Here is a 72,089-nt window from a genome sequence, read left to right as displayed (position 1 = left end):
ATAAAAGCATAACAATAATACACACAGAAGCAGCAACAAAAAAGTCATCATCTCAGAAGCGGACGAGTAAGTAAGTAAATTAGAAGCTTCTCCACCAACTCTGTTTTACAATTATTAAGTGTTATAATGTGCATCTATATGCATCTAATTCTGCATTATTAACCGCATAAATGGATGGAATGTGAGTGCATAGCTGGCGTGGCGAGTGTGAAATCAATTGATAGGCTTGGGTTAAATTTAAACTCTTTTTTATAATAGATTATAATAAAATGCTCTCACATAAACAACAGCATTGAGTTTTGTAATACAATCCTGTAGTAAAAGCTGGTGGTTTGTGATCCGACTCAAGTGATAATCTGGTGCTCCGTTTCTATCCCCAGTCAACACCAGTTCTCGAGTTTCTCAAAACAAGCATATAGCTAAACCCAAATATATGACTTTCATTTCTGGAGATTGGTAATGAAAAATATCTTGATAATGTAGTGCTGAAGCCCTTGTTGGTCACCTAGAATACACACTTGTATGTGTAGTAGTTGTAGTTATGGTCATACAATTCATAAAGCTATGAGTTTTAGCAACTTTGAATATAACATAAAAGTGGCTACAATTTGATAGTTATTACTAGTGATGGGTTGATGAGGCCTCATGATACAGGATCAGTTGCCTCATGATACAGTTTCTTCATTTCGAAGACTACTAGATGTCACTCTCTGCTTCATAATATTTGGCTGTGTTGTACTAATTCAATGAAACCTGGCATCATTTTCACAGAGAGCGACATCTAGTGGCCTTTTAAAGCGTATCATGAGGCCTCATCAACCCATCACTAGTAACTCATTAACTAGGTTTACATGTGTTTCTCAGTTTTCTTGAAAAGATAATAGTTTACATATTTCTTTTATATATGAATAATATCATTCTCTTCAACGAGGTATATTATGGGATATTCAGCAAATCACTGACTCCTATCTCAAGAGCTATTTTAGGCTTTTTGATGTACTATTTCCTGCAGTGTCCACGCTGTGGATGTTAGCGTGGAGTGGGAGGCTGCAGGGGAGTTGCGCTTCTTTACTCAGACACAACACATTATACGGCTGCACTTGACATTCCAAAGAGGCACTTGCATGCAGAATCACCTTCTGTTAACCCTCGACCAAGTTTCCACTCCTGCGATTCACAAGAGCTGACCAGCGTCAAGATAACACACACACTTGTGCAAGACTGATTTACCACTCTGCTGCTGCTTGACACGTGGATAGATAGATCATACATGTGTAAATAAACACAGTAAACACATCATCAAGCCACACCACACATCCCCTTTTATGTCTACTGATAGTATTGTAAATCGTCTATGCACGTTCTCCTCTTCTAAACATACAGGGTAATTTGATCTTTCCGGTGAAACGCTGCAGTAAACACAGGAAAGGAAACATTTTTCAATGGGGCACAAAGAATAAACACTGGCTCATGAGCTACAGGCACACAGGAAGTGACCATGTAATGTTACCTTAAATAAAAAAGGGTCTTGGTCACGGGTAGGAGGGGACGTTGGAAGGAGACACACAATAAACAATTAAAGCTTGTTGAGAAAACAAGACAGAGTTTGAGGATTTACTCACCAACAGGCCACCTTCAAGTACAACTTCTTAAATAGATTCCTTCTCTCCAGGTGAGTGCTTTAACTGCCTCCCCGGTAGAAGAGCAAGGCGCACCTGTAGAGCCCTGCGGGAGGGAATAGGAGGAGTGGTGAGCAGAAAAAAGGTGAACTTTTCCCGTTTCCGGAGCAATAAAGAGCTTTAAGCGTCCAGCCCGCTGAAGTGTCAACCATCTGAAAGGATCTATCTGCTCCTTTCCAACTCCTTCTTAGAGCTGAAAGTTAGGAAATTGATCCTCCTGCCTTGAATCTCTGCTTCCCACTCTCATCGCAGCAGTCAACCCCAGCCTTTTGTTTTTCTAGGCTACTCCAAACAGAGCTGGGAACCAGTCTGACCTGGCCTGACTGAGGCCACAGCAGAAGATAAACACTTCACTTCACGCATACTAGCACCATACAAAGAGCTGGACTCACTGTGACTGTGCATGATTGAGAATTCACAACGTTTCCCTGTCGTTGAGGAGCAGGTTAAAGGTCGGCTGATGGATGCCCTGGGGTCAGCAACTTTGTCTTCACAGCGTAACTTGTGTTCCCTCGTCAGTGTAAGCAGTGATAAATGGTTGAGTCCACTTTATCTTTATCTATTCTATGCCACACACATATACCCCCCACACACACACACACAGAAATAAACACATGCCCACACACACACGCCTGTCCGAAAGTAAGATCACCAAAGATACTTTAGTTCCATATCATATTTTTTATTTTATTTTCAATAAAAGAAACTTGCAATAATACTAGTACCATTTACTTATTGGGGTTTTTTCAGCTACAAATATGTAGTTGTATATTTCCCCCCAAAAAACTGGTGAAATAAAACATTTTTTAAATAGTAGATAATGCCAAAGTGCCAAAATACAACTGCTATTTTCTTCTTTCTATTATTAGAAGAATCCATCTCCAGTGCTTCACTGTGGTCCAATATTATTTTTGAAAGCCCCTGAAATGAGCAAGATGAGACCGTTTTAAGCACCAGCCACACTTCATTGTGAACTGTGACAGTTCAATCTTTTGTGAAAAGCTCATCACCCTTTATGACTGACCAAGACAAATGCGCTGAAGTGCCATGAGTTAAAAGGTCATGTATAAAAACAGAGCATGAGAGTTTAAAGGATATGGTGTATACAAATGAATTATATATAAATACCTACCACTATATTTCAACATGACAAACTCTGGCTAAAAAAGCTGTGTGTGTAGTGATTTAATGTGTTTTCTTTTCTTTGGTTTATTCAAAACTTCCCTTGGTTCTTATCTTCCAACATGTTTCCTCGAAGGTTGACATCCCAGAGGTTGTACAGAAGCTTTAAACACAGATAAGATAGTGACTTTTAGTCAACGTCTTTAATGCCATCGACTACTTCTTGTTTTTATGCTCTATATTATTTGGTTACTTAAAACCACCCATGGCCAATCTTTACAATCTTTGAATGTTTGAACATCACTTGTGATTATTTGATCGCTATTATTATTATAATGACAAATCCAGAGGTGCGATTTCTCTGTTTCCCCGGGTTCTTGCTCCAGGGTCCATCTGTCCACCTGATGTGAGGCTCTCTCAGCTTGACCACATCCATCAAACCTCCCCACACATCACAATGACACCTTCGGTCCTCCGCCAATATGCTGCGTCTCAAACATGTTAACGCTAAACTGTAGAAAATAATGTCAGATCATGGGCAGGATCAGGCAGCAGGCTTTCATCCAGAACTGATGTTGTGTCACTTAACATGACACATACGCTCTCTGCCCTATTTCTGAGCGGCTCGCGGCGATCTAGCGCATGAAGGAGTCGCCTAATCAGTGAGCAGGAAATGAAGAGCGGCATCTTTAATGACACAGAAACATCAGTGAACTCTCTCCGCTGTTCAAACAGTTAATTGTGCAAGCAGCTTCGGTCACACATAATAGTGGGCTGTTTGTAGTACACGTTCTTCCCTTTCCGTTGGAGATTAGAGGCGGACACGAGAGCCAACAGCTTCCTCTGTATGCGCTCGTGGGGGGGTGGGGGTTTAAAGGAAATGATTGAAATGGATTATAGCACACTGTCTGATTGCAAAGTGAAGAAGAAATCAGTGATTGTCTTTTGGCTTTTGACGCAATCTTTAAAAGTAGCACAAACAAACTTCATCATATGACGTGAATATATGCTGTGTATTTCTAGCTATACTAAATTATTGCGCAATACAATCAAAGGAGTTATATTGGAATTCTATTATCTTTCTTACTATCGCTCATTTTTATGTTTACTAATTTATCCTGTTTTTACTTTTTTTAATGTGCCATTGTTATCTCATATTCTGAAACAAAGATGCGGCCAGTATTCTTATCTAATTCTTAATCGTGCAAGCTTTTCCCTGATTTTCTGGGACTCCTGTGTTTGTCTTCTGTGTCTTGATCTTTTAAAGCATGTATTTTAACTGTATTTTGTTTTTGATTGTTAAAGCGCTTTGTGACCCTGGTCTAGAAAGCAGCTGTACAACCTTTACTTTACTTTAAAATTGTGTGGTTAGGCTTTATGATACAGCTGATAAGGTTTCATGATACAGCTGGTGAGTTTTTATGATACAATTAATGTGGTTTCATGATACACCTAATGAGGTTTAACGGTACAGCTAATGGGTTTTTATAGTACAGATGATGAGGTTTCATGATACAGCTAATGGGGTTTTATGATACATCTAACGAGGTTTAATGATACATCTGATGAGATTTAATGATACATCTGATGAGGTTTCATGATACATCTGATGAGATTTAATGATACATCTGATGAGATTTAATGATACATCTGATGAGGTTTAATGATACATCTGATGAGATTTAATGATACATCTGATGAGGTTTTCATGATACACCTGGTGATGTTTATGATACAGCTGATAAGGTTTAATGATACAGCTGGTGAGTTTTTATGATACACCTAATGAGGTTCAATGATACAGCTGGTGAGGTTTCATCACCTCATCCTAAACAACATAACTTCTTGAATTATTCTCCACAAGTAATATAGTTCTAGGGAAAGTTGTACTTAAAGGTTTTCATCAAAATCCCTTTCATTAACAATATCAAGAACTGCATGGGTGATTAGTGATGCTTTTTTCTTTTGGTTGAACCAAGTCTTGCATTTTCATTAACTTTACACCCATAAACATATAGTTTTCTTTTTAAATGTATATTATTCTAAATACTTGGTAGAAATTATATGGCTCTCCAATACAGCTTTGATGTATGTTGATGTTTATTTAGCTTGGATCAGTGAATGAATTTCTTTACAATTGTAAAGCGCAGAGAGGCGGGAAATCGTGATCAGTTACTTGATAGAAGCCGACACCTCAGGGTGGAAAGGGACATGGAGGATTTTCTCACATCTCTTACAAACAAATCAATAAATAATACCCTTCGGAAATGATGTTATCATCTTGCCAAAACCTCTTAAAGGCCCTCGATTTCCTGAACCTGTTCTTGACAGGGTACATTTTGACAGCGCTGTTGTTTTCAGAGGTAAGGGATACAATAGAGGCGTTTTCTCTGGGGGTAGTCTTCAAAAGCTGTTTGACGAACACAGAGTCTTATTTTAGCTCATTCTGTGAATAGTTCTTGACACAATTTAGGTACATTGAGGGATGCTGTAATACTCAAGAAACAGATGTTTGCTTATTTAAAGCGAGAGATATGCCAGCCTCTTCCTATAGCTCAACATATGGAATGTCTTTCTTACCAAACGATGTTGTTGTTTGTTCATTACTGTGTTCATATATAAATGTATCTTTCCATGTCATACAAGCCTGTCAGGGATATTTCATGGAGATTTTTTTTCCCCAATGATGTCAGCAAAACTGTTGCTTTCCTTTAGCAACAGTCGTGTTCTAAGATGTTTCCTCTCTCTTGAAATTGACACCAGCAGCAATTACACTGGTCTGGTGATGACCTGCAGTGCATGACACGCGTAAGCGACGATCCTGCTCGTCCCCCTGCCCGGCGTCCATGCAGCCGAGCGTCCACCGTCCAACCAGTGAACTGGAAAGGATATAATCAAAGCAGGCCAGGAGGACGCTGACATCTGGGAGTCTTTGTGTTGTAGACCTAATTAGATGCCCATGTGACGGGAGGAGGCTCGGGGGGATAGTTTGTCTGTGTGAGGTGGGAAGAGGGGACTCTTTTTTAACATCTGCTCCAGGAACAAGGGAGGACCCAGCTGAGGTCACAGAGCCCCAGACAGCTACACAACTAATGTGAGGGGATAACAGCTTAATGATAACACTTAGAGCCATTGAGAGAGGGCTGTACTGAAAACAGACTGGCCGTCGCGTGGATAAACGGTGATAATAAGCCCAGATTGTCCATGAATATGGATTGTCATGGCTCGGATCTGACACTGTTCTTTTGTAAAATGGGAAGAGCCGGACAGATGTCCACTTTGCTCCAGTCATCAGAGGCTGCGACTCGAGTGCTACCACATGTACAGTCAGGGTCCGCTCCGAGTCCAATCACACTCCGACTCGGAGGTGCGACAGCCACAAGTAACCCTTTGTGCGCAACACACTTGCCATTCCACACTGTCGCATAAGTCAAATCTTTGTCCTGATCCGTTTAAGGCAGGCACGTGTGATACATTCCGCAGATGTTGAACAAAAACAACTCTGTAAAACATTATTTCACTTCCTTTTAAACTTGTATCATTTTGAATTTTCACAACTTTACTTCACACGTCCTCACAGTAAATAATATATTTAAAAATGAACTGAATGATGGAGAAGTATGAAGCCTAGAGAGTTCTTTAGAGGAATCTTGAGGTTTGGATGGAGTGGAAATATTATAGAAAGGGGAAAGTAAACACACCACAGAGTTAATGCATTCAGTTATTTTCCATCTTTGCTTGATCAGGCATGAGTCACAAGTTATACATTAAACTAACTGAGAGTCAATATATCCAAGCGTTTAGAGGATAATCTGAAGGGGAATTAGTCCTCTCCTTATTTACACTTCTACAGATACAGTCTTGAAAAGAAAAGCCTCTCAGCTAAATAGTGATCAATACGGGCTTAAAAGAGCATCAGCAGGAAGTGCGCAGGTCGGCAAATACAGGATGGTACTGATTGTGGGGTTGGACATTGATTGGTCGACCTCCTTTCGCCGCAGGATCCAATTCATTTTGTCTCTATGCCCAATGCCTGGCGTGAATGAGGGAGATACTAAAACGGGGTCAGCACCCCCACACTACTGAGCCCAGTTTTTCCCCTCCGAGTGATCTATCCGGCGTATCCGGGGAATTGAATGAATGGGCAGAGATTATATGTTTGAGTCTTTCTTCAAACTGGCTTGCTACACGGAGGGAAGTAGGCGGAAGAAGAGGGGGATGCTACAGTTAGTTTCCATTCATTGAGGAGAAAATCAAAGCATCCAAGAGTCTGATGTTGGGTTTAACGTGCAGAGCTCCATTTGTATTGGAGCAGATGGTGGATGTTGCTGTGGGCTTGAGTCCCTCTACTGGCCAGTCTGTTTCAAACGCTTCGATGCTCAGTTGACCCCACATGGAGAAGCCTGAGACCTCACTATCACCCCCACTGAGGGCTTCAAACCATGTAAAACCTTTTACGCTGGTTTGAGTTTGCTGTGACACGTCAGCTAACAAATCATTTAAGTGCAAGTAAACGCCTGACTTTCCCTGCTGTTCCTATGCTAATGCAATGCGACATGTTGAATTACGCACATGTGACATACAGTAAGTGTGAAAATGAGAGGCTACTGTCAAGAAGGATAGGTCAATCTAGCATCAACCCTCCAAGCGATATCACTCTATGAATACTGTATACGTGGAACATAAAGAGACACAGCCGTTCCCACAACACAGTCAATTTATCCTTTTATTTTTTGTCTGAGTTGACCAATGGATGACACCTGAAACCGATGAAATATAATGGCCAATTTTTCCATGGACTACACCACGGGACTCAGCTCATGAAAACCTCAGAGAGCTGTAGTTAAATCCATGTGCAGTTTACTGGCAGAAAAACATCAAGGATGTCTTCATGGAGAGAACCTTTGGTGGATGGAGAACACTCAACAAGAGCATCCTGAGAGTCTAAATGATGTCTGTTAAAGTTGATGATGTTCAGGAACCTTGTTGAACCAAATCTATGTCCGCTGGATCCATATGGTCTGCTCATACTGTCTCACAATCTGGTGAAGATAACAGACCAAATAATCATTCATTTTAGGAGCAGACTGGAAGACAGAGTTTTTTCCCACTGATACGCCCAGTCAAATGAAGAAACTATTATGAAAACATATTCAGAAGGTGCAAGGTTGTCCTTAAATAGGTGCTTAAATTGATACCTTGACCAGGAAATAAACAGAAGAGACTGAAGGAATTATTTTACTTTATATACAGCTAGGTAGTTTTTAAGTTTTCTTTTGACTTCTGAAAAAACTATCTCCGTAAGTAAAAGTAGGCTTGACACATAAATTCAATGTATTGACATAAAATCATAACATTTTTCTTGCCTCGATTTGAAATTGTTTATATGGCTTTAATTTATTTTCTTCCACAAAGACGCAGGTAATCAATGCATTTTTACGTATACACAGCCTCTAGATGGCGCCCCCAGCAGGAATTGAAAGAGGAATCATTCGCACAAGATGGAAAAAACAAAGCATAGGATGTGGCTGTTACACTGAAGGTGGATGTTCTGTACGTGGCATCAATTAATCCATGGGGAAGTGTTGAAGAATAGGGCGAAGAATGATTAAATAAAAAAAATACAACAAAAGACTTCATGGGTAATAAAAGTTGATGACCCGAGCTTTACAATCACTGTTCTGATAGACTTTATTCGCTTCTGCATTCGACCTACATATGTACAAATCAGGTGCACTCTGAAGTCCAGAAATTAATGCACATTAGATTATACAAGCAGTCATGGATCTGTAAGAAAAACAGACTTGGTGTGCTATTTAGTACAGAGAGATTAAAATAAGCCCCTTTGTGTTTCCTAACTTGGACTGAGCCGGGGCCAGATTATACACTTCGACTTGTGAGCCAAACAAACGAACTGAAAGAAAAAGAGGCTTAATGTGTTAATATGGAAACTTAACAATAAATATCATATCACAGAACTAAGTTGAAATCAAAATGTAATTTTATTTTTTTTTAATTTGACATACTATAAATACTTGAATAAACAGAAGTAAAAAAAAAGGTGAACAAAAAAAGGTTTTAGCAAATCATTTTAACAAGATATTGTTAAAAGTTGAACTAGTAATTAATAAAAAATACAATTCTTAAAACACTTCACATTAGTTTTAACTTTTTACTCTAATGAGGGTTATATAAATACAGTCTAAGTGAATGATACATAGTTGAATTTTCTCTTGTACATGTTTTTTATTAATAAATAATGTTTTATATTATTTTAAAATAAAGGGATGTACTGTAAAGTAGCCATTTTGGCAATGTTGCTCAAAATGGCCAGGAAATGCAGTTCTATATAAATATAGGTGTTTTTCTCTTTCCTTTCAGTACAGAACCGACAGGACCATGTTCAGTGAAGCTGCTGCTATGACTCACAGCATTTTAATTAAAATAGAAAAAGTGAAATAGATCATCTGTGAGACGTGGTAAGACTGAGGTAATGCTTTATACTTAATTGACTTTAATTATATTTTCACAAAGTGGTGAGACATGTTGGAGCAGCCTGAGGCATTCGTGGATCAGGCATGTGACACCCACTTCTGTCTCCCCGACATCGTTGACTTGAAATTGTTTGCCAGTTTTATTATCAATATTTGATTTCCTGTTTTACGCTCGTCAAACATGACTCCGCCTCGACGTATTGTTTGAAATAACAAGCACTCAGAGTCCAGCCAAGACTGAAAGTATTGTGTGATTTCTACCCAGAAAAACGGTTGCCAGGACCTGCCTGAGTGGCTCTAATTCCTGTTTAGTCAGCAGTGCTTGCAGACATTTTAATGTGGGGTTAAACAGGGGAAGGAGGGGTTGGAGGTCTAGTGGAAAATAAGAAAAACAATGAAACAATGTCGTCATCCTGCTCACGAGGGGAGTCCCTACATTCCCATCGCGTAGCCCCGCCAGATGGGCTTGACGCTTTGATATACATCCTGGGGAAAAATGAAGTTTGCTTCCTGTCAGGGGAGACTTGCAGTCCAGCGTGACAGTCAGCTGAACTCTCTTCTGCCTCAGGTCCCAAAAGTACACTCCTGCAGGGGTGACGCTGCAAGCCAGGAGAGGGCAGAGGAATTTTCCAACTCTTATCAAAATACACAAGCGTGCCGCCGTCTCTCTTCGGAATGTGAACGTTATGAGTTGAGCAGCAAATAAGCACACAAGGTTAGCGAGACACTGACCACCTGAGAAACACCAACATGTCAATGGTCTCTTGGAAAGTTTGCTGTGTTCTTTCAATGAACTGCTCTTTAAGGCTTTTTCAATTTCTACTTTGTTTTTCATGTATTTACAGTATTAAATATCACATTACTGAAGGGTTTTTGCAGATAATGTACTTTATTCACTAAATGATTCTTTCAAATTACCTTGTGTTTTAACATCAAGTTAATTTATTAATGCTTTTAGTTCTCACTCTAGACAAGGTCCTCTTGAATATGTAATAGTATATGTTGTATTGAAATATGTATGTTTTTGGGGATCTGGTCTCAATTTGGAAGAGTCTTGGTCTTTGCCTTGGTCTCGGTCTCTGTCTCGGCACAATCCTATTCACCTTTCCTTTGGTCTAAATTTGAAAGGTCTGTTTTTACTTTTATTTGGACTTTGTTTTTTTCTCTTTTGCCCCTGTGCCTAAGATTGTCCTTGTTTATTCACAACTGTTTGACCTCTGTGTTTATTTTCCAGCTTCCCTGTTCTTTACTTTTTTTTCCTCTTTTATTTCCCGGCTTGGTGGACGCTTTCTTTATGCACATCTGGACATTTAGAGATATTTGACTCTGGTTTCTTTATCAGATTTGACTGTTTGTTTATTCCAATTTTAAAGTTGTAGTTGTTACTCTCATGTGCACTTGTGTTCTAGCTTTTATGTATTGAGACAAAGTTTTGTTTTCTGGTCGATCTTTATCTTGGTCTTTACTTATCTATCTCTCGGTCTCTCTTTTTGTCTGAGTCTCGAATACAAGTTGACTACAAACCAAAAAGAGATGCTTTGGTAACAATATCAAAAGAAGAAAGTATAATTCACCACCTGTAATGAAATACTGTACTGCAAAAACTACTTGTACAAGTCAGCTAAAATCCAAATCAAACATAAAAAGACATTAAACAGAAAGTACAGTCAGTTCTAATGATGAAGAAACACTTAAAAGCAAAGATTGGAATTTTCACCACCTATCAGTCAAAGACCAAGTCACTCCAAACCAGACACATGTTGTCTTTAAAAACAATAAATAATTCACTTCTACTGACATATTTCAGTCCTCGCCATATTCTGTGTGGTCACTAAGTGCACGTTGACAAGTTCTGACCACGTTCAATCGCCTCCCACCAGTGGGAAAGTGGTCTAAGGAAGTAATCATTCAAGACCAGATGGTTTGTCTCTGGTCTGTTGGGAAGTCATTTAAACGTTGAGCTAATAGGTGATTCACTCTTAAAGTATGTTGCACATTAGGAATCAAGCTTCAGGAGCAACATCAAACCTGAGAGCTGTTGTGAAGAGCACCAGGATAGGCTTTCACTAAGGTTCCCAAAACGGTGTTGGCACCGTTCCTCTTTTCACTGTACACTGCAGACTGCCAACACCTGTCTCCCACCAGTCACCTGCAAAAGTTCTCGGACGACTCCGCCATCGTCGGCCTCATTAAGGACGGGGATGATGGGTCGTACCGGGGACTTGTCCAGGACTTTGTTGACTGGTGCCTGGAAAACCACCTCCAGATCAACTCCAACAAAACTAAGGAGTTGATTGTGGATTTCCGGCGGTGTCCCTCCATCTCCCCCTCACCACTGAACATCCAGGGACAGGACATTGAGATTGTCACGTCTTACAAGTTCCTGGGTGTTCACCTCAACAACCGCCTGGACTGGGTGGATAACACTGCTGCTCTTTTTAAAAAAGGGCGGAGTAGACTCTACCTGCTCCGGAGGTTGAGGTCGTTTGGCCACTCCTGAAGTCATTCTATGACTCAGTAGTGGCCTCTGCCATCTTCAACGGTGTGGTCTGCTGGGGGAGCAGCATGACAGCAAAGGATAGGGCTAAACTGGACAGCCTTATTAAGAAGGCCGGTTACGTCCTAGGGCGCCCCCTGGATCCTGTGGAGGAAGTGACTGGGAGGAGGATACGGAGCAAGCTGGGCTCCATGAGGAGGAACTTGTCTCACCCTCTCCAGCACACACTGAGGGCATTGAGGAGCTCCATCAGTTATAGGATGCTCCACCCCCGGTGTGTGAGGGAGAGGTACCGCAGGTCCTTCCTCCCTGCTGCCATCAGACTCCACAACAAGAACACAGCCAGATAATTATCTAACTGCACCTTTCTTGTTATTTTTGTAAATATGATTGTGTATATAATATAGTGCAGATTAATTTTCTATTCTATTTAGATTTTTTCTTTTCTTTTTAATATTTTATTTCTGGGTGTTTTATTTTTTCTGGTATATTGCTCTTGCTGTTGTTAAAACGAATTTCCCCTCGTGGGACAATAAAGGGATTCTGATTCTGATTCTGATTCTGATTCAAAAGTACTTTTTACACTTAAAGTTTCTGTCTTTGTGGTAAATAATTAATGTATTGGTACATTATAACATCATGCAGAAGCATGAGCTGTTATTCATTCATCCTTGTTGAGTGAATTAATTATTATATCACTGAGTCAATGTGGATTTTTATTTTCAACACATTTATTTACTTAATATTTATTTATTGATATTGGCAATTGCTAGAGATGGGTTGATGAGGCCTCATGAAGCAGCTGATGCTGTATCATGATACAGTTTGAAAGGCCACTAGATGGCGCTCTCAGGGAAGACGATGCCAGGTTTCATTGAATTTGGTAGATCAGAGCCAGGGATCCTTCAAAATGAAGACACTGTTTCATGAAACAACTGTTTTGCTGTATCATGAGGCCTCATTAACCCATCACTAGTAAATACAGATTATTAAACCTCTCATTGAAGGTGATGTATTAATGAATTAAAAAGTTTGAATTGTTGACTTACTCTGTCTCCTCAGGACACTCAGTAGTCTTCACCTGTCCCTTCCAAGGAGGTGCGACGAGCCGCTGAAGTGGAGTCAGCTCAGACATGCAGGGGGGACAGTAAACGTTTATCCTCGACCACCAGTGTCGCTCTATGAATCAACAAGTGCGAGAGGCTGTGCAGGGAGAGAGGAGCAGGAGGACTTCCACATTACATCACCAGCAGCTGTTGACAGGACTGTGTTTATGAAGTAAGCGAGCGAGAGCCTGCACGTCTATTTCACGAGAGGTTTTATTAGCTGTGAGGACTTTATAGCTTCTCCTTCTCCTTTGTGTTGTTTGTTTACACTCGCCCAGCTCTCGTCCAAGTCTCGTTACAGACACAGTTGGAAGATCTGCAAAGCTGCATTCCTCAAGCGCCTTGGCTCAGTTTAGAAGTCTCTTTTCAATGTCGGCACATGACTTCAACCTTCAGTGCCAAGACGCAGACAGGCAGCTGCTATTTTTTTATTGGCCTCCCTGCAGGACGCCACATTCCTGAATTCCATCCATGCCTGGAGTCACAAATCAAACCTGTGAGCTAATTTACTGCAGTAAAAGTCTTTGGGAATTACAGCACTTGACAATTTCTCTCGGCCAACTTTATTTATATCGATCACTGACACCCAAGGGATGGAGAGCACATGTTCTCTTCAAAGCTCACCTGCTCGTACACACTTCTTCTTTGTCTTATGGCAAGAAAAATGAATAGTAAAATAAACTTGAGCCACTCGACTTCCCTGGTGCCTTCCATTTATGACCAGATACTTGCTGGTGGTGGCCAGTAGGTGGCCTCAGGAAGAAACAAGTACTTTCAAAATATTTTTACTAGGGTTCCTTTTGCATGTAATCAAGCCTTAACCAATGACTGCATTTCATTTATAGAGATCATGTAGGCAAATAAAATCTTAACTGCAGAGCTTGGAAGTTGTTCTGATGCAACTAGCACAAGTAGCATAACACAACATTTACGGGAGTATCTCAGTGTGTTAGACTATCTCACATAATTAAATATCTTTGTTTGTGAGAAAAATGTTAATGACTATAAGTCATGAACCGGAAAGCAACACATCTCATTTCATATTTATTTAACAGCTTAACTGTTATAAAATGTTTGCACAATCTTGCTCATCACCCTCAAGTCATGGTCCAGCCCAACATGTTAAATTCTAGACTAAATAAACTTCCTAATTCAAGAGTGATATTTGTCAGTCAGCCTTTTTTGTTTGCTTCTTTGTTCCTGCTAAGGTTACTAACATATGTTGAGTTCAGGTCGTCATATTTTTAAATAAGTAATCCAATAAATGCTCTTATTAATAGTGTTACTCTATGTGTCATATTGTAATACGATACGCGGATAGATATGTACATACACTATTATATAGTCTCTGTTCTTACTTTCCATTTTCTCATTTCACTGAAAAGGGTAGTTTTATAACATGGAATGGGCATTATGAATATGAATAATAGGTCATGTTCATGTTGATTCATCCTTTTTTTGTTTTTTTGTACATGGTGGGGTTTTTTCTGGCATCAGTGTCTCTTTAATAGTCATTGTCATTGTTAATATGGGTGATGGTTGATAAGTATTGATGGGTTGATGAGACCTCATGATACAGTGTCTTCATTTAAAAAGGCCACTAGATGTCACTCTCTGACTCTAATCTACTAATTAATTGAAGCTGGCATCATTTTCACCTGGCATCTAGTGGCCTTTCAAATTGTATCATGACTGTATCATGATACAGCATACAGTAACCAATCACTATTGATAAGGTTTCATGAAACAGTTGATGAGGTTTCATTAAAAAGTTGATGAGGCTTCAAATTAAAAGGTTTCATGAGGCTTCATTTTTCGTGGTCCACTAGAGAGTAATTCAAGCTGTAATTGATATCTTTATTATAGCTGTACAGATATCATCTTATGTTTGAATTCTATGTTGATGTACAAATACACGCTTGCTTTTCAAAAAATTGACTTGAAGTTAATCTTTGATGCACTACTTTGATGCCTTACTATGCCTAATTTACATTTGCTCCCCGAACCTCACAGTTGGTCTTTCCATCCATCAGTGGCTTGTTTTGAGGCTGCTCAAGTCTGCAACTCCTGCATCAGCCTCGCATGCTCCAACATCCACACGCATTTGGAACAAATGACCATCTACTGAGGCTGCATTCCTTGTGGTTTGCAAGCATTTCTACTATTCCTGCATTCTTCTCCATTTAGCTCATTGCTCTGCCTCACAGAAGTGGGACGACTGAATGTTTTGTGTCCACATTTAAATGCCAAAAGAATGATCAGCCAACAAATTGAAAAGACAAACAACAAGCAGATACATCAAAACTGATCCCGAGTTTTGCAATCGAATATGTATCAGCGAACACATTGAAGTAAAAGTCAAGGGATATAAATATTAAATTTAAAAAAACAATGTGTCAATTGTGCAGCTATGAAGGAGAGTCTCATGGGTGGAAGTAACGTAGACTGAATACATCTGACGCCAAGTGACAGTTGGATTTTACATATCATGTTGAGGGAAATCTGTTAATAGTAGTGATGAGGCCTCATCGGAGCTGATGCTGTATCATGATACAGTTAGAAAGGCCACTAGATGGCACTCTCAATGAAAATAATGCCAGGTTTCATTGAATCAGTAGATCAGAGCCAAACATTATAAAGCAGAGAGTGACATCTAGTGGTCTTTTAAATGACCACTAGTGGTGGGTTCATGAGGCCTCAACTAGGTAATTCAGAAACAGTCCCTCCATAATCTCTGCCTGCCATCTCTCAATAATTGTAATTTTAAACATTTTTTATTTTGTTTTTAATCCAAACTTTTAATGACTAAACCATAATATGAATATTTTATACTGTATATCGTAATTTCTTAAAAACATTTTTTCTTTGGGTCTTATGAATGAGATAACTCATCTCATAGATGTGAGCCTCTTCTAAAAATATATAGACACCATCGCACTAATTCTCTCGTACCTTGCAGGTTGTAAAATGTACCCTGTATCATGAAACCTCAATAATATCAATAGTCAACAACATTCCCAAAATTGAATGAAATGATCAACCAGCATGCAATAGGCAGATATAATCCCGAAAAATATCTTTGTTTCCAGCATGTATTTGAGAAAATAGGCACATATATCGTGTTATTTTTTGATAATTTTAACTATTCACTTTAATATATACACAGTAGCTTGTAACTGGAAGCAAGGAATTGGCCGTTTGCCAAAATGACACAGTGCACCACAAAATTCCACACAGTAACAGTCGGTAAATTTTTTCAAGACTAAACTGGTGTCTGAGGGACTGACAGCAGCCACTGGTTGAACCTAATTAAACTGTAAATGTCGAAACTGTCAGAGCGCTTGCTTTGAAATGGACGCCGATGGGCTGCAAAAGTTGGCTGTCTGACAAGTACAATCTGTTACCTGTACATCACAAACGCAGTCAAGCGCAGTTTAGCAGCGTCCAAACACACTGAGAAGATTTACAAGCATCTAGTCAGAGGGTTTAGAAGAAGCATTTAACATATTTTTCACAAACGTTGTTCATCACCTTCCTTTAGTCAAAGTCATTTGTATGTTTGGGCAAAATGTTGCAGTTACAAGCACATGTTCAGTGATCCTCAAAGACAGAACTGAACATCTGGAACCATTCAAAGAAGAACTCTTTCATCTCACCACTGCAGTTGGAAATTAGTTCCTCTAAAGAGGAAAGCGTTTAATAATAACTCACATCCAACATAATCAAACAGGATAGGAGACAGTAATGTTCGGGACTTTTCTTGAATTTAATCAACCTTTATTTTTGTTAATGTGTTTAAAGATTCCTATTATTTTATTTACTTTTACTACAATTATAAGTAGCACAACTTTATTTTAAAATATCTGTAGATGTATTGCCTTGACTGAAACCTAAACCTCTAGATCAATCTTTAATAGTATATATAGTATATTTAAAACAATGTGTAGGAATCCATTCGGTTTAAAAATTGAAGGATTGAAAATCACAAGTTAAGAGCCAAACATGCATTGGTCTGGAAGTGATAGCAGAGTTGTCTTTTTAAAGGTGAAAACTGAAACTAAACAAGTACATTTTAGAGCGCTCATTAATTTCACGACCGTTGACAACTGGCCTCGTCTTACATATTAACTCAGTACATGTTTTCCAGGACACGTTTCCTTGTTGGACCCTTGGTTGAAGTTAAAACTTGTGGCAGGTGAGAAATGTTTCAACACAAACATATAGATCACTGAGGAAGGTGGTCGGTACAACACTATCGCAGTGTTTGGCTGCCTTTCCATTCGACCACAATGTCTCCCCCCGGACCCCCGGTGGTAACCGCGGTCAAGCCACCGCAGCCATAAAACTGTCAGCCTTGTCGAGCTGGAGCCCAGCACGATGTCTCCGGTCCATGATGAGTATCGGTGATGGGAACACCAGGCCGTCCTGAAGATAAGTGGCCTCCATATTTTCAAGTTGAAGCTTGTGCATGATGTGGCTTGAACTATTAGAACGTGGCCTCGGGTCAACTGGCATACCTCGATTCTAGAAGAATATGATCAGACTTGAGTGAAAGAAGGATTGTTTTTCACGCTCTGTTGTCTCCTCAAACACTTTAGAAAACACATTGAGAGCTTTAACCACAGATAGAAATGTATAATTTTACTGAATAACCAGTGCAGTTGATTTGCAATAAAATGACTCTTGCTGGGAAGCCACGAAAAAGCAAAATTTTCCTGTAACCTTGGAACAAGGCCTTCGCTGTCATTAGGCAAACTAACCAGATGCTTCAACCCTTTAGCTCCAAACCCTAACATGCTCAGTTGGTTGTTCACAATTTTCATTTTACACTTGAATGAATACATAAAAAGCATAATTTCCCATCGTCATAATGACATAGTTGACGTGTTTCTTCCATTTCAGCTGGGATTTTGAGAATAAAACAGATGTCTTTCTTGTACAAGTTAAAGTTATTTCACTTTTCTTCTGATTACACTAACAAAACACACCTGCTGAAGAACTAGGCAAATTGAGTTTTGTTGACCACAGTGTTTTGTGAAATGTATCAAAGGTTTTCTTTTAAGTTTATTAAAGCACCAATATTTAAGTTCTAAGAATGTGTTTCTATCTCCCCACAGTGTCTGAAAAGTGTTACTGCAGAGCAGAACAATAAAACGAGAAATAAAGTATTTCCAGTTTCTCGTTTCATATTCTTGTCCTTTGAAAAAAACTGACAGTACTTTATACAGTGATGGATAGATGAGGCTTCATGGTACACCTGCTTTGTGAAGCCTTATTAAACCACCATCACTAAGGTAGTTTGGTGGTCACATGACACTCACATACTCTCAGGATTGGTCAACCAGTCAAAAATAATATATAATAATAATAAAATAAATAGTCAATGATTCATAACTACTAGTTATGGGTTAATGAGGCCTCATGAAACAGCGTCAGTTACCTCATGATACATTTTTTTAATTCCAAAAGGCCACTAGATGTCACTCTCTACTTTAGAATATTTGGCTCTGATCTACTAATTCAATGAAACCTGGCAGCATTTTCACTGAGAGTGCCATCTAGTGGCCTTTCAAACTGGATCATGATAGGGCATTAGCTGCTTCATTAACTCATTAAACTAAAGACTACTAAAAAACTATATACTAACTACCTATATTCATGGCTACTACATGATACATGAGTGTTCAGAAAATGTATAGAAGAATCTTTCTCACTGCCTTGCTCTGACCTCATAGTTCCAGGCCTTTTGGCATCTGTTTACCATGAAAATCCACTCAACTTTATTGAGCAGCCTTTCCCTGATGTGAACCCTCTCCGAGAATTGATGGCTGTCAGCGGGGAGTCTGGGATGGAACATATCTTATGGCCGTCACGTGCTGCTATTTGTTTTTCCATCGCACATGAGGAACACGGAGTGAAAATAACAGGGTGATTCCTGCTCGTGTTTGTAAGCACTAAGCAGCGGCACAGACAGGCTTCCTGCCAACTATTCCCCTTCATGTGTTCCTTCAACAAAGCAGAAGCCACAGAGAAGACCAGCCCCCCCTCCTCTCCTCTGTTCCCCTCATCAGCATGCAGGCGAAGAGAAAGAGCCGGTGTCCAAAGGCCATGATGAGACTCTACAGTGGAGGATCAGGGGAAGAATTGGGGAAAAAGAGTTTTTTTATTTCCCAAACAAGACGTGCTGTCCTCCGACCCTGAGCCCAGCTGCAGCGAGAGCCACATCCTTCGCTCTCCCCCACGTTCGGTCTAATCTCTTCAATTAGAGCTTTGTGCGGCTGCAGGAAGGATACAAGGCCTCATTTGGGTTTCATTGAGATGGAAAAAAAGAGTGACAGCTGACGAGATCACAGACCTGTAATTAAGTGAGGATAGACCCCTCGCACCCGTCGCACACCCTGAATAGTGCGAACGTAAGACACTGGACATGAATAGAGAGACTCCAAGAACACACACTCGGGTGATATTATGACTCGTGTGTGTGAGCTTCACAGAGCTCAGTAAATCTGAAGAAGCATGAGCCTGTTTTCAGTTGAGAGGGAAAAATTGGAAGTGCGGCTGGGACCCCTGAGGCGCAGGTTTGATAAGCCAACATCCTTGTCACATCTCACTTATGTCCTTATTAAATCTGAGATTTAATACTTTTCTTTTGTGGAGGAATACATTATAGGTATTATTAGGGGGAGCACTGTCTCTGTGATGGTTCAACTGCATGAAGATTCATCCCTGCAAGTGACATTATTTAAATGACAGTTAATTTTTTCAAGAGGGTCTTTTTGGTGTGCGTTTCAAAGATTGCTACATAATATAGTATATTTAGGGGTTTTTTTTTATTTCAAATGTTTTTATACAAAATATCAAGAAAGTTATTTTTCTGTGTGGTAGTAATTATTATTAAGTGGTTTTCATCAGATTAATCTTTCTTCTGTACTACTTCCTTGTGTTATTTCTCACTATACATGTTATGACACGGCTGAAATAGGAATAAACACTCCTGCTGTCACTACCCAAGTTTCCTGGTTCCAGTCCACGGTGTCAGATGGTCCAGTCTCCTGTGTGTCATTGAGGCTCTTGTAGATTTCTGTCTATATTGTACCCGTGTAGATAAATGTGTTATAATTGTCGTTGTGTCAAGTCTAACTGTGTCTAGTGACTACATGCACTTCAGTCGAGTTAGCTCTTGGTACATCATAACAGATGATGTATAAGTAAAGCAAATTAAAAGAAAAGCTAAATCAAAATTGTCTTTCACTATCTCTTTTCAATAAAAGTTGGTCTCAAAAATGATCAAAAAATCAAATATCTAACTTATCTAATCTTATCATACAATATGTTACACAATTAGTGTGATTGTCAAACTTTTGCTCAGAATAACTAAGCAAGAAAAGGAAATATGCTGATGTAGCTGTAGATGTGCCAGCAGGTGCACTGAAGCTGTTCAGAACCCTGATTGGTTAAAAAAGGCTCTCATCTACTGTTTTAATTGTATTTGTCACACACAAAAGAATGTCAGCACTTGTATCAACTGCATTACCTATTTGAATTGTTTAACTTGATTATCCAGGATGTAACGACACACCAACATAGAGTTTTGTAGATTGGATCGACGCTCTTTGTGTGCCGACAGACATCTTCCCCGTCAGTTTGTCAAGCTATTCATGAAGCAGACCACTTACAGTGTGTCGGACCATCAACAGACCAGTTGCCGTGGTGATTAATCGTCTCTTTCATACACATTGTTGATGGTCTCTTTGAAACACGGGATCTGAGTTTGTGTCGAACCTCATTGCACATGGAGCCACCGATGACAGTTGCTGGTTAGAGATGAGAGGAGCACATCCTAGCAGAGGACAGAGGAGACCCAGAGATCCCACGGGAACCACCGGACAACCCACCTCCCAATCAGGACCTCCATCCATCACCGATCCACCATCTTTTGATGTCCCGCGATCCAGAAAGCGGTGCTGATGGAGCCGCTGTCAACGGGCCCACTGGCACATTTGGAATTATTGGAGGTCGTATTTGATAATAAGACAAAAGCATTCTTGCACACTGCAGCCATTCTAAAGTAAAGACTGTCTGGTCTGTTATCGGATTATTGATGGAAGCAACGCACTTGTGTCAAGGATCCTTCAAAAGTATTGTCTGTGAACAATTAGATTCTTGTCTGATCTCTTAAACTCTTTCCAGTCTAGATTTTCACCGCTCAAGTGTAGCGGTCCAGTACTGTGTTGGTCTTAATCTAAATAGACAATAGCAGTAGTCACTGTATGCCGTTTATGTTCCCAACTGTAAAAATCTAACACAACATCTTTCTTATATGAATTTAACTAATTTTTTTTTTGTTTAACTGTATGTAGTTACTCTTAGTGGGAAGTCTAACCAGCCCACTTACTTTTCTCACCCTATGGCTTTTTAATGTATGGCTCTTCTTCAGGTGTCTTCTTCCTTCTCTGAAACTCTCTAGTTCAGCTTCTATTTTATGATATTTTCAATCACAATATTATTCATTTTTAGGTTAGCAAATGTTACTTTTACACGATTATTCAATCCCCTAATCTAGGTTAATATCCTGTGTTATTATTTAGAAATCACTAACAAATAATAACACAGTCAACCATAGTTGATGTGAAAGATAAACCACACCCTATTGAGCTCAGCGGGGTTCCTCAAGGCTTTATTCTTGGACCACTGTTCCAAAAATGCTTCCTCTTTGGAGTATCAGCACATCATTACCACTTGTTTACTGACGACACACAACTCTACACCACTGTGTCATCACTCGCTCACTAGGTAAATGCACCCAAAAGTAAACCTGAGGAAAAGTCATAGCTTCCTAAAGGTGAATTCGGAAAAGAAAAAAGTCACAATTGGTTAGAGGTCAGTGACACCAAAAACAGGAACAGACAACACCAGTCTCTGCTTCACTGACTCCACTTGTGAGAGTGGCAAGAGTGTGGACGGTTGGGTCTAAATATAAATATCTATGTGTGGGTTATTCATGATAAATATCAGTATCTGTCGTAATGCTAGTTATTTAACTGCAGGTATAGTTATGTTGTTGTACAATCAATATTACGAATTTGATTTTACTTTTTTGTTTCTTTAAAATGTTTTGTGAGACAACCTTGACCATGTAAGGTGCTATAGAAGCACACTTGCCTCTGGATTTATTTCCCACCTGTTTTTTCCACCACAAGATCACACTTGAAACCTTGTAAATATTATTCATGTGCAAATGTCTTGTCAAAGACGGATGTAGATGATTAGCTCTTAAATTTCTGCCCGGCTCAAGCTTGCAGTGGACGACTCATCTTCTGTAAATTAACTTAAATTTGAATGTCATGCAAATTCAAACGGCCCTAAAATGTTGTTAATCTTTCCTGATCTTCCTTCAGGGAATCTAGAAACCTATCAATGGATGACTAGATGAACTATGGTCCAGATCATTCATGAGATTTTATCTTAACTTACTACATAGATTTGTTTGATTCTCGATAGATTTAAGTGAAACATAAAGAGGGAGGACAAGTGCTAACAAACACATTAAGTACTTCAACTTCCATCAATGAGAACTCTGTTTTTACATGACAGTACACCGTTTTTAGTTGGTAAAAACTTCATTTATTTTATGAAAGAAGGTACCAGTTACAGTTAAACATTACTATGTTTAATAGTATTTAAGAACCAAGCAGGGGTCTAAGCTTTTTTTGATTTGAATTATTTATATGTTTTATATACGAAGTCAAAGGGATTAAACAACGCTATTAATATACGTGGACACTATTTAGAGTACAACATTGTTCAGCCATAGAAAAATAAATCTAATTATAAAAGTGCTCACTAGCCTTGTGCGTTTCTTGGAAAACAAATAAAATTCAAAAATCTCGGTCGCCCTCTAGTGGACCTCGTCAGCACTCACAGAAGTAGAGACAATCCAGTTTGTTCTCCTTTGATATTACATGTGTTCTGGGTGATTTTGCAGGCAGGTGATGAACTCTTTCACCTCTTTTCCCTCAAAGCAGATGAGGTAGACGGCGGAGAACAATGGAAATCTGCAGATGAGGGAAGGTGTGTCATTTGAAAGCAAAACAATCTGTCTCATTGTAACCAAGCATTAGAAATGTAGTTTTTTCCCATGTATTTAATGTTGTATTGTTATACGTTTATTATTAATACATTTAGTCGTTTATATATTTAGTCACTATATATATAAATATATTTTTATCAAAATGTATTCTTCTTAAAGAGCATATAGTTCATTTTTAAAAATGTTTTTTTGGTCACTGCGTAAATTCTTTGTTTTGTGTTCGCCTATTGTTTTTAAGGCTTTATTTGTGTCATTTTATCGTAATATATTGAAAAGTTGAAGAAATCTCTCACTACTTAATATAAAAACACTATTTCTGTAAAGCAGGTTTGGTGGTCACATGACACTCAAGTTAAACAAAATAATACATCAAATAACAGCTAAAGAGTTCTACTAAAGGAGTCATGACTGACAGATGTTATGTAGTGTTGCTTTAAGATAAATAAAACATGATGAAGTCCATCTTTTTTTGTCATTTAATATTTCCTAATTGAAATCATTAGCCAGCAAATAAACTTTTCATGAACAGAGGAACCAAAACATCTGACTTACTCGTCGACGATCGCCTTTTTCTGGAGAATCTTGTAGACTTCAGCTGAGGTCTGTGGACCCTGAAGTTTCTGGCCGTTGAGCATCTCTGCCTCCAGCTCGGCGATAGACTCCACAGGACAAGGAAATAAGTTGTTATCGTGTTATGACCTCCAATAATAATAATTATAATAATAATACGTTCTAAAATGTCACCACAACTCAGGCGCTCTAGATTTTTATATAAATTGTTTCTAATCTCCTCACCTTGGAAGTTCGGACAAAGGCTTCTGCAACCTTGCGGTTCCGTCCTCCATAGCAGGTGGTGATGAGATCGGCGACGCCACAGCTCTCCAGGAAGGTGGACGAGCTCACTGGGCTCTTGCAGAACAACTTGGCGAAGGCCACCATCTCCATCAAGCCCAGACGGATCACCGCCGCCTTTGTGTTGTCGCCGAATCCAAGTCCATCACAGAACCCGGCTCCCACCGCCACGATATTCTGGAATCATTGTTGTCCACGTAAAACATATACTTTCATTTTGAAACATTAGTGAGTTTCTGCGAGTCTCTTGTTCTCAAAGAAATGGTGGAACCTTAAGAGCGCCGCACAGCTCCACGGTGTCACTCTCTGATACAACTGTGATCCGGAAGTTTGGAGTCTGCAGAAGCTCCTTGAAGATAAGACCGTTGGCCTCATTTACGGATCCTGATTTTGAAGTATTCATTAGACGCAGATACATTTATTCAAACCATGACCAGACTAACCGATGGTGGTTTCACAGAATTTCTCCTCGGCCACTTCCGTGGCGATGTTAGCTCCCATCAGGACACTGACGTCCACCTCCAGCTTCTCACGGATGATGTCCGATATGAGCTGCAGTCCGTCGGGCCCTGCGTCGACGCCCTGAGGTCAAACATCAGGAATCCTCATTGAGCATCTACACAGCAGAAGCACAGAGAAATGACCTTGATGAGAGAGATCCCGATGGCGCCTTTGCCGACGTGAGGCTTCATCTGATCGCAGAGGTTGGCGATGAACTGATGCGGGATCACAAAGACCAGGATCTTGGCGCCTTTCACCGCTTCAGTGATGTCCGGAACAGCAATCTAGTGAGACACGAGCAGAGCTGTCACGCTGCCTCATGAAAGCATTCATTCTTATGTCGAATAGCAATAAACTATCATTGTCCAGGTCAGTGGTGGGCGATTTAATTTCCTCAGGGGCCACATTTCACTCATTAAACACTCACAGAAATGACAAAAGTGGAGAACGAAGGTCCGAAAATAAAAACCCTGTAGTCATATTAAGAGATTAGTAAAGAATAATAGAAATAAAGCATTTATATTAAATAATAAATAAATGAATTGTTAGTTTCTACATGATCTTTGACTTCATGCGGGCCACATAAAAACAGTTAAGGGGCCGGTCTAGTCTGGTACTAGTGGTAGTGATGGTCTGATGAAGCTTCATGAAGCAGGGTCATGTTGTGTAGTGGCCATCAGTTTAAAAATGATATTTCATTAGAACAGCTGTTCAAAACAAAGTAAAATAGTGCAGAGACCGCCATCTAGTGGACAATAATGACACTGCTTCATGAAGCTTCATCTGACCATCACTACTTTATACATTTAGTTGCAAGGAACGTTTTAAGAGTCATATCAACTAGCATTTCAATGCGTTTTATGTTCAAAAAACGATTTATTCACTTATCACATATTGTGATTCTCAACGCAGAAGTGTGTAGAAAAGATCTCTTTACGGGATCGAATTTAATCTTAAAATATCTATTATGTTTTTCATCTCCAATCACATTTGTGGAATAAAAAAAATAAATGTATCCAAGTGGAGACTATTAACTTTTATTTAATTTAGAGAAATGTATGATACAGTTATAAGTCACATACAATATTATGGTATGCATATGCTGTTTAATGCTATATACACATTACGTTTTTTATTTAAATGTTTAGCTCAAAATAGTTAGTTGGGGATTCCTTTGTCAGGGACATTTTTATTTCGATGAATTATTCATGATTTATTAAAATTGTTATTTTATTCTAATGTCTCATATGTTATTCTAATTTATTGCTTTAATTCAACAATTTATTTTTATTTAATTTATATTATTTCATAGGTTTATTCTTAAGGCCACCACAACAAATTCCTGAGAGCTGAGACTAATAATTAAAGTTTGTGATTCATGACATTTGTCTGTGAATAAAGCGCTATAAAAACATACCACATTCTTTGGCAGCGTGTGACCCGGCAGGTACTTCACATTCTCGTGCTCCGTGTTGATGATCTCAGTCAGCTTTCTGCCTTCAATGACCTCCTCGTAGACCCACATGTTCACCAGAGGATTGAAGCGGTTGGAGGCCTTCACGTTACGCCCAATGATTTTGGCAATGGATGATCCCCTGGAGGGAGGAGAGGGTGAGCATGAACACACTGTTGTGTACCAACCAATGAAAGAACTCAGAACATGAGGTGAAGACAGAACAGATTCAAAAGCTCAACTTTTAATCCATTAAAAGAATTGTACGGTTGAGGAGGCAGTTAAAGGGTTAATCTGAGCTTTATATGTACTATTTTCTTATGCTCCACCCACATTTAATATATTTTATTGTATTTAAAATACTTTGATTCTTCTGTTTCAGGGAGTTGGATTATTAGCTCTGATCACTGTGTTTTACATTATTATTAATAATTAATCAATACATGCATATTAAGTATGTTTATATATTCTGGCTTTAGCGTTCAACACAACATTAACATTATGCACATTAATATAATTAACTGTATAAACAAGGTTGTTTTGAATGACTACTGTTGTAAACAGTCTTAAAGCTATAACTCACACGGCTTCACATGTTTCCATAGAGACACATGTATGATCCCTCTTGTATATTCTGTGGATCTATTTGTTAGCTTTTTCAAGTTTTAGACATGAAGATGTTTTACCAGTTTCCAGATCCGACGATGCAGACTTTAGCAGCCATGTTGAGAGGAAACAACAGCGTCTGAAGTCAATTCCTTCTGTTTTTTTCCAGCTCGTCTAAATAATAACTTCCTCATACGCCCAGCACTGATCCTGCCTCTCAACACTCTTCACGCCTCTTGCTTACTTTTAACCTTCGCAACATCCTTTTTTTTCTTTTTACGGAACAAATAATGCAGTTTATTTAATTTATCTATTTCTGGAAAATACACCGCATATACACATTTTAATACATTACTGTATGACGTCACAATTCTCTGCTTCGCTAGTCACATGACCTCAGTGAATCTATTATTACGGTTGAAACTCGCGCAACATTTAAAGTGCGTCCATAAAGCAGGCTATACGGTAAACTCACAGGGAAGGAAGATGGCGAAAGTGTTTATAGCAAAAAAGTGGAACTTTTGATGCATTGGCCAACAGTAACGGGGTTACTACAACTTTTTTTTAAATTATTTAAAGGGACTGTTGCAAACATAGCTGATTTATTAAAAATACATCGATATATTTCATTAAATATTATTATTTGAAAGTGCTGACATCACTGTCAGGGATCAATGTAAAAGCATTTAGTGTCGTTTATCGATATTAAAAAAAAAAGTTAAACAAGTATACTACATAGCCCCAGAAATGACATGGTAAAATTCGTGGCTACAAAATACTAAGTCCCATAAATACTAATGTACATTAATCTAAGTATGATTCATCATAAAGGACTCCCTTATTTTTTGTTAAGTTTTCCCATTTTTGCAGTTAGTATGACATCATAGTTCGCTAGTAGATGCATCTAATTTATTTTTGTAATATATTGTATGGCTTACTTTTTTAATATCCAGAAGGAAGTATACATTTAAAAATAAACTTTACTAATTCAAGTAAATACTGGGTTTTACTTTTTTGGTTGGTAATCTATCACTTCCTGTCCTGGTTCTGTTTCATAACTTAACATCTAGTGGCAGGCTCTGATCATCTGCTGAGAAATCACCAATGCTGAGTACTAGTTTTTAATCCTGGGTTTTCACTAAATTAAAATTTATTTCCATACTTTTGTTGGGGTATTTTATTTTGTAGATTCAATGCACTGATGATACATGTCAGCAACTTTAACCTCTCAGAATTCTTTGCATGACCATCTCCTTTAGCTTTTTTCCAGACTCCATCAAGCATGAAGTGTTTAATACATTTTTTATAAAAATGTTTATTTCATATCTTTTTGACCATCAAAACATTAGCTGGTGGAGGTATCTGTGGAGAGGGAAATCTGGGCTTATTTCCTTCTTCTGCTGCATCCACGACTCTAAGAACGATGGTCCTCCAGGTCAAATGTCCCTATTTTAAAAAATAGTTCTTAAAATTGACAAATAACTTGAGGTCGAGTCTAGTCTTCTTCTCAAACAATTTCTTTCCACATCAGGTGAGAAGACTTTTGGTATCTGAACAAACAAACAACACCACATTGACTTTCCAGGCATATTTAATTGGCACAGTCAACACAATACAAAGTATTCAGTGCTCCAAGCGCGAGCGGCTACCAAACGAAACACAAATCAGAAAGTGCAAATGACACAGCGTTTGGTAGACCTCAGGAAAGGAAAAAAAAACAGTCTTACTTCGCCAAAGCAGATCAAAGTCACGGTAAGACTCTCAATAGTTAAAATAGATGTTTTCCTTTTAAAATCTTATTTATATATTCATATATACTCTATCTGACTCCCTCACTGTACAGTCGTTCTTATCGACTCCGACAACGTGTTGGACAATGGTTAGCGGATGAACTGATAAAAACCGAAAGTTAGTCGCAAAAGACACTTATTGTTGTAGCTCCACCACAGACACCAGAATGCTAACACAGGTGAGGTGACGTGTATGATAGCCTTAATACTTGATCATGTATCTTGAAAATTTGTGATGGGCTCATGGTGATTCCAAGTGTGTAGCCACAGAGTCTGATCATTAATACCCAGTGAATTTGACGTTTCTCACTGCAGAATGTTTTTTGAAGAAAGACATTTTTCACAAATAAATGCTAACATAGCCCAGAATACAGCACATCATTTGGTAAGTAACAAGGACTTAACTGTTCTTATGCTAGGTCACTACTAGCTTAAGTCAGCACGCATGTAACGGAAAAATGCTATCATAGCTTCAACAAATTCTTTTGTCATCATGTTGCTTCCATGAACCATCAAACACGTTGATGATGATTTTTGACATGTTTTTTTTTTCCAAGATAAAATCTTATGATTGCAAGTGTCGCTTGTTAACTTTTGTCTTGTGAGCCGTAATGCTAAACCTGCTAAATAAGAGCTGTCAACAAAATTATCGTAAGATTTATTTTAAAAACAGGCAAAACAAATTTGTGATGTTGTTGGTCTTGATCTCAATCAAAATGTTAATTTATGTTAAATGGCTTCATCCACAACAACATCCGAAAGAAGGTAGTTTAGTTTCAGTCCATTCAAGCTAAAAAAAAAACAAACACAAAAGCATAAAAGATAAAACGACCACATATGTGCCGACGAGCATTAGCGGGAGCCGTCAGTGTACAATGTTGAAATGAATCAAATAAAAAAATCACATCTTTTCAGTTTGAGGAGGCGCCATCATCAGAAGGTGAATCACAGTATACTTTCATATACAGTAGGTCGACACCGTTCACAAACACAAGTGGGAGACGAGAGGAGAACATTTGTCGTTAGAACACAACAACGGGGCAACATGCTTTCCTGACGAATAAAAAACAAATACAAAATAAAAGAACCACAGGCACTGAACCCTTACTGGTTAATTTTAACAGGCAATGAGGGTTAACTGAAGGCTCAAAGGGAGGAAGGTGGAGGGTTCGACGCCTGCCACCCCCTCCCTGCATGTTACGCCTTCACCAGCAGAGGGCGCGAGGAGGAAGACAGGGCAAGCATGCAGCACGCCAGAGTTGCCAACCTGAGCTGGAGAAAGGAGCTGCCTGAGCGGGGGAGGGAGAGGTGAGGGAAGGAGGTGCAAAGGGGGGTGTGGTCAGAGACGGGAGGAACTTTCCTTGATGCCGATGAAGATATCATCATCATCAGAAGTGGTGAAAGGAAGTGCAACGACACAAGACACACACAAGAGAAGGAGAGCAGTTTTGGTTTCAGCTGGATCTTACTTAGAACAAGAGCAAAACGATTAGCCTTAACATTACGACCACCTACCTAATGTGCCACAGAACAGCACCTTTTTTTGGGTTGTTCCCAGTCTGGAGAGGATTGTAAGTCTATCATAATTGGCCAGACACATTTGAAAAACTGTAAGTACTGTAAATATTCCACTAATCTGAGTAAGCTTGCAGCAAACAGATGAAACATTTGCAAAAAAAACTTCCCAAGATTTTCACATAGATTAACAGGATTAGGTCAATTTTTTTGGGTGCGAGTTTCTACAGTGAAAATGAGGTGAAGAGTGAGCCATGTGGAAAACAAACAACAATGATGGAGTGCTAAGAAGGAAACCGATGGTAAACATCGCTTTGTTTATGAGATGGGGCAGAGAAAAATCTGCCACGAATTTGAAAATTGTCAAACCAAGTCTGAACATTCTACATTTAGTTCCACTCGACCCTCTCCAGATGGTGCATTTTCTCTCTGAGTCTACTGCTGCGGGATCTACCCTAGGAGATCTAACTGTAAGCATGTGCAGATGAGAATTTGGCGTTTCAGAGTAGCATCTAGATCAAGATCAAAACTGACACATTGTCATCCAGAATGAAATTGTAAAACATTGATAATCTAAGGGTAGCACTACCAAGAGCCCAATCGCAACTATTGACATCAGCGGTCATGTAGACCAAATATCCAGAAATAAGAACCCCAAATCAATTTATGCTCACAATCCTCTCGCCTGGATTTGAAAATATTCAAACTCTGACTGCAATGATCTTCAATTCTAATATCCATCTTAAGAGGACACTTAAACGATGAATCTTTAGAGGAAGCAGCTCACAATGAAACACACATCTTATCTCACAGCATTTCACTCCTCAAAGTAGCAAAAGTTGAAGAACATAGTGTGAATTGAGGCGGGTCCCTGGGTCAAGCACCAGAACCTAAGACATCTTCTGCAAGAGCGCCCTCTATAGTGCATGAGTGAGTGTCCGAGGTTCGTCGTCCTGTCTCTGACCATCCTCTTCCTCCGCCGGACACAGGACAAACAGAATTTGGGGGTTAAAGGTGGGGGCAGGGCTGTTGACGGCAGTGGAGCAAGCATGTTAGTCATTAAGAAGCAAAGCTCTGCTGAAAACATGTGGAAGCGAATCGATCGGCTACTGTCAGAGGTTTACAAATTTTGGAGCACCGCTCGACTGTTTTTTTTGGGGGGGGGAGGGGGTTGGGAAATTGAATATCGGCCGTCTCTCTGGTACGAACAACAGCGTGGTAGTCTCCACGAGCCTGCTTGCCCTGCCGCTCCTCGGCCAGCCGCACTTTTAGGAATCTGGAATAAGAGCAAAAATATAAAATAAAAAAATATAAACAGAAACAAAAATGACAAGAAAGAACATTAGATGTTGGTTTGAACCCAAGAGTTTCAGGTGAAGTGACATGGGGCTGCACAATAATCTTGAGGTTTCAACTTTAATTTTAATGCCAGAACATTATGACCACCCTCCTGAAGCTTATATAGATTACATACACAATATAGGTGTAATATTACACAAAACGTATGTAATGCTAGTGCTAATCTAATGAAACATAAAACTATTTAAAGTTTAAACATTAGAGCTACAACCACAGGTTAGAATAATTATTTAAATTCTTACAAATCGGATTTGAAGAGAAAAATAATGTTTAGAATTGAATTAAGGAAAAAGCCGCCACTACATGGTGACTACAAGACTGTTATTCGTGAATGCTAAATAAATCTTGAATTAATGAACATAAATCTGAAATAAGGCTTGGTTGAACACCAGTATATCATATAATGGCTGCGCCGAGAGTTCCACATACACCTTCTTTCAACACATCTAAGACCAACGAGCACGGACCAACAAAGGCCCTGGTCATAATATTATGGGAATTTTTCTAATCATTGTGCAGCCCTAAAAAGGAGAACAATAAACAAAAAATTGCATGAAGGCTTATTTCAGTACATAAAAAGAAGATAATATCGAGTTGAGTTCCGCTCGGATGATTAGACAACTGACTCGATAACATGCCGAGAAGTCTTCCTCATGCATGACTTGTTAAATCAATTCTGGATGATCTGCTCATGCTGGACTGAGAGGAAAACCCGTCTGATGTCAAAATGGTGATGTCGTTCTAGTGGAATGACATCATGCGTTTATCGAGGATGTTCAGGCTCGTGCATCAGAACCACAACATGATTTCACCCCCACACAGTCTCACCATAGAACTTCAGAAGCACTAATTCCTGCATCTAAAACTGTCCTGGAAGAAAATACCAAAACATCTCAACACTAACATTATCAAAACTGCCAATTTGATTTGGACATTAACAAAAAGTGGTCAGAATAATTACAACTTTTATCTACAGCATGCTATTTCCTTTTCCATAGTAGCCTAGAAAAATATCTTCATATTTACAGCAGAAAGTACATGGATTGCACATGGAGATGTGGATCTGATCCGGTACAGCAACACGACAGCTCCTGGTGTTTGGAGGGTACGGTTGAAGCAACACTGTGTCCTATTCACCATTCATTTTAATGACTAAAGACACGCTCTGTGGTGCTGGCTATAGCAAAGACGATATAAGGTCTATCTTAACTAATAGAACCTGCTACTAGATAACGTCTAGCTAACATGGCTGAGGTGAGATGAAGAGCTCCTTCCTGGCAAACTTAGGTGTTAAATCAAAGTTACTTTGATGCAAAGAATTCCTCTATTTGCCCTATTAGCATAGTAGCAACATAGCTTTTGTGACTCAGAATTAAGATTGGTTCCCAATTATGCTGATTTTATTAGTCAGAGCCATCAGAGACTAAGCACCTAGACTAGTTGATGCTGTCTCACATTAATATTTTAGTTAAATACTACTAGTTGTTAGTAAGAATATACTGGTAATGAACTAGAATGTTTTTTGTGATTAATATTACAATATGATCCAAATAATCTGACATAAAGTGAAGGAGAAAGGACAAAGTGTTGCTTTAACTAATTCATTTTCTTAAAAACAGCATCTTGAATGTACACACTGCACTTTAACTGGAACACTGTACTTTTTCTACTGACCACGAGATGTAATTACAGGCAGGAAAAATTGATGAGCAACTGCATTTACAAGCTTTCTTTGTTCCTGTTGGCCCGGCTCACTTTCAGTGTCATGAGGCACAAAAGACAGAGTGTGTTGTAGTCCAGTGTTGTCACACAAACAGTCACACAGCTGAGTTAAATGTATGTCATAGCACCTTTGGCATTTGTTTCCAAAAAGACCTCAATGTAGGACGTGGGCACGTATCCCTCCTCCTCCTCATTCCTGCGCACCCGCGTCCAACCGTCGCCTTTGTCCTCCTCGATCACGTACAGCAGCTCGCCTTCCGCCACAGAGATCGTGCCCTCATTGTGACCTGGAGGATGAGCAAGCAAGTTAGAATCTTCATCAGCAACTTTTCATAATAAATATTCTAAGAGTGTTGCTGTGTATTTCTTGTCTATAATTTGTCAATAATGTGTGAATAAATTATATAAATTGTGGAGTCTGACACATCAAAGGTAAACCATTATTTAACTACAAATATCAACACCATAACATTACACTTAGTTTAGGTAAATGATGGTGAGGTAGAATGTAGATGACAAGTCAGTGCTTGAGGGCCGAAAAGATCAGATGGGCAGGAAAGGATGACGATTAAAATCCAGAAAGGGAAACATCGACCACTGACTCAACAGTCTGAAGGCTCCAGAGAAAAACATTTACTAAGGTTGGAGTAATAAAATTTACCATCAAACGGGTACAGCGCTTTGCAGGTTCCGATGGTTGGCAGTGTTTCTTCATCGTCAAACTCGTCGTCAAACTCAGGTGTGCTGGTTGTGGGGTTGATGGTTGCTTTCACCTGAGTCTCCGTATTCTGCTCTTCTGTGTAGCTGCCATCCGGGCTGCTCGAGGGCCGAAACACACACTCAGTGAATATGCCGTGATGCGAACAACACTTCCTGGTTTGGGTTCAGAGTTTAGCATACCTCTCTCTGTCTTGTGCACAGTTGTTGTTGACCATGGTGCTGTTCTGGCTCTCGTAGATAGCACTTTTCCGGTTGGAGTCGCTCTTGGATGGCATCCGATCCTCCACCTCCGCTAACCATCCCTGAATGCACACAGAAAATAATCATTACTTCATCAATCCACAGACATGTAGACTTGGCGTCACTGTTCTTCACTGTTTAGAAAGCTTTATGTGCGACTGACATGATCACAGAGTCGCAGCAGGACCACGTCTGTCTACACTTCCCTCAGAAACATTCCACTTATGTCTAGTTTCAGCCAGCTGCATTGCATCTTCTCCAAATATGGACAAGCCAGTGACTTTTATTTAGAGGACAACCAAACAAGACAGCCACAATACACTCACCTCAAACTTCTGCACTTCGAACTGGAGCTTCTCAATGTTTTGCTCTATTTCTGACAGTCGGGGGTCTACGCTGGCTGGGTCCCCCATCTGTGGGTTCTTTACGTACACGTCCTTCATCTTGGCCAGAGCGTCCCTGAAACAGGCAACATACATGGGTCAGAGCTACAAACTATCTGCACACCATTAAAATTCACAAAACATTTGAAGTGATCGGTAAAGAGACATTAACAAATTAAGTTTTTAAGAAAGATGCTTTAATCAATTTCCACATACAAGATGAGTGGCACACACTAGAACGTCCTCAACATTCGATCATGAGTGATATGGCTTGAATGTTTTACACGTCTCTACAACAACTGTACCTCTGGTCCATCTCCTTTTGGATGTCCTTGTTCAGGTCGTCAAGTTTGCCCTGCAGCTTCTTCCTTCTCTGCTCCGGAGGAAGGTGGCTGAAGTCCTCTGGTCCAGAACCCTGAGAGAAAAGATGAATTGAGGTCATAAAGTAGAAATGCAGATGGGATTATTAAACGCTCGGTGCCGTATCTTCTTTCTCTTTCACATTATTGACAGATACTGCAGCCACTCCAGAGGTTTGTCTATCTTCGAGAGGACTTTCACATATTCAGCTGCCAGACACAAATGTGATCATGGATTGACTTAGACGATAGGTCTTAATAAAAGAAAGACATATGGACGTTTAAAATGAATTATTAAAAATAAAATAGTTCATTCATACTGTAAACTTGAAAAATTATTATATGCACTATGGACTGTTATTTGACATTTATCTTAATGACATATTTTACCTTAATTTAGGAGCCTAAATATAACTTTAAATTAAGGATTTACATTTTTTATTCATTAAAATATTCCAACATTAACTTTTTACGCTTAAAAAAATACTATTCATATTTTTACAAACTTTTATATATAAGGGTTGGTTTGCACCCAAAAAACTTTAATAAACAAGTCAATAGTTGAATAAAAAAAAAGTTTATTTAACAATAATAATTGAATAATTGCACTGGTACCACAAAAAATGTTGGTAAAAAAAGGTTCCGATTCTGATTAAATGGGATATATAATATATAATAATTAAATTGAAAAAACGTTTTTTAATTACAATACTGAATTATAAAGTTTTTGTTGAAATTATTATTTTGAGTAATGGATGTCGTACTTTAAACATGAATTTATATTAATTAATTAAACTAGTTATGAAGCTAAACAAAACATGTATGTCCAAATAATATTTCATACTTTACAAGTTATAGATGGTATTTTAAAATTAACAAACACACACAATGACATTACGTTCAACAAAAAGTTAGACGTGTGGTGAAAGTTTCACACTGTGTCACCACTGGGATGCAACTGCAGGAGCTACAGGTGTTGCTATGTCACCACGTCAACCTTACCCTTCTTCCTTCTAGCAGCATGCAACACTTGCCACATGACAAGAATCAGTTAATCATCATGCAGGATCATGCTTGTCTACCTGCTAGCACCAGGACTATCGACGGTCTACATATGAAAAAAGCCACCCTCCCGTTGATGTTGTGGAATCATCATTGTTCATTATCAGATCAAGAAAGTGTTTCAATATGTGGATTAGTTATCGAATGATTCACTTAGATGGCACCAAATCAATTCTTGAAAATACTACATTTCCAGATGAACAATTTGGGACTTGTTCTCATTTACCAAAAGTACTATCTAAATGTTAAGATAAAATGAATTGTAGAGGCCTGTATTTCCTGAGAGACACAATTACATTTGAAAGTCTATAAAGGAGGAAATGTCCACTTCACCACAATCTCTCAGCCACTTTGTTACAAGTAACTTTGAAATTGTTAAATCTACCTTGATACCTTTTTTATTTTTTCATAATTAAGTGTTTTTAAAACTGTGGACTTAGCACTTTACAAATAGATTTTCTCAGAGTAAAGTCGACTTGTAGGGGATTTTTCTTTCATAAAACTTTGTAGGATATTATATAATGATTGATGATCACCATTGGTATTGATATCATTGATGTTGTTTTTTTGTCTTCTTCCTACCAACATACAGTATCATGTTATCATGTTTTGGGATGTTTTCATAGATACATACTATTGCTTGTAGATGTCAACCTTGTTTCGTGATTTGTCTGTGTGTGTGTGTGTGTGTGTGTGCAAAGTTTCGTGTATTTGAAAATATGTTTTTGAAAATATACTTGCTAACTGCTAAATATGAAGCTTATATTTCAATAGCAGGTTTGTTTATCTTTTTTGTTACTGTTTGGATGTGTCAATCATGGGTGACGGAATCTAGGGTTGGTCTTGAGAACATTTCCCAAATTGTTGCACTCTTCTTTTAGAGAAAACACATTGGACAGGTCATGCAGGACGGTTGATCAGACATTACACCAGATTAGTGTTGGTTACAGTACAGAGACATGCCATTCGTGGAGACCAGAAGAAGAGTTGACGGACACGTTAAAGTAAAACATCTGATCACCTCAATGAGATTCCTGACGTGGGAATTGAGTGTGATCTGCACCACAAACCAAAGCAAAACACACAAAACATAAAAACAATTCACGGATGAGACAACGACAAGATGTTACTGTCCATCGTTGTGTCACACAAATTATTGATCCCCAAATGAAGCAACAAGAGTTATCAACGAGTGTTACAGGGGGAGGTGCGTGCAGTGGTCATGCCGCGACTGAGCTGCCGTGACACGGTCATGCTTACCAGCTTGAGAGAAAGCTTCATGTTGGGGAGGGGGGCGAGAGAAAAATGGCGCAGAGCGGGAAAGAAAAACAGAGACAAGTCAACATCAGGAGAAATATTTAAAAAGCCATTTTTCTTCACATTTCTGGCCAAACTTCACCACAAAGACAAAAAGAAGCTGTGGAGGTCATTTTCTCTCGTGGTGAAGTCTAACATCTCTAGTGATGGAATGATGAGAACTACAGCGGAAGCAGACGGATGGAATTAAAAAGAGGAAAAACTCATCACAGTTACTCATCCCTCTACTGAGACAATGAAACACACAGGACAGAAGGGGGCGCTACAGACCAGATGGCTGTAGACAAGACAAACAAGACTTGAAATATCAATTACAGCGAATATTAGAGTCAACTATGAGAAGGTCAGTAGCATGAGTGTCTCACAGCAAGTCCTCCACCTTGAACTCAACTTTACACTCAACAACACTAAATCATGACATGTGAGATGTTGCCTTGGGATAATAAAGCAAACAACGTGTCATAGAAAAGGGCCTGAGAGATTCATTAGTAAATGTCCAGGGAATCACTGAAGAACGTTGACAAAATACTCATTCAGATCCCAAGTCACTGTCATTTAAGTATGACAATTAAATAGACAAGTGTGAGATCTCCACAAAGATTATTAAGAATCATAGCAACAAACATGTGATTTCCACAATATTTATGTGTTACAAACATTAGTTTCAGTACACATATAATAAAAAACATAACGCTCAAAAAAGTCTTATTCATGTTTTTTTATTTTAACAATGTGTCTGCTTTTAATGAGGAAAAATTGCTAATTAAACCTATTCAGAATGCAACCTAATATATATCAACTGTTATTGATAATAATCTTGATATCAATCTATATATAAAAATAAAAAAAACGCTAATAGGCAGAGTTTTGCAATATAAGGTTGAAATTTAATGTTCAATCTTTCAGGGGTCATCACAAAAAGTCAGCCTCCTCAAATATCTAAATCATGGACTAGTCTGTATCTAACTACTGTATCCTCTTCATGTCCAAAGTCATCGGTGAACCTAAATGGTTTCTCCTTTTCTATGTCGAACATTCGTTGTCCAACATTTCCTCTTTAAGTAACCAAACAATTTGCCCCCCATAACTTTGTCACCATGAACTAGTATTTGATATTTTCCTTTATTGACACTTCCATTTACAACTTCATATCTTTTAACCTTTAAGTATTATTTCTAACTCTTTAAACATATATTAAGGCAGTAAGCACATCTGTCCAGTAAAGCTTAAATTTCACTCTTGATCCACCCTGTCTGCATTCTCTTCTTCGCCTTTGGATCTGCTTTAGTTATCAATTGAAATATTTTGATCTAATAAATCACAATATGTTCATTTTATTCAGTATTTTAAGTAGGTAATTTAATAACCATTATTGTACAAAAAGATAGTATTGTTAAATTAGTAATTATTTAAAATACATTACATTAACGTGTTAATGTATTAAAATGTATATAAATTGTATACACTATTTCATGAACAATACTATATGTTGTATTTTATTAAAATTGTATAAGATAAAAATGTATTACTGAACAATACAGCTAAAAACTATTGAGGCGACTTTCAAACAGTCGCACAGACACAGATATACAGGTACAAAACGTGCACATGTAAGGCACTGGGGGGGTCAACTCTATAGCTGCGCCTCCAAAGTGTAACCAGCACCTCGTCTTCATCACCTTGAGGATGGCGAGCTGAGGAGACGTCAAAGTATCATCAGCCAACGTCCTCCGGTGCTTGTGACACTTTGAGAATTGAACCCAGATATTTTCTTAGATGGGGGGCTGAAACAGGCGCAGGACGCTGACAGCCAGCAGGACGGAGCATGTGATGTAGGATGAAGTCGCTGGTACCATGTGACCAGCGCAGACGCAGACACTGGCCTCTTTTGTCTGCAATTTTCAACTCCTTAATTGTTTCAGCTTTCAAATGCACGAGGCGACTGCCTGTGTGTGAACATCGATCGTATTTCCCCGTCACAGAAGCACAGACAAACACCTTCTGGCCCTTATACGCACCCGTCTCACACACTTACAACATACTGTCTGGCTTCGAACGCATACGTGGGGCGACCCAGGGTCCTCTTCATGAGCTCTTTGTTACATAGGAGTGAACGGGGGCGGGCGGGCTGCTGCTGAGGTGGTCGTCAGAGAGAGTACAGCTTTCATTGTCAGAAGATGCCAACTTATCTATGTAGCCCGCGTCTCACTGGCTCAGACTTATAGTCCAGAAGAAAATTTGTTTAAACATCACAGTGAGAGCAACACTGTATTTGGGTTTCCAGAGGCAGCTCGTCAGTGAGGAAGTATTCCAACATCCCACCAGCAGCTGCAGAGCTCCATCTGTGCCAGTGAGGCGGGGGCCGGCACGTCCAAAACATGAGCAAATATTCCAGTGGATCAGCCTGCTATCTAGTGCCGCGGTGACTCATGAAAGTCAGACAAGTGAACACAGAAAATACAATCAGGCTGCTACACTTAAATATGGACATCTTACATGAACTGAAATAAAATGAGGGCTCTGTGACGTATAAAATATGACCTTATATAACTTTCAACTTAGCCCCGCTATTGCTCTGAAGTAAGCATACTGTCAAATAGGGAATATGTTTAAATGATGAAATGTTTTTTCATAATAATTTAATACATTTGATGTGCATACAGTGCATGCATCCACCATCTTAACATAAAAACATAATTGTATTGATAAAATAAATGAAGAGAAACTATTTTAAATTTTTCATCTTTCTTATTTTGTGAATCTTTTATGTTTTAGTATTATACATATTGTAAAAAATATATTGTTGTTTATTCAAATTTCAACTTTCTTGTTTTATAGTTCAAATTCAATGAATGCCAGAGAAACATAAATTATATATAAATGATAAGATCATTTTTTGGGGTGGGCAGAGCCCACTCTGGGAAAGCTTGACGAGCAGACCTGTAGCTTGTCAAACTTTCAACTCTGACCTTTGCACTAATGCACCCCCTTTTTAATCTGTCCCCAGCCCAACTTTTTTTTTATCTTTCAGTTCGTTAGCTGTTAGAGCACTTCCGCTTTCAGAAAAACTCTGTTAAACTCACTACCTCCTTTTCAGCGTCCACCTTCAATCATTTCCTCTTTGTAACGCTAGCAACACATTGTTTTCATTCAGATGAGATGTAAAGCATCTTCCTTGAAATAACCAACCTTTTGCAAAAATGATATAATTGTGGTAGAACAGGAAGGAACACGTGAGTTGCTGCTGCCCTTTCCGGAGGTCAGGGAGAAACGGAGGTCAGGGTATGTGGCAGGAAAACATGTTATGACCCACTTTGCTGTCATTTTCCTGTCACACTTGAAAAATAAGTGTAAAATATATGTTGTCCAAATTGTTAAGTAAATAAAATATAAACACAACTCTCTATATGTATCATGTTGACGTACACGTCACTCCGACTCCATGTTATTATCAGGGGGAGGGAAACAACACAATCAGCACTAGCAAAAATAACCAGCAGTTTGCAGTGATCTGGAGGGGAATGGTGGTAAGGAGGAGATGCTGTGAGTACAGACGAGGAATGAAGAGATGCTGGTGATTGAGTCAGGTGACATGATGTTATTGTGCACTTAAGAAGCTGGCTGAGAAAGCAGTGAGATTTGGGACTGTGTAAGTGAGACAACACACTCTGTTAATGTTTTTCATGGGCCACACATAGCAATTTTAGTTTTAAGTTTTGTCTGTAAATGTTTTGTGTAAAAGAGCGTTGGGAAGACCTGTACCGACTAATGTGTTCCTGAATGTGTTGCTTTATGAAGCTTGTAAATTCATGAAGCTAATGTGTTTGTAGGCTAATGTGTTCATACATGAATACTTGTGTGTGCATGAAGCTGACGTATCATGAAAGTATTGTTTATATAAAGCACATTTTCTAAGCTAATGTGTCCATAAAGGTAGCTGATGTCTGTAGTGGAGGTCTTCACATGGCTGTTAGATGTGTGTTACAGCAGCAACATAGGGTCAGTTGGCAAAACTGTTTAATAACACATTCAGTGTATTTTAAAATATTAAGAATAATGTCACTAAGAAGCGGCCTCTAAATCAACAGTGTGTTGCTCACACACACAGTGTGCCAGGTATAGAGCTCAGCCGTATACACACACACACACACACATATTTGTGCAAAAGCTGGCGGGACACACACTTACCCCTCGCCTCAGGCTCCGGAGGCAGTGCATTTTTGGTTTGGAGGCCATGAAGTCGTTGAGGCGGTGGGAGAGGGGCTCCTTGTGCTGCTTGGGAGACTGGGGGTCGTTGGGAACAGCAGAGGGTGAGGGCGGGGATGATGCTGGGGGGGCAGGTGGGGGCTGGCGTGGGGATGTTAAAAGGGACATAAGCTACCAGTAAGAAAAAGAGCGGTGGAAAGAGAAGAGGAAGAGAAAAACATGGAAGAAGTAGAAGAGGGGGCGAGTTTTCAACAAAAAGTTAAAGGAGGTAGAGGAGGAAGAGGTAGAGGGAACACAAAACCAAATAAATAAGCCTCCTCGACAAATATTAAAAATTAAAACACACAACAGAAAACCCAACAGAAAGAGTCAAACGAGTGTCACTAGTTATGTTGAGAAAATAAAACAAGAGAAAAACAAAAAAGTGAGCAGGAAGCGTCAACATGTGTCAAAGCAGTGCGGCTGTAATAAAGCAGAGTTCCAGTCAGAGCGCATGCAGGACTTTTAAAAAAAACATTTTCGTGCCAACTAGGCCGAGAAACACGCCACCTCCCCGAGGAAATGAGCTGCTCAAATCAGGTCATCATCACAGAAATGTAATTTCTCATCTCCGCCCTAAACATTGGACTAAATGATGAACCAAGTGTGCCTTAGAAGCCTTTTTGACAATAATATAATACCAACAGGTCAACACTTTGTGCACATTTGTGACAAATATTCATGATGCCATGTGGAACAAATTTGCAATTCAAACCAACATGAAGACAATATCATTAAGCCTCATCAAAATCAAAGCTTTGAATTATGCTTTGGAATTACATAAGATATATTATCTAATAAATGCTATGTTAGCTGAAGTATTAGCTTTGTTGAGCTTAAGTATCAGTACTTCAGTATCAGAGCAATTGAATGTGCTAAACCCTCTCTGGTTAACCATTAACATAGTAGGGTAAAACATGTGCTTAGTTAAAATTAGCATTAGCTAAGATATTACTGGTAACTGCCAAAGTATTGTTGTTGAGCTGATATTTTAGTTTTGGATTAACTAAAAGGGTTCAAGTAGGATAACTTCCCCCTGCAGGTAACCTTTTAGCTGAATTCCAAATATAAGTAGTAGGACAGCTACATTTCTGTTAAGCATTGCTTTAGTTTCAATACGTTTCTCATGCAAGTGTTAATCACAAGTATAAGATGCTAACCATCTCAACATTGCTGATGTCAGTAATATATGTCCACCCTCTCTATGTTTCACCATCATGCTTTACTTGTGAGTGAAAGACTTGAGCCATCAGTTCTAGTCTGCTTCGAGCATTGCACAAACCTAGTTGGGCGCACACACCCAGTGACTCACACATGCTCACATCTATCTCTGCGACTCTGCCAGCCGCCCCAGGAATCAGAGGCCAGTTTTGGCCGAGCGGGAAAGAACCCAAAGATCAGTGGAAACAGGCCTGAGAGGAAGTTAATATCTGCCGGGTCCGGGCAGAGACTCATTAGGGAGTGTGTTACAATGGAAAAAGCTCTTAATCGGTGGATGTTGCCAGTGAGGAGGAAACAAGTGGCAAATAATAACAACACAAAACTGCCAACAGTGAACTTGCAACACATTGCTAAACAGAAATAATCTAGTGAAGTGATGTCAACGAACGAGTTGAGTGTGGACAGACAGTGTGTGTGTTACCTTGTTCTTGTTCTTGATGAACGGCCAGAGTTTGCCTTTGCTCTTGCCAGTGGGTCGCTCCTTCACCTCTTTAGAGCTGGTCAAGCTGGTGTCGGACGGACTTCGCTTCATGGCCTGACCGTAGTCCTCAAACTCCACGTCGCCTGGTGGCTCGAAGCCGGACTTGTACGACTCCACAACTTGTTTGGAGTCCTAGTAGTGAGACATTGAGGGTGACAGTCAATAAATGGAGTCCATTTGTTGGTTTAAGCACATTTCTCATTCATTTACAATCAAACTACCTGTGTTTAATTTTTGTTATCGTATTTTCACTAATCTCTTTTTATATCATGCTCAATTACAAATTTAAAGAAATATTAATTTGTTCTGAATTTGTTAATCAATGTTTTCAACGGGAAATATCTTTCTCCTATATGTTATACAGAAATAAATAATTTTCTGCCTAATAATCATACTTTGTAAAGATGGTTAGAGCCAACTCAAGGCTAGATCCGCCTCTCCTTAAACAACGGTGTTAACATTTTCTACCACTTATTCTCCTTTGGTGCCACAGGGCTTTTTATGAGTTGGATTTTCTATTGGTATTTTTTCAGTTACCAATATTTGTACAGGGTCTGATGATTTGTAGACATTAGAACAACAGCGACGTATTGTCAACAACACCGACGCTACACTGTAAATCCAGGATTTATAATTGGGTTTACAAGCCACTCAGCGAGAGGAAAAGACCTGATTCTGTCAGGCAGGAGTTATGAGAAAAACACTGAGGTCAGGACACAGTCGAGCTTCGCAGGCGCAGGAAGAGCTGCCGTCTATCTGAGGTGATAAGAGACGAGGGTCCGGCTGTCGCTGAGAGCAGAGGGTCGTTGCTGTAGGTAAATAAAACAGCAAGAGAGAATGGGAGGGGGTCATGTGACTTGCTGCTGCCTCATTTTGTTTACTGGAGCAAGAACAGTGGTCCCCCTGAAGCAACTTCACACTCATAACAAGAAATCCCGGTGGAGTCTTGTGTTTGTCACAAAGACAGACGACTATCATGTGACGTCGCAGTATATCTCCTCTTTATCTACAGCAAAACATAAATTATCAGAAGAGAAGCAGTACAGAGAGCAGGAGTGTCGGCAGCACAACGTGAACAGCTTCCTATTTTTAGACGAGAGCGAGATTAAATTTAATGGGCCGGAGCTTCCTCTGCAGTCACAGCCAGCACTGCTGTGCTTCGAAAAAATTGCTCTGATATAGCAGTCAAATATGTACTCTTAATAATGTTTATTGTTGTATTGATCTTAACAAACATATCCTATATCGTTTCTTCTTTATTTCTTCGTTTTAACGTCAATCACATTTAATATTGCAATATATATATTTTGGTTATCAACTTTATAATTCATGAAAAATGTCTATATATTAAGTTTTTTTTACCCCAAAAATTTTTTTTAACCATCTCTCAATACATACTACTGTGATTATTTTTCATGATAATATTAAACAATTAAATGTAGTTAGTATAAAAGTAGATATATAATATAGAAAAAATGTTACACATTTCATTTTTTCAATTTCAAATAATTTATGAATGATGAGCTTTAAAATACATCTTAAATATTTTAGTTTTGGTTATTGTTACTGTACTCTATTCCACATAAATAGGGTGAGACAATTTAGTTGCCAATTACCCTTAGTATGTTTTAGGGAATTTGGCAGAAAATCACATTAGAGGACACCAGAGTGCCCAGTGAAAACCATATTCCAAACGCCACAAATATCCTACCACTGGCTGTGATACGTCACTGTAAGTGTTAGCACTTGCAGCTCATTGATTTCACAGTGTGTTGAGCTCAACTCGGTCCTCCTACATCATTACATGGATCCCAGGTGGGCTGTTTAATTCCTAAAAAGCCCTTGTAGAGGTGCCAAACCACCAGCATACTTGCTGCTCTGACGGAGCGCCAGAGTGTGTGGGTTTGAATGTTTCCCACACATGTGGAAGTCTTTTTTCTGGTACTCACAGTCTTGGGCTCGATGGACTCGGCCGCGTTCGTCATTCCGTCTAAACACTTTCCCACAATGGGAAGCACTTGCCGGTCCACGTTTGCAAAGGTCTTCATGCACACTCCTATCCTCTCGATCCGCTTCTCCTCCATGTCTTGAAGTTTCTGCGCCAGATTAAAACAGACCAGGAAGTTAACATCAAATCACAATCTGTTACAATTCACTAACAAGTAACTTGTTACACAGTTAAGTAATTAAGCAACACAAGGCAGGAAGTCTTGAACCAACATTTTTTAATATATATTTTTTTTTTTACATGAAATTGTATATAAAACAAATATATATGGATATGAATGCAAATGTGCAGTGGCATAGTGTTTGTGAGTAGGGCCACAATGAACAAGGGAACTTGTTTTAGGAGAAATCAGATAATTAGGTTTTTTGTATTAAATTATTAACAGAAAGTAATATGATTATGTGTGTTCATAGATGGGTACTGAAAAATGTATATTTTACAGAACACGTATTATTCATTGTGATTAAAATGTGCACATTATTTGTGTTGTTTTTTTCATTTGTATTTTTAATATAATTCATATCAACAGTTGAATAAGTATAAAAAGGGAACAGTAGTGGTGGGGGAAAACTGAGCGATTTTAGAATCTCAATTCTATCATCTTTGTAAACCTTAAAACTTTATTTTATTGACAGGCCACGAGAGGTAAAGGAGCAACACTTCTACAGGTAAACCAGTGAGTACAACAAGACTTTACCTGAAAGACATTGGGGATGACGGTGTAGTAATGTTCATTCTGCTCTTGATTGAACTTCTGAAGGTAAGATGAGTAATCATTTTTGCTGTCCGTGGCCATCTGATGCCTCATCTGTGCTTGCTGTCGGGCCTGTCAGAAAATTCAAAAGCACACACTCATGAGAGACCTGTGATGCAGAATTCCAAAACAAGAGCAGAAAAAGAAATGTCTCAGTGCAGCAGACTCATGCAGATTGACAGGAAGATCCTGGACGTAGCCACAGGTGAGGAAGGTGACATTTGACTTCAAGTGGATTGAAACTGTGACTATGATGCAGTATTGGAAGAGCCTGTGCAGATCCATGGACAGCAGATGGAGATGAGATAATCTCAGCCAGACGACATGTGGTGCCTGTCTTTTCCATTGCGGCTCATATCTGTTTCCTCTTTTCCATTAAATCAAATGTTTATACTCCAGCACTGCCGTCACCGTATACGTCAACATCAATGATACTAAGAGCAGACAGAGTTCGAGCAAGTTGTGTTAGTGGATTCTTTTTACCTAGAACCCTTTTTACTATATTGACTGAAATTCCCTTCCCACCTCCAATGCAGCCTATTAATTGAATTTGGTGATAATTTTGGTCATTATTTTACTCATGTAATATAAACAGACTGAGGTGGTTCAGTGAGTGTAGTTTCCATCCACACACGCGCCAATTAGAGCTTAAATGACTCACACACACACATATGGAGCAGCAATAATGACATCATCGTTCAGTGCAGGGACGATAACAAGCCTGATCTTCACCTTCAGAGGATCGATTGAAACTCAACACAGAGTAGTATGTGTTGAAATGGAGTGCTGATCTTGTGCTAGTATCAGTATATGTTTACAAAAACACTGTTACCATGACAACAGCAACAAATGCGCAGCCGCCGCAAGACAACCTGCTTCCTGTCTGGAAAAAACCTTCTGAGCTGCAGCCACACATCTGTAAGAATCTGAAGATCAGTTATCAGCTTTCTAGCCTAACATTTATAACACTGATCCATCCACTCACCCTTTTAACTAATGGTCCAGGTTCCTACACTATCAACCTGTCATTACCTTTCTTTCATTTATCCATCCATCCATTGTAATTGAACAGTTCATACACTATTCAACAACCCAAGCTTACATTACTCATCGATACACCCAATAATATAGCCTCAAGTCCTCCAATCCATTTACTCATCCATGCACATCAATATCATTTATTATGTATTTATAGTATAACACTTCTTTTTTTCTTTCTGACATTGTAAAACCCTTCAATCACTTTGATGCATCTTAATTGATTTGATTTTTGCATCACTCCATCAAGCAATCCATTCATCTATCTAGCAATTTTGTACCAGTGTTACTATCCATCCACCTCCATGCCAATACAAAACTCTTCCATCCAACTCAACAGCCAGTCATCCAAGACTCATCTACCTCCTCAACATCTATACAACCATTAAAACCATCCATCCATATATAACTCATCCACACATCCAACTCTAATGTAACATGGCTCAATCTTTAATTCAATTTAGCACTATTAACATCACGTTTACCAAGTACCCAACACTCCAAATGTCCAAATTGGCTGTCATTTGTAGTAAAACAAAAATAAATTAATATGATTGGTCCTTCTTGTTATCTGTGCATCCACACATGCATTCATCCATTTCCTATCTTTCAACATTATTGTGATCATCATCTATCACACCTTTTGATAAGTGTTCTGCAGGATGGGGTGCAAGCTGGCTGGCTCTGTGCGAGAGCAAAATACAGTCAAACAGGACAAAGTGTGTTCACGGTGACCGGGTCGAGGACCACGTCAGTGTTTGTGTGTGTGGAGACACAAGTCGAGACAGCGTGTGTTCCCACAGATATGACAGACTCTGTGTCCGCTGGACCTACCTTCAGAGAACTTCGCTTCAAGGTTTGCCATAAAGATAAATACACAAACACACATTCACACACAAAAAAGGATTGTTAGCCGTTTCCAGCTAAACAACATGTGACCATAGATACACTTCCTGAGCCACATGACACATCATCGCCCAAAACAGAAGCCAGTCATGAACATCTATAATAAAAATGATTTTGCAGAGATTTGGAGGCAGACGCAATGGTTTTGAGAAAGTAGTGCCAAATGTAGTGAGAGAGGGGACTTCCCTGAAGAATTTGGATTCGAGGCATGAGAAGTGATTTCAAACCTCAAATTGAGGGATTTGTTTGCCATGAGAAACAGTTAGAGGTTTTGCACCAAGTTTTAGTGAAAACCCACATAACCTCAACTGTACTTTACAAGAGAAGACACGTGGCAATTTCTTGCCGTTTTACATTTCAAAATATATTCTGGTCAAACGTTTCATGGCCCACAGCTGCCACAAGGAGCTGGGATGAAGGTTGTCTAAACACTCCTAAACATTGAAAGGCTTCAGATCAGACCAGGAAAGACTGGCTCAAAGTCTGCTCCTAATGATATAGGTGTCTTGAGCATCTAGTCAGGTTATCTCATGGATCCCTCCCTAGTGAGGTTCTCATCAAGTCCCAGGAGATATATCTCTCATTTGATCTGGGAACACCACATTAACGCCAAGAGATCTGGAGGAGGTTTCAGGGAAGAGCACATATTTGCTACTTTTGTCGGAGTATATTTTTATTTCAAACAATAAAAATGTGAGTGGGTGAAGCTCTGGGTCAAGGTGAAACCTACGCTGAAGAATAAATCAACTTGTTTCCACACCAAGAAGCCATTATTGTTGAAAATGTTGTATATGTTAGGTGCTATTAAGAGTATTTATGACTAATACTCCTCCATGGTTGCTTTAATTCACTTTTACATATATCTCCTCCTAATAGTGGTCATTCTCAAGTGAAGCTGTTTTTGTCCATTTCTCTACTCTACTGTTTATCTATCATTTATCACAGTCGTCATTCACAGTCCAGTTTCAACAGCATCTGTCAGACCAACATCATGTTTACACTATAACTTTACATAAACTGTGAGCAAAAACACAGCTGTGAGGGTGAACTCTTCTGCAAAGACACAACGTTCTACTTGTGAGTCTGCAGCAGCCAGCGGCGGCCAGAGCTCATTGTCATGTTTGGCTGCATGTCCGAAGTAAGAAAGAGCCTTTTCTCCAGCACTGATCTGCATAATAATCGTGTCTGACTATGAGACTGGTCTGAGCAGCTGAGGAAGCGGCGTGAGCATGCGCTGCTGACCCACAAGCCGTGCGGACGTGAGAGCTGTGTGGGTTAAAGGCTAGGAGTTAAACAGCAAACAGGAAATGACATCAGTGACAACCGAGACTCCTGTGGACCTGATGATCACCACATGGTTGGTTTGATAGAAAGGAGGACATGAGCACAGGCACCCAGAGGACATGAGATCAATCTCTTTCTTTACATTTTCTTTTTATGGAAAAGTTTGGTTACTATTTTTAGGTTTTGATTCACTGTTTTCTGGAGAGCAAAGTATTTACTAATTTTTATTATTGTCTACTTTGATTTTTTCTTACTATTGACTCATTCAAAACATTTTATTTGAAGAAATTGTGTTTTTTTTAATGACTCGTACATGAATTATATTGCCTTAATAGAGAAGGATCACAAGAGCTTACATACACAAAAAACTCCACAAATCATGTGATTCTGACACACACAATCACCATGAGGAATCAGAGTATAGATTATATAAGACCAGAAGACATTAAGAAGCTCATACATTTTAATAAAATAACAAGTGACAAGAAGAAGGGAGAGAGGCCATGCAATCAGCTAGAAGGATTTGTGTGTGTAAGCTTGTGTATGTGTGCACTAGACATGAAGGACAAGCATGGTGATCGGTGACACATGACCGAGATGACACGTACCTTCTCCACGTCAGCCTTCGTCACATTAATGTCAGAATCCATCCTCTCGAAGTGCTGCTGCGCTCTGTCTGCCTCTTTGCAGTCCCGCTCAAATTTCCTCTTACACTGAAGCAGACACACAACAGTATAAAAGGGTTAGAAACCAGATGTTTTCTTGAGAGAGCAGGTAATTTTGTGACAGAATTATTCACTGTATAGTCAATATTTTATTTTGCTTGCCGATGTCACAGTAAGCTTTAGCTACGCCAATCCTCACCTGTAGAGGGAGCACTAACGTTCAAACAACACATACATTGAAAGTGTGATGCCCTTTACATAAACACTCAAGACGTCAACACATGGGCCGAGCACGTCACGTCAACTGCTTGCCCGGTACAGTGTGCGACACAGGTCACTTGATGTCACGATCGCAGCCATGTAGCCCGCAGATGAAACAAATGCCCATAGTGCCCATTTGTGTGGAGAAAAACAAGCATTCATCCAACCCACTGTCGACCCCCGGGAGCGAACAATCAGTGTTTGTGGGGTCAGTGTGCACTCTGGACTCTACGACACACACACAATGGCATCATTGAACGTACACACACAGGCAGAGGAGGACAAGGCAGTTATGTGGCTCGCTCTTCCTCTGCCTCATGGAAAGGACAAAGCAGAGATAAGAATGGAGTCTAGTGTAAACTTTTCTTAAAAACTTATTTTCAGGTTTTTTCACACAGGCAGTTGATAGCTCTTGTGTGTGTTTTTTTGGATATAACTGACACCTTTTATCTGTATTCATGAACAAATATTTTAGAAGAAAAACTGTATTTAATTTTTCTTACAAGTTACGGAATTGCTTGAGTCAATCTCAGCTAGTTAAGGTGACTGTAAGTCAGTGGTTTATAGTTGTGGTACTTGCTTACTTAAGAAGTTTTACTTCAGTTAAAGGAGCACTACAGAAGATTAAACATTGTCCACTGTCGAGAAAACTAGAGCGTCAGTCATGCCTCAACATGTGAGGAAGGCTCTTCTTGGCTTACTTTTGACTTTTTACTGTATTGTTTTCTTCCTAGAGGCTTGAAAAGGTACCCTTGGTACTTGAGCCATGGTGGAAAAGAATGGAATTGCAGTCTCCAACCCACTGACATGAAGGAGTATAATGGTTATGTGGGAATCAACAATGCCACGGTCATTGCTATATAATTATATTCCAATCTAAATGATTCCATTGTGATGTATATCCATACAAAAATATTAGTCCTAACAGTTGCTAAGGTCGATGCTGTTGTGTTGCCTGGCAGTAAGCATTTTCATTATTTAAAGTAGAAGTGCTTGATGCCGTAATGTTAAGTTATTATTATTCTAGGAAAAATAACAAGGAAAACTAATCATTTTATTCATCATTAGCAGCTGTGTCTTTATTTCAGTTGAATCTGCCAAGAACATGTAGGTGTCTCAGATGTCACCACACCGTGTCTGCAGAGCTTGCGTGTGATTTCAGATTTGATCAGATTTGACTATCATGTTCTAGATCTACAGTGTCACTCACCGATTCCAGCTGCTTCCACGAGCCCTCGATGTGTTGCTGTGCTTTACGGCCATCGTGGAAGTACTGCAGAGAGAAGTACAAGTTAGAAAAGTAGCACGGTAAGAGAGAGCAGGTGTGTTTGACCTAGATTGGGAAGAAGGTTGATAATTCAACACTTGTGAAAAGTTTAGGTCGAATAAAAATAGTCACATGGCTGCAGATGCATAAATTGAATATGAACTTCCGATGAAAATGTTAGTGTTAGTGCAGATGTAGTTTTGTCATGATTAACAATGAACACAATATTTTAATAATTTGAACTTTATTTTTAATATTACATTATTAATAAGGCTGATGAGTACCTTCAATCATTTATGATTTATTCCATCATTCTTAATGTCTGCATTAACTACATGACATGACATTATTATGTTTAAATTTATACACAAAAAAATGTAAAGATAAATACTGAATAAGATGTTAAGATATTGTACTTGTCAATTAATTATTCTTTAAATTGGTTTAATAATAGTGTAAATTAAACGGATTCCTAAATTCTAATATACAGTATCTAAAATATTTAAACACTCAAAAAATATTTAGTATGTAATGATAACTGCACCAAAATTTAGAATGTAAAGCTGAGATATTTATAACTCTATACATTTAAAACTTTGCAAAATAAAATTGTGTATTTTTATACATTTTACCACATTTCAATATACTTGTATCTCAACAAAGTATATACAAATATACATTTAAAAAAAGGGGAAATTGTTGTATTGGTGTATAAACAAAAACAAATGTGTAATTTTAAAAAACATGCATTTTTTACGATCATCTTATGTTACTTTCTATTGTACATAGCATGTCATTTACATTTATAGTGTTTAGTGTATAGTTTTTTATCTTTTTCTTTCTTTTTTTGGAAATGTTAATGATTAATATATTCCATGATTTATAGCGACACTATTAAAACAACAGTTTTGGCAAGAAGGGGAAAGGTGTAGTTTCAGGTCAGATGTAAAAAAAAAAAAAGAGAAAGTCAGAACAAAGGTTGACATGGCAACAACAATGTCTCACTCGACACAGTGTGAGATAAAACCAGGAAACAGGGGAAATGTTCCAATCTTCAGACAGACACAGGGCATTTTGGCACTGTTGATGGGCATTTTGTTGAACCTAATAAGGGCCTTAATGTCTGACAAACTTTTAAAGGAACCTGTGAGAAGTCAGAATGAAAGAAGTCGATGTGACTGTGAATAAGGAGTGTTGCCAGACAGCAGAGGCTGAGTGGAATATTGATGTCTCTGCTCGCCAACAGTCTTTCCGCCTTCTACGTTTCATCACTTGAGACTACAAATGAGCATCGCAGACACAGATGGAGACATTTTAAGACCAGAATTACGTAAATTTCAAAGGAAGTTGCACCTTTCCACACAATTCCCCATATCGGAGCTGACCTCACATTGATCAGTTGTGCAAAGGCAAAAAATAATACTAATCTTTTCATTTTCAAGATATTAAAAATCCTTTGAGAGAAACAATACAGTTGTTAGGTGCTCAGAACAGATCAGCTCATTCTTAATGTAATGGTAGTATATGATTTTGAAGGCTTTTTATTAAGGGGGCGTCCAAACCCAGTAAACCTAAGAAACAAACAAGTACCTTTCAAAAATAGAAAGTTTAGCAAATTATTCCAGATGTGGCTAAAAAAGCCTTATTAACATCAGTGTGAGTATTATTTGTAAAATTATGATTTGAATGTGTTTCTGTGGCCAGCACTTCTCATTTCCTGAATTTCCCCAAAACTTTGCGCAAAAAGGAAGTGCAACAACACTCCAGAGGAAGTATTTCAACAACAGCCGACAGTGTAAATCTTTTAAACAGTTAAAATAATTACCAATCAAAAAAAGATCAAAGAAGATAAGTATCTTAGGCAAAGGTTTGTCTCCATAGAAACAAAAACACACTTTCCTGCCACAGTGTTTACCAAGGTCTAGATAAATAAACTGCACTGTCACTTCCCCTAACTGAGCACAAAGTGAGACTGTATGGTTTGTTTTGACCAGCAAATAAATCATGAGATCATTGTCTTTGAAATGTGTCTCGAAACTTCAAGCAACCCTAAACAGGCACAGTTAGGGTAGAAAGAAGATGTTGTAGATTACTCAAATGAATTCATTCATTAATAATTATTAATTGAAACATGGGGGTCACATGATTCAGTATTCAAGAAGCGCCTCAAGTCCGGAAACAACTGCACTTCAAAAGAAAAAAAAATGTGAGTGTGACCTTCCCATGACAATGCCACTCTTATCAACCTCAACTTCCCAGCATCTGCCTTGTGTCCGCCAGAAAAGATAAGAAATATGTAGCATTTCCCCTGTGAGACTCAGGGTCCTGCCGCATGAACACCCACCAATAACAGTAAGAAAAAACAGCAACAATTTCAATAACGGACCAAGATTTAAGTCATTTTAGACATTTAGAAATGACTCCTTATTGTTACTTCTTGATTACTTTATTTACCATATAAATCAGTAATGACAGTGTTTATCATGAATTCCGTTGAATGTAAAGTAGTCAGTATTTTATAATTCTTTATAAGGACCTCATACATACCTATGGACAAGCCGTTTTATGGGGGGTTTCATAAAAAAATAAGTAAACACTCTAGGTCCTACCCAGTCGTCAATGCAAATAAAGTAACAAACAACACTGTGGTTTGCAAATTAGAAACTAGCATGGTTAGTAAATGAAGAGAACGTTTCTTCCAGTCATATCTAAAATGTACACTGAGAACTTTGACTCATTGTTAAAACTACCACCACTAACGTCTTTTCCTGGCAGACTGAGATAAAGGTTGATTGGATGAATCATCATTTGTCAACCTGTGTTTTAACATATCACCAACTTAGTTGAAGAGGGTGTTACATGGAACACTCAAAACTCTCTCAGGGTGTAACACAAGGACAGAAATATTTATAAATATATGTGACACTGTTATAACACATGGATTTTTAGTTACAATAATAACTTTTAAGGTGGCCATCATTTGATCCACACAATACATTTGTAGCAACAAGATATATACCTTGATAGGTGGTACACAATATGCATCCCAACACACAAGTCCTTTAAAGAAGTGTACAATCTAGTCAACTAGCATGGGACACACAATTTGCTAAATGGTCATATATACACAAAATACAACATAACCTCATGGGTCAACCTACAATCAAAGTTCTGGTATATGCAGTACTTTACAATAAGAGCTTTGAAAAGGTGTAATATAATAAAGGAATACTATATGATCTAAGCTTTGATCGTAGGTCCCTTTCAGTAAATGTATTACCCATACATTACAAATACATTTGTCATTAGGACGTATTTCATGGTACACTAGTCTGTTAATGATCATATATACCCAAATAAGCATGTGTGGAAACAATTAACTATACAAACACACCTTGATACATATGTTACTATATATATATATATATATATATTGGGATCATCGTGTATAAATCCCTTTAGATGCATTTTTAAGTATTTCATTGTATACGTTACACCTTAACCAATGGCTGTCTCAAAATCTCAAAATAAAGATTGGTTTTCTTGAAACCAGTGTCAATTTATTTTGGGTGTTAAATTAATAATAATAAACAATCCATATTTGATACCACCTCATCTGAACAAACTACTGACTTCCCTGCCTTGCTAAATTCTACTAAAGTTCACTGTACACTGCAATAATAGAAGAAGTACATCAATTGTGTGGTTGTGACTTTTATCTTCCTTTCAAAAGATTGTGGTCAATATTTGCTGGCAACCCCACTTGAAGATATACTCAACTCATTAGTTAGCTGACGTTTCTGCTGGTGCCACACTTCTCTTTACAGTCAGCTCATGAAAAACTCTATTAATATATTTTCTTTCCACTACATTAGTCATGGTAACAGTGTGTGACAAGAACACCCCTTCTTGTTTTAAGATTTAATATGTGTAAAGGATAGATAATAAAAGTAAAATAGAGATGCTGACGTGAGACAACCTTAGAGGTCTACATTGTGTCTTCATCCATTGTGATTAGATCAGATGACATGTCTTAAAGTCCAGCAATTGTCGAGTCAGAACTTTGCTGAGCAGACAGCTTATTGTGATTCCTCAGCACATGTGCAGGACAGGAAGACTTAGACCATCTATTAACCCTCCAACTCATCACAGTTTGGAATAGTGCTGTACTGGCACAAGTATAGCTTTGGCAAACACAGAACTTCAAGTAGCATTCGATACTGTTAAAAAACAGTTTTTATTCAATTTAGATCTTAACTTGTTTACTCAGTATATTCTTTTTGTAATTAACTACTAATTGATATTAAGTCAGTAAGCTATTTATGATTTAACCAATATTTTGTCCAGTTTCATCACTTTTCACACTTTTCGAACCATAATGTCTGTCAGCTGTGATACAATGAGCAGTTATGACAACATACATACTCTCTCTGAAACTCCCCAGAACCAGGAAATATCAAGCTGTGGCCCTGTTTTTGTAAAAGCAATCACATCGGCTCTTTTAAAACCTGTTGAGACAACATTCTCAGCTTCACCTCTCATGTGGCCCCACGCTGCTCTCAGCATGAGGCTCACTCTGGGGAACAGAAAGAGTGACTATAAAATTACTTTCTCATATTTGGCTTCTTCATTTTGATGACTTCTAAAAGCCTAAATACACACAGGAGTGGGGCAGGAGACATGACCTCTGTATGACCCTCATGTCTGATTATTCTGGCACACGTGTCTTGCAAATTAAAACACGGGAGTGGGACAGATTTAAATATTTAGATATTCTGGCTTGGACACGTATCTTTGTACCTGAGGTGAAAATCCAAAATACAACTGTGAATATATGACATAAACAACACATGCTAACAGAAGTGGTTTGAAGGCTGCTCAAAAATGTTGATAGTCTCATTACAAGTATTTTCCACTGAGCTTCAAATCAGCATTGATCTCTGATGGCAACTCCAGATGTTTTGTTTCTGGAAGTTACCGTGACAGCGGCTCTGATGTCACCAGTAGTGACCAGATGTTTGCTCTGTAGCTCTCTTCTCTGGCTTTTCCACTCCACTTCCCTCAGCTGTGCTTCCACGACTGTCCTCTATAATACTATGCTCCATCTCTGATGTCTCAGCAGTCGCTGAATCGTTGCTACAAATGGTTCCCTGATGCGATGAAGAAGAGTGACCTCAACATGTAGTCTCAGTGTATGTGGTGTCTCCAACAAGGTAAATGAAAGGCTGGTTTGTGAAAAAAAAAAACTGAGTCTGACACGTTCTGCTCATCTGGTGAGGACTCGAGTATGTCTATATTTACTGAGCGATGACCTCAGCCCAGGGGAAGCAGAGCAGGCTCAGGCTTCTGACACTCTTCGTCAGAAACAACTCAATAACTTCACTTACCGACTTCCTCTCCGACTTGAGCTCCTGCAGGTAGCGTGAAAGCTCTACGATGATTTGAGCAGTCAAGTTCTCTGAGATGACTTCGTGCTGTCCGGCGTAGTCGTTCAACTCGTTGAGCGTCATCAGGAATGCTCTACAGAATGTGTATCTGAAGGAAAGCGATGATTTTTAATTACTTGTCAGCATGAAAAGAACATCTGAGTCACCACAAAGCTTCTATCCCTCGAAAGCATTTACTCACTCATCATGGGCTTCACACGCATTTGCCAGCAATTATGCCCACATCACTCTAATAAAACTTACGACTGCCTCTGTGTAGTTTCCACACTTTTTTTGGCCGCATTATTTATTTTAAGTATTCCACTAACACATAACTTTTTTGTCAGGATCATTAGACAATGAAGAATGTGAAAGAGTAGCTTGAATACATAGTTCTGTCCAGCACTGTTGTTATGATGTGATCAATACAGTGTCTGCCCATTAGGAAGACTTCCTAGTTATGTGCCAAATCCTCAGTGCTGGCACCATTTCTATTACAGTGTCTACAGGGTAACGAATCCGGCACTGGTACAAAAAGAGCCCCCAGTAGAGCCTGTTTTCAAAAGATTCCTTATTCAGGCAGAGATTGGGTCATTGCTGCAGTCATTTCCGCCTCTAAATGTTACTTTGTTAGCGTCTCTGTAGAGAAAAAAAATGCTTCTTGAAAAGAAAAGAATGTAATTTCCCACAGAATAACATTTGCTTGCTTTTGTAAAGAAATGATTAATTTGTTACTTAACTAATGCCCTCCATAAAACACGTTCTGGGACAGTCGGGTGGAACTTCAGAAGACAAGTTTGGTGCACTTCATAGACGCTTGTGCTTGCATATGAGGCCTCTGAGGTGCTCAAGCTTCTAAAGCACTTTTTTCTTTGAAGGCCATAAACTAGCAACGCTAAGATCTTCGTTCAGGTTTCTCAAATGCTTTGTCTCGTTCAAGGTTAATGTCTATGACACGCTTACATCTTTGAAAAGCTTCAGAAAACAGGCCTCAGAAATTCAGTCCCAGGAGGGGGAACGTTCTTCCAAAAGTCATATAAATGTTTGAGTTCCTAAAGTACCAGACTATCAGAATCAGAATCAGAATCAGAAATCCTTTATTTGTCCCGCAAGGGGAAATTCGGTTTAAACAACAGTAAGAGCTATATACCACAAATAAAACACCCAGAAATAAAATAATAAAATGAAAAAAATCTAAATAGAATAGAATAGAAATTCTGCACTTTATTATATATACAGACTATACCAAACATTGGAAATACACTCGCCTTTGGAAAGATCAAGGCACAAGCCTCTATATATCAACTCTGTAGAATAGATGCACAAGGTTATTAAGGATGTTAAAATATCAGTTCTCAGTTTTCTAAAGTTGTCCAGGCATGTAGCTGAACTAAAATCTGAAAAAAAACCTGACCTGCTATGACACAATCAAGAGTTTCTATGATGTATGTGTCATAAGTTATAAAACCGGATTGATGACATCAGAGTCAGTTTTATTTTTTACTTACTTGCTCTCTTCTTCTTCTCTGGAGTTCTTCTTGGGTTGATATTTCTTTGATAAATTCCTGTGAACAGAGAAACAATGCCACATGACCATCTCATATACTATACATCATAGTGTGCATGTGTCCAATTCATATTTCCTCATCTATATCTGCCAACCATTCATCCTCTACACCATCTCATCCAGCAGAGTGCTCCTCGACCATCATGTCATAAATCACTGGATTATTCACAGAGCAGCCAAGAGGAAGCTAGTGCTCCTTATGTGGCCTTGATTTGACTCTGGTTGTGTCAGTAGCACGAGGCGAGCAGATGGTAGATGAAGATGTCATCAGATTCGTAACATTTGAGGAGTCCTTTTTGGCTAGTATGAGGTTAAGTTAAAATTCTTTTGATATTTTCAGAGCTGAGAAGATCATTTTCCCTGAAGGGTTCAATTAACATTGAAAATTCACCAAGTATTTTTTGTTTGCCTAAATTCCTAGTTCCATTAGCTGTGTGTCTTTTATTATGTCATAAACTGAGTTCATTTTTCTGAATCGTATCCATCTTCCCATCATTATGAATTAGTTCAGCTCTCCGTTTTGGCAAAGAAAAAGCAAAAACATGCATTAGTACATATTTTATGTAAATTAAAATAATAATACATACATTAAAAACATTTTTTTATCATCATCATATTTTATTTCATCTTCATCATTCTATGTGCCAATTTTTTTTTTCCATGTCTCTTTTCTGCAATCTTTTTAAAAATCAATTTAAAGAATACCAACGGTAAATAAGGATTCATTGCTACAATAAAATTAAAAACAATGTACAGAATATAAAGCTGCTAACAAGTCTTAAAAATGAAAAAAAAACACCAAATGAACATTATAGCTGCAAGATATAATACTATTTATTATTATTATTATTCAACATAATATCCATAGAAAATGGATTCTTAGAACATCAAAAGACAGTAAAGATAAAGAAAAGTAAACTAAACTTGATTTAGGTCAAAGCTCATGTTAACAACAGGCAAAGTTCCTTCACGACTCTGAATTTTTCATTATTGTCTCTCTGTGTATATTTAATTTAAGAAATTTCTGTCTGGAATAAATAATCTATGTGTTGCAATCATGTGAGATTTTGTCACTCGACCCACTATCCCACAAAGCGCACACACATCTGGTCCCTTGTGTTGTTTAGTCTGTTGCTAGGCAGATCTGTGTCACTTCCTCACCCTCATCTCTAGGTCATAATGCATCACTCGTGGACACATTCAATTATCGTCTTAACATATTGAGGAGGAAGTGTTCTCGGTTGGAGCTAATTAGACAGGCGTGCCTCGTTCTGGAATAGAATATTTGACACACATTTTTAACACCCTCAGCCCCTCGCTGGTATTGGCGGGAGTTTATTCCACTGCAGGGTCCTATGGATTATACCAGACTGGGATTGGGGGAGGGGGCGATAAATAGTCGACTAGACGGAGGCATTGTGGAGTTTTTCATCAATGCAATGGAGGAGGATTATCATTGGATTAGAGCTGCTGCTACTATGGGATGTAAATAGATGAGCAGTTGAAAGCAACAATTTAGCTCAGCAGCTAATGGACAAATTACAACTCGCCTATAGTATTATGATCCCAGCAGTAGATTCTAAAGTCAACTTAAACATTGACATTCTAAAATTATTATTGATTTTTTAAATGTAAATAAAAAGAATATTGTAATAGGTTTTATTGAGAGAGAAAACAGATAAGGTAAAAATATATGGGTAATTGCAAGATATATTTGTTAGAAACAGGAGTCTTCATCTCAAGTGGACCTAGCAAACTGGGAACTCTAAAAAATGTATTTGGTCAACCATGTTAGATATGATCACAGAGTCAGAAAAACACTCAGTTAAATAAAATGAGAGGACAAGAAAAGAAACGGTAAACAGACCCTAGCAGCGTTTAGGGGTTTATTTGCTATAGGGGAAGTGTGCTGGTTGGATTAAACCTAATTGAACAGGGTAAGTTGATTATAAAGGAGCTTCAAAGGTAAAGAGGACACAGGGAGTCTAAACACTACAATCTTATTAGGAAAGACTTGTTCATATTTTTGTGTTGTCTTTCTGTACTGCCAATGCAAAGATGCACATGTTGTGTTCACAACACTGGCAATGAAAGTTTCTGATTCCTACACTAAGAAACATCCACAAGTAATGAGCTAGTTGAGGAGTAACGTCTGTAAAAGCATCCCAAGACTTGTAAATAACTTTTTATACCACTGTACTTTTTGTGCCTTTTTTTGTGACTCTTTTAGTTTACTTTGTGACAGTTTATTTTCCTATTCTTTTTACAAAGAAAGCAAAAGATTGACATAAGTCAACTTTGGTAGCACATTTTCATATTATTTACTGTTGGCAATTATTTAGTTTTATCAATGTTGACTCATTGATGAAGTCAACTTTAGTTTTTTACTTTTAGTCAACTTTTTCGTGACTCAAGAGACATATGGGATATTTATCTTTTTTTTATTTTGTGACAGGATTTATATTATTTACTCTGTCTCTGTCAAGTTTAAATGGTTTTTAAACATCTGTTTGTTTTTCTGCTTTCTTGTTTATATTGTTTACTTGTTTCCTTTTTGTGTTATAATTACTCTTTTTGGCCTCCTGACCATAAGTTCTAAAGGAAATGTTGGACTACGTGGTTTAAATTATTTTACCAAATGTGCATGTTAAAATGCAGGTGAATCCGTAAACACATCTTTTACCAAATAATGTTGTGTACAAAAGTAACTAACCAGAAATATCACATTTGATGTTGTAAAAATGAAGAATACACATGACTTCAGACAGCTAGATCTGACATTGTTTAATGACTTGATTATGAAATCTTCACTCATACAAGTAATAGGCAACTCAGAATGGCTGTCTTGGTGCTTGCCTCTGTTTTTCTATTGCTTTTTAAGTGTATTATCTTATTTCATTCTTTTATTCTGTACTGACACCGCAAAAAAAAATCAGTGTTTCAATGAAAAGTTTCTGATTCGGATTCTAATGTCAAGATTTTATTGGGAGAGATGTTTAATTGGTCCGTCTACTTGTTGTTATATTCCTTATTTGCAGGACATATGATGCTGCATTCTAATTAAATGGGGTGAGACAAGTTAAAGTGATAACCTTTTTTGTTACCAGCATATGTTTATATAATAGTCCTCTACATTTAAATTATATCAATGGAGAGAGTCAGCGCAAATAAAAATGTCTTCACTCAGATCTAAATATTGGTTCACCTCAACTTCAACCTGAGTGTGTTTTACATATTCCACAATAATCATTAACATTGCAAAACTAGTTTTAAAGATGTAGTTGTACATTTCTGCATCAAAGTCTGTCAGATTCTCATGAAAATGCTCATCTATATAGTGAGGTTCTCAGTTGAATTGGAGATCTCTCCAATCATCCTCACATTTTGTTTCATCATCTTCAACTCATATAAAGTGAAAAATGACTTCTCTGTAAATTCACTTACAATGAGAGGGCACAGGCTTCTTCACCTGTTGATGCCGCACATTAACAAAGCCTATTTTCTGTCAGACCAGAGGGTCTAAAAATATATCTTTTACAATTCACCAGAAAACAGATATAACAAATTTCCATAAAAACAATACTAAATATTATTTTCAACCAAAGTATGATTCAAAAAGTACTTTTAAAAAAACACTTCATCTGTTACTACAACTTGGGGAAAATTACCGCAAGTGTGTCCACATTTAATCCCCAACTGTTTAAATGGAAGGATTTCATAGGAATTGTGGGTAATGTGTGCATGTAAACACAGTCTGTAGTCCTATTATCTCAAGCTGACTTCAAAAGAGAGAAGTGTGTTCTGATCGGATTTGTGAGCGGGGGTTGCAGTGCAGATTGTGGGTCCCTCTGAACTTAGGCGTGCCGGGGTCAATACTTAGAGCTTTAGCCATATTGGAGGAGCTCTTAAACAAGGACTGTCGGTGGGCTCCGTCTCCTACTGTGTTGTCGAGCTTAAGTCGCGACAGACGGATCATCTCCGCACAGCACTTATCTTTGGAAATCATTCACAACAGTGCGTAAGTTGGAGCAGGCGGGGTGGGTAGGGTCGTGGGGGGTGCCCAACACTGGAGGGTAAAATATCTAGGTCAGACCTGGGGTTGATAATGCTGATACCTCGTGGTCCCTATGGTAACACAGACTCCGCCCCCTCCCCCACAACAAGACCATGCAAGCCGGTAGCAACAGCAGATTTAGATTTGAGTGGAAACATGACTTCCTTCACGTCTCTGCTTCAAATCTATATTAGCATTTATTCTACCGAGAGCATCGCCATGGAAACTGCCGTTCACAATGTCATCGCTAATTTATAACTACAAGTTCCCTCCTACACATGGAGGTCAGTGTTGTCTTAAAACACTCCAGTGTCTAATATTATAAGAAGCTTGACAAAACGATGATTGCCCTCAAGTGCAAAAAACGACAACAAATGACTAAACAAAAAACTCAGTTCCTCAAAAGAAAGTTACAAGTGGACTGTTTAATTGACATCTGACAAAAATCCCAGATTAAAAAAACAAATAACAGAACAAAATAGCAAATAACGAGAAGACAATACAAATCAATCAATGTAATAAGTTGTTCAGTTTAATTTTTTTATTGTTGAAAACAATAACCTACTTGCAACTGCGAAAACCATAATTTCAATAGGGTTGACTGAACATTAAGCCCCTGATACCTATTTAGCAGCAATATATCCTGCAGCACCGCTGAGGGTTCAACATGTATTTTAATATTTGAATAATTAATAAAGGACCTTTGTACACTAGGGCTGTAAGAAAATATTGATATAACGATATAATGCGATAGTTTTATGTATCGATATTTAAAAAAGGTATAATAATATATATATTTTATTTTTACCTTTGAAATAACATTTTATTTCAAATTCAAAGTTATTTTTTAGCTTATATTTCAATGATATGTGTATAAATTACAATTATTCAATGTTTTATTATACAATAAACAATATTCACAGCGTTTATTGATTTGTGTGGTGCAATTAAACCTCTGGCCACTAGTTAGTAACATTCATCATTTCCTCTGTGCCAAAGTAACAACATAACCAGCTAATTGGCAGCAATGAGTGAAAACGAGAGGATACCCCAGGCTCTAGCAGCTTTTAAAGCTGGTGTTTGAACTCCTTTTGGCTTTTTAACAAAGTTTAAATTAAATGAAACACTGTCAGATACAGGGTATTGCACATTGTTCCAGGTTGTTTGAGACTATTAATGCACTTCATTGTGCATTGTTAATTCAAGTTTACATTTTTTTTCTTTGGGAAGCACTTTCATATTTGATTAGAGAAAGGACATGTTCATTTCTTTGTTATAAAAGCATGAAAAGGTGTTTTTTCTTTAAAAGAAACAATATATGGTTGTTCTTACAGTATCGCAATTTATTGTATCGTCACACCTGTATCGTGATACATATCGTATTGCAAGATTCTAACCAATACACAGCCCTACTGTACACCATTAAAAAACATTAAAAATAAACACACAAGTCATAATTGCAAAATCACTAAATATCTTCTGGTTTGACTGTTCTGTTTCACTCGACAGCACCATTAAGTTTGTCATCAAATTGGTAGCATGAATGAAAGAAGTCACTTACCTAATTTGTTTTGCATAGCTGGCTTCAATTTCCGACCGCTCTTTCACAAATTTGGTGTACTTCTCCACAAACTCGATCCCCCACTGAGTGTGCTTCTCCAAGTTGTCGAACTGATCCTGCACAGCAAGACAATAAGAAGATATTAACATTGACGAAAATAAGAAGATTTACCATTGATCAACAGTGCAGACAAAAATGGTGGAAAAACATTAGGAATGTTTATAGTAAAATTGTATATGGCCTATATTTTAGGTCAACATAACTTTTTTCACATTGCAATTCATACTTCAGTATGTAGTTTATATTTATGAAGACCATAATTAAACTGAAAATATTTAAATAGAAAATATGTAACTGGCACAAGTAAAGTCAAAGGCTTTAAAAGTAAATGAATAAAAATAAAATAATGCTAAACTAAATTTTCCTTCAGAGAAATTAAACACATGGCCATTACAATTTAAAAAAAAAACAACAACTGCTTGACCAGTTGAAAAAATTAAAAACAGAAAAAGGACAAAATCAAGTTGATGACGTGGGCGGTATTGATCAGAAAAGACAATGATCGTATTCTTAAAATTATCTTGATTAAAATGCTTTTAGGTTTTTACTCTTCACTCTATTCTCAAAACTGATGAGCAGCAATAGTTATCACCACAAAACCAAAGCGATGTGACAAGATGTGCGATAAATTTGTTTTTTTAAGAGGTGACTTTCAGTTGCTAAACATGATCTCAAGCCTATTTTTATTAAATATGATTTCTTCATGAGGAAATATATGATAGATTTCAGCTCAGCAATCGTCATTTTGTAAAAATAAAGATTGAACCAATGGTACAGAGCAATGTATTATTATGTCCAATAGTTATTTATTGTTTTCTGTGTAACTCTATGTTCCACAATAGTAAATGTAAATATTCTAATAAAGTCAATAACCTTTGTGGCAATATGAAGGGTAATTGTTGATGTTTTCTGTTTACAACAGCTTGTCATCAACTTCCTGTCCATGTGTAATTCCCTATTGCACTGATCATAGACATACAAAGGATACTGAAATATAATAATCAAATGATGTGCAGCAACAAATTCAAAGCTTCCATGAATACAACAAAATGTAGCTTTGTAAGAATACTTTGTCCTGAAATCTGTTGCAAGAAAAGGTTGAGCTCCTAAGAGCTGTGTAACATGCAAAGATGTCCAAAAAGAAGGTGCCAACAAACGTTGACCAAATTTGGATTGTTGGCAGGAGTCTGGTTCCAAACCAAAGCAATGTCACAAAGCAATGAACTAGAAAGTTCTCAACGTTCTTTTAACAAAAGATATAGCAGAGTGGTGGTAAATAATAAAGGATTAACTACCTTGATGAAGCTCCAACAGTCACCCATCATGTCATTAACCATGTTTGGAGTATTGTTTTAGAAATCCACTGGCATTCTTTTTATATGCAAAAGGATTCGCTTTGCAAGCTGTTACACTTTAGCTCTAATCACATAAGCACTGAGACCGTCTTCCTCTGAGAGGCAGGAAGTGTTTTTGTGACGCCAACACAACCTCTGATGATGAAGTCGGGTCACTCAAGTGAAACAATGAGGCAACGGCACTTTTCCTGCCGCCATTGTTGCTTGCTTTCAATGAGCTATTACTCACACACACAGAGGAGCTACTCAGCAGTATGTGACAAGATTAAAACATCACAGTTGCACGTTTCAAGCAATAACCTTTGTTTTGTGAGTTTGTTTATTAATTTATTTTTAAATAGCATAAAATCACTTTGCATTCACCAAAAAGGCATAACTCTGGATTTGGATTTGCTTCAATTATTGAAATTAAATACAATTATTAAGATTTTACTTTGACTTATTTATGTTTATTTTCTATATATTTTTATTAATTTTAGATTATTTCTACTTCAAATGATTCATTCTCTGCTTTATCTTAGATTATTTAATAGGCCTTTTATAGTATATATTTTAACTGTGTATTGTTTTTGATTGTTAAAGCACTTTGAGACCCTGGTCTAGAATTGCGCTTTAGAAATAACCATTACTTACTTACTTACTTACTTACTCACATAAACATGTGAAACATGTCATTTACCTTAAGTCGACATGACATGATTTAGTTAGCCTAGTTATCTTCAAAACGTAGATATCAGATGACCAGGATCCACAAAAAACAACACATTGCAAATGATACTTAGTTAATTGTTCTGAATAAACTTTCAACCTGTGAAGGTCTGGAAAGACATCAAGCAGCAAATTGTTGAATTTACACTTCGGGAGGTTCATGTAATGTAGTGATGAGAGTTTGTTACTGAATTGGTGATATGCAATATACTCTGTTATAGACCCTGGTTAAAACACATTGGAAGCCTTTTCTTCTCATGAGCAGCTCGGAACAATACAGACAATAACCAGCATGCCTCACTGCAGCCACATTCTCACATCGAACCCTCCCTTTTCTGCGACTCACACTCCTCCACACACAACTTAAATTACCCTTTTTTGCAGGGGCACCATCTTATCCACAGTGGGAATACCCTTCTGAAACATCCTAATCCAGGTTAGAGGTTTGGGAGGTAAAGATATCCAAAAATAGAAGACATTTCCCAGAAATCCGAGAGTTGATGAGTAAAGTGTCCGCTACTTCCACACCACAACAAAAGGATCACTTGTAACACAGTAATCCCTCTATGTCTGGAACAAACTGGAATCCAGGGGAGCCAGGGAGGAAGCGTCGGAGCTCCAGCCCACTTGCACTCTGAATGTGATTCTCTGGCTGCCCTCAGCGCTCCGGCTTAATGCTCCATCAGGCGTAAGGTGGAATAAGTGGGATGGCAGAGGAGGACAGGGGGAGAGGGAGGAGGGCTTTCAAAGGGCTGGAGATGACAGGGAGGGCGGGATTACATGAGAAAGGAATACATTTTTAGGGGAGGGGGTCAGGTCTACAGTCACTGCTAAGAGCCAGAGTTTCCACGGCCACGTAATCACGGCATTCATCTAAGGAATATGATTTATAGAATCTTCCATACTGTGATGAGTCACTGAGCTCTCAAATGTCAGATTCTAGTGTGGAAACTCATCAACCTACAAGAGGAGGTTAAATAAATAAATAATGCAGCAGAGTGCAAGAAAAAACTGAATGATGAAAGAATGATGGAGCACTGAAGTCTTTCAATAGCAAGCCACATTTCAAGGTCAGGCTAAATATTTTTCCGAGTGATATTTTAAATATTTTACATTTTCAAAATCATTCATTAACCAAAATTAAGTAGATCAGTTGTGACCTTGTTTTCACCGGTAACAAGTTAAAAGTGAATCCACCTCATGTTTTGACAAAATGAGTTCCACCCATCTGGGTAAGTCCATTCAACCAAACATGAGTGGCTGATCATTATGAGTGAGCGGTTAGCGAGACTGTGGAAACCTTTTCGGTATGTTCCAACTACCTTATCTTCAAAATATGTGATTATTTATTGTGAGTTTCTCGGCCAGAGGACACTCTCAATACAAACAGAGTCCCTCTGTATGTCAGAAAGGTTTAACTAGTTCCACAGATGCACAACAGCCCTCGCATTAATATTTATCTACCTCAAACATTGGTGTTTCCTTAAATGAAATGAAATTCGGCCAACATAAACACAAAGTAGGATGGGCCCCTCTGTTCATCTCTGTTTTCATCTCGCTGTCTACACAACCCAACACCTGATTGAGTTGTTTTATATCAGGACACGAAGCCTACGGGAGCCCAGCCAATCCCATTTTGTTTGTTATTTCAAATGGAGGTCTGCTCCCCCCGGGAAACATCTCCTATTGTGGTAGAACATAAGGAAAAATAAATACAACAAGAAGCTAAATATTCCTTTTTATTCAGGAAAGAAGGTGAAGGAACAAGCAGACTAAATATAATATTTAGTTCAAACAAACTCTGTGTTGTTTACAGATCAACCTCGTGGCCTCCCAGCTCAATAAACTGCTGTGGATTATTTTATGGTCCAGTTTAATGCACTGGACTTCAGTAAATCTGAACTAATGCACATTTAACATGGAATCTCAGAGTACCGATTAATTATGAGCTCAACTAATATTAGCATACCATGTATTGAGTCACAACCCTGATTGTTGTCAACAGAGTTTGTGGTTTCAGCTTTTTTGGACATCCGAAAAAATCTGTAGAAAATTGTAAACTCATCAAAATCAAGAGAAGTGAAGTGATAAAATGGTGACTTGGGAGCAGTGAACTAATCAATTGGATGCAGTTAAACGCTCCAGGGAACTTGTTTCATTAAAGACACAAGTACTAAATTCTGAGCTTTGGGGCTCCAGGGATTAAACGAAAAATCAATAGGCTCTTTAAACGCAAACGTGACCAAAATGTGTTGAGAAAAATATACTGATCAAAAAAATGTATTTAAGATCCATATACTATATGTTAGAGTTATTGTAGCAACTACTCGGCGTGGTGTCAGTGTTGTGGACAGCAGAGCCAGGCCCCTGACAGGAAACCTGCTGAGAAAACAAAAAGCAGATGTCACGCTGCAGCAGCTCCAGAAAGACCCGAGGGACAGATGTTCAGCTGAGGCCAGAGCAAAGTGACAGGCAGACGCTTTTGTCTTTTGAGTGGACACACTGAGGGCCCGAGGCACGGCTACTGAGATATTGTTTCATAACTAAGATGCTAACATCAAAGGTCTTTTAGTAGTTGGTGAGTTGGTGCATCACCACTAAATATCAGTCAATACACTTGGATTATAAATAGAGCTTAAGCATGGTGACTGAGATGATGACACCAAAAAAGCAGATTCAATGTTTACCTTTTAACTTACCATCACTATTGTCCAACATTTGAGAATTACTGACTGAAATCCCTTTGATTGCTGACCTTGACCTTGTGTCCTCATTCATTTCATTATCACTTACATATCATCCCCACTGCCATGACAACACTATGTCAGGGACTAGAAAAGAAAACACCAGTGAGAGGCTTAACGAGAGTTCTGTCCATTCAGATCACCAACAAAAAGAGCCAACTGTCCGGAAAGAACTGGACTATTCTTGTGGACTGAAGCAACGCTCGGGACAAATGTGCAGCTTTTTATCAACATGCTGAGATCAACATGGTCGCTGATCATGACACCGCTTGTGTGTGAGACACAAGTTACTGTTGGACAAGAGGTTGGTCAATGCAGCACTGACAGTGGGCGTCCTGCAGCATGAACAAATATTTGGGGGAGATACCAAACCCTCAGTGGAACACACACCAGGCTTTGTCCAAGAGTGAAAGCTGAAACAATGTGTCCAAAGGCCTGCATAGCCTCCATGTCACTGGAATATGGACAGTGGTCCCAACAGCATCTGTTATTATGATCTTTTTCTGAAAGAAGTTCATGCTGTCAATTCACTTCTCTGCATAGGTATCTAGCCACATAGCTATTCACGTCCTCCAGGGAGGAGAAATTGTTAACACAAAACAATAGCAATAATCATTCATAGATATATTTAACATATTCTACGTTGTTTTGAGACACAATATAAGATAAACCAAATAATAACAAAACTTATTTTATTTTGATTCTGTTGTATAACTACCTTCATGCAGTTCCACTTTTACTTAAAATTGTGACAATGTTCTGTAGTAATGGTTGTGCTCATGATCAGGACAATCTGCTGGAATGTAAAAAAGACATTCCTTGGAAGAAGAGAAGAAAACTACAGGGACTCAAACAAACCTACCTACAAAAATATGAACAGCTGTTGAGGTCTCAGTAGATGTTAGGCAAAATAGCTCTTGTTTGCATGCCAAGAAGATATTTATAGACACAACGCCTGCCTGGGCTCGCATGAATTCTATGTGTTGGTGTGTAGGCACGTGGGTCAACGTTTAGTCCTCATAAATCCTTCTCCTTTTACTTTTTCTTACTCCAAGCCTCATTACAACAGTTACAAGCTTACACCCTTTCCCCCAAAAGAGCTCTGAGAATTCTCATATCCTGTGTCGTCATGAGTCACATTTACTGGAAGGTCTCATTAATTTCCTGGCCCTCGCGATGAGACATGACCCTTAAACCATCTGATGAGTTCTAAATCTTATAAGGTACATGGAATTTTCTGTGACACACAACAATGACAAACCCAAAATACCAGACGACTGAGCATTTATGTAAGAGATACTCAGTACAGCCCAGACTTGTAGACCAAAGGAGGGAAGACCAAGACACTTATAGAATAGAGTGAACTATCGTAGTCTTTTCCTTTAACATATATTTCTTTTTTGCGGTGAACATTTAAAATAGCATAAAATAATTAAGGTAACAAAAGCTGAAGTTCAAACACAGGTTTTTGAAAAATACATCAATAAAATGCAAGTACCATTAAGAGTACCATTAAAGGTTGTTCCGGCAGGAGCCTCATAACTCTTGGAAATCCCATGGGACTTAACTGCAGGAAGATGGACACTAAAGCCTTTTGTTGTTTACAGTCTAAAAAGGCAGTACTGTACTTGTTTCTAAAGTACTATGACGCTAAGAAAACCACAAGCCTCTTTTTCTGTCAATGTGTATCCTGCCACACATTTCTAAGGCAGAACTGATGATCCGACCAGTTTCCATGATATGTAATGCACTTTTGTTTAATGACCATATAAGCCATATTTTTGAGATTTTTCACCTTCATTTATGGCAATATTTAATTGTTTACATATTTCAAGGAGCAATGCAACCCCAGCTATTGCAATATTGACATGTAATATAATGTAAGTTCTGGATAATTTTCCGTTTGATTGATTAATAGATTATCGGCATTCAATGGTTAAATGAATGCAACGATAAGCATAAATAGTTCACTCTATCTCAGGTTTGTAAGGTTACTCACTGTGCTGGTCATCTTCATTTGCAGCAAGGACTGCACGTATTCCTCAAAGGTGCCTGGCTGAATTCCCTCAGATTTTAAAGAGCCGACATTCTCCAGAAATATGTTAAATTCACTTCGCCTCCGCAACATGATCAGACTTTACGAAAAACAACAAAAAAGGAGGAGCAGGACATCCGTCGACGCAGCTCAGAAGACAACTTGAACTGACGGTTTCCAGTCTGTGTTAATCCTCTTTGCGTGTCCAGAAACGGTGCTCTGATGTTAAGCGGTGGAAGAGTCATCAAAGACAACAGACACCACCGAAACAAAGCAAGAAAGAATTGGAATTGTCACAAAACTTGATTAAATGACACTGCTTTAATCGCATTACGACACCTGCAGTGCAACATCTCCACCGCCCAATGAGAAGCTGTTGTTGGTCGGATTAATCCTGCTGGGCCAGCTAACACACATTAGCCATTGTTCTTCTTAAGCTGTTTTGATGGTGGACAAAGCTCTTTAACATCTTACATAAGGCCTTAGTAAAGAATAAAGGGAATCAAAGTGTCTAATAACGGACAATGTCATCAATTAGCAAGCAAAACTCTGAACTCTGGGTATTTAAGATGTCAACTCTGAATAATTTATGCAGTAAGACGCAGCACAGAGAACAACTAATACTTGAAGTCCAGCCCACAGCAACAACATTTTTTTTTTTTTTTTACTTAAATCAGTTACTAAATTAAATATTAAATAACAGGCAAATTAACAGGCAAATATCAACGCACATGCTCTCTAGTCATTGAAAAAATAACATCCACTGTGTCTTGAACTACCTGACACAAGTGACATTGAAATGTTTTTCTTAAAACTAATTCAATGCTTATGAAGAATAATGATAATTATAAAGAATGTAATGAGCAATGTAACTTTAATATTTGGTACACATATATAAATTAGTATAAAAAACCCTGTAAAGATTCTACAATATTGATGACCTAGCAAGAAAGCATGGCAAATGGACATATACATGGGAAGTGCTCTTTTATTGTCATAAATGTCTTAATGTTTATTGGATTAATATAAAGAATATAGGCTGTTTAGCTCAAATTACTTTCATCTCTTTATATCTCCACCATGCTTCCTGACAACAATCAGGCATTGGCGATTAAGATTCATAAGTTAATGATAGAGCTAAAGACAGATTTATTAAATCTTCTAAATAACTTGTCTTTTATGGCGTATCTGTGTAAATGACAATGATTGTTTCTCATACTTGTTTGTCATTACTTATCTTGATAAATATTGGAAAAGTTCAGATATAATATGGCCAGAGCCAAAGCAATCACTGTGTTACAACACTAAAGTAACATATTCTGCAAATGCATGTCAAACATGAAGATATACATTTAAAATAATTTGAGAATTTGTTGTACTTATATACCCCAAAATGTTTATAAATGTGTTGAGAGTCCAGAGGTTTTATTTATACTGCCTTTACATTCTCAGTGTTAAAGACACTATTTAGTTCTGCTGACATAATATATGACCTCCTGTACATGCAACTCATCTCGGATGACTGGAGAGAGGACACTGTTGAAGCTAATTTTGGTTAGAGAGTCACTCGAGCTATGTATTG

General features: G+C 38.3%; 2 protein-coding genes across 18 annotated transcripts; both read right to left on the bottom strand.

Annotated features, from left to right (window-relative positions):
• Positions 1-22,505: 22,505 nt before the first annotated feature.
• On the bottom strand, positions 22,506-26,621 carry gpd1c (glycerol-3-phosphate dehydrogenase 1c). The gene is made up of 8 exons (XM_087792019.1): positions 26,481-26,621; positions 25,759-25,936; positions 24,485-24,625; positions 24,284-24,422; positions 24,112-24,224; positions 23,784-24,017; positions 23,541-23,647; positions 22,506-22,953 (listed from the first exon to the last, which is right to left on the bottom strand). The coding sequence occupies exons 1-8, from the start codon at positions 26,516-26,518 to the stop codon at positions 22,857-22,859; spliced, it is 1,047 nt and encodes a 348-aa protein (XP_087648145.1). The 5' UTR covers positions 26,519-26,621; the 3' UTR covers positions 22,506-22,856.
• Positions 26,622-27,973: 1,352 nt separating this feature from the next.
• fnbp1b (formin binding protein 1b) lies at positions 27,974-70,613 on the bottom strand. 17 transcript variants are annotated; one of them, XM_087792001.1, is made up of 19 exons: positions 70,472-70,613; positions 63,606-63,721; positions 57,932-57,988; positions 56,385-56,532; positions 50,941-51,003; positions 49,413-49,517; positions 45,520-45,648; positions 44,764-44,910; positions 42,755-42,946; positions 41,056-41,244; positions 36,811-36,825; positions 36,572-36,607; positions 35,491-35,517; positions 34,435-34,544; positions 34,073-34,205; positions 33,687-33,808; positions 33,448-33,605; positions 32,915-33,073; positions 27,974-30,981 (listed from the first exon to the last, which is right to left on the bottom strand). In XM_087792001.1, the coding sequence occupies exons 1-19, from the start codon at positions 70,598-70,600 to the stop codon at positions 30,974-30,976; spliced, it is 2,043 nt and encodes a 680-aa protein (XP_087648127.1). In that variant the 5' UTR covers positions 70,601-70,613; the 3' UTR covers positions 27,974-30,973. The 17 variants fall into 17 exon arrangements, with proteins under 17 accessions (XP_087648127.1, XP_087648128.1, XP_087648132.1 ...); XM_087792002.1 differs by having other exon boundaries at positions 33,448-33,602; XM_087792006.1 differs by lacking the exon at positions 36,572-36,607.
• Between the last annotated feature and the right edge of the window lie 1,476 nt (positions 70,614-72,089).

Source organism: Callionymus lyra, chromosome 5 (genome assembly GCF_982586985.1).
Source record: "Callionymus lyra chromosome 5, fCalLyr1.hap1.1, whole genome shotgun sequence".
NCBI classification, from domain to species: domain Eukaryota; kingdom Metazoa; phylum Chordata; class Actinopteri; order Syngnathiformes; family Callionymidae; genus Callionymus; species Callionymus lyra.
This window is presented reverse-complemented; position numbering and strand designations above follow the sequence as displayed.

Bases quoted from the DNA above. Each gene is read 5' to 3' on its own strand.
- gpd1c (XM_087792019.1), bottom strand. From the start codon at position 26,518: ATGGCTGCTAAAGTCTGCATCGTCGGATCTGGAAACTG. The intron at 24,423-24,484 runs GTCATTTCTCTG...GTTTGACCTCAG, and splicing joins TCGGGATCTCTCTCATCAAG to GGCGTCGACGCAGGGCCCGA. The intron at 24,225-24,283 runs GTTAGTCTGGTC...CTTCAAAATCAG, and splicing joins ATTCTGTGAAACCACCATCG to GATCCGTAAATGAGGCCAAC.
- fnbp1b (XM_087792001.1), bottom strand. From the start codon at position 70,600: ATGTTGCGGAGGCGAAGTGAATTTAACATATTTCTGGAGAATGTCGGC. The intron at 56,533-57,931 runs GTAAGTAAAAAA...GCTTTCCTTCAG, and splicing joins AGAGAAGAAGAAGAGAGCAA to ATACACATTCTGTAGAGCAT. The intron at 34,206-34,434 runs GTACAGTTGTTG...TGCCTGTTTCAG, and splicing joins CAAAAGGAGATGGACCAGAG to GGACGCTCTGGCCAAGATGA.